Source organism: Amia ocellicauda, chromosome 23 (assembly GCF_036373705.1).
Source record: "Amia ocellicauda isolate fAmiCal2 chromosome 23, fAmiCal2.hap1, whole genome shotgun sequence".
NCBI classification, from domain to species: Eukaryota; Metazoa; Chordata; class Actinopteri; order Amiiformes; family Amiidae; genus Amia; species Amia ocellicauda.
In genome coordinates, this window is record NC_089872.1 from 6,235,600 (window position 1) to 6,301,397 (window position 65,798).

The 65,798-nt window shown below is 47.8% G+C and overlaps 7 protein-coding genes and 1 long non-coding RNA gene across 8 annotated transcripts in view; 7 read left to right on the top strand and 1 right to left on the bottom strand.

The window, feature by feature from the left end:
- The first annotated feature begins 280 nt into the window (after positions 1-280).
- LOC136719402 (zona pellucida sperm-binding protein 4-like) lies at positions 281-2,306 on the top strand. The gene is made up of 8 exons (XM_066697326.1): positions 281-443; positions 576-763; positions 859-904; positions 962-1,165; positions 1,257-1,446; positions 1,533-1,680; positions 1,757-1,835; positions 1,934-2,306. The coding sequence occupies exons 1-8, from the start codon at positions 281-283 to the stop codon at positions 2,113-2,115; spliced, it is 1,200 nt and encodes a 399-aa protein (XP_066553423.1). The 3' UTR covers positions 2,116-2,306.
- Positions 2,307-12,094: 9,788 nt separating this feature from the next.
- On the top strand, positions 12,095-14,120 carry LOC136719404 (zona pellucida sperm-binding protein 4-like). Its single transcript, XM_066697327.1, has 8 exons — positions 12,095-12,257; positions 12,390-12,577; positions 12,673-12,718; positions 12,776-12,979; positions 13,071-13,260; positions 13,347-13,494; positions 13,571-13,649; positions 13,748-14,120. The coding sequence occupies exons 1-8, from the start codon at positions 12,095-12,097 to the stop codon at positions 13,927-13,929; spliced, it is 1,200 nt and encodes a 399-aa protein (XP_066553424.1). The 3' UTR covers positions 13,930-14,120.
- Positions 14,121-16,514: 2,394 nt separating this feature from the next.
- On the top strand, positions 16,515-17,792 carry LOC136719405 (zona pellucida sperm-binding protein 3-like). The gene is made up of 5 exons (XM_066697328.1): positions 16,515-16,877; positions 16,971-17,089; positions 17,164-17,267; positions 17,360-17,537; positions 17,636-17,792. The coding sequence occupies exons 1-5, from the start codon at positions 16,515-16,517 to the stop codon at positions 17,790-17,792; spliced, it is 921 nt and encodes a 306-aa protein (XP_066553425.1).
- A 119-nt stretch (positions 17,793-17,911) lies between these two features.
- On the top strand, positions 17,912-18,640 carry LOC136719251 (uncharacterized). The gene is made up of 2 exons (XR_010805391.1): positions 17,912-18,390; positions 18,492-18,640. It is a non-coding gene; the product is annotated as an uncharacterized LOC136719251 (long non-coding RNA).
- A 5,238-nt stretch (positions 18,641-23,878) lies between these two features.
- On the top strand, positions 23,879-26,370 carry LOC136719406 (zona pellucida sperm-binding protein 4-like). The gene is made up of 8 exons (XM_066697329.1): positions 23,879-24,041; positions 24,174-24,361; positions 24,457-24,502; positions 24,560-24,763; positions 24,855-25,044; positions 25,131-25,278; positions 25,355-25,433; positions 25,532-26,370. The coding sequence occupies exons 1-8, from the start codon at positions 23,879-23,881 to the stop codon at positions 25,711-25,713; spliced, it is 1,200 nt and encodes a 399-aa protein (XP_066553426.1). The 3' UTR covers positions 25,714-26,370.
- A 9,299-nt stretch (positions 26,371-35,669) lies between these two features.
- Positions 35,670-38,161, top strand: LOC136719407 (zona pellucida sperm-binding protein 4-like). The gene is made up of 8 exons (XM_066697330.1): positions 35,670-35,832; positions 35,965-36,152; positions 36,248-36,293; positions 36,351-36,554; positions 36,646-36,835; positions 36,922-37,069; positions 37,146-37,224; positions 37,323-38,161. The coding sequence occupies exons 1-8, from the start codon at positions 35,670-35,672 to the stop codon at positions 37,502-37,504; spliced, it is 1,200 nt and encodes a 399-aa protein (XP_066553427.1). The 3' UTR covers positions 37,505-38,161.
- Positions 38,162-47,035: 8,874 nt separating this feature from the next.
- Positions 47,036-49,061, top strand: LOC136719408 (zona pellucida sperm-binding protein 4-like). Its single transcript, XM_066697331.1, has 8 exons — positions 47,036-47,198; positions 47,331-47,518; positions 47,614-47,711; positions 47,790-47,920; positions 48,012-48,201; positions 48,288-48,435; positions 48,512-48,590; positions 48,689-49,061. The coding sequence occupies exons 1-8, from the start codon at positions 47,036-47,038 to the stop codon at positions 48,868-48,870; spliced, it is 1,179 nt and encodes a 392-aa protein (XP_066553428.1). The 3' UTR covers positions 48,871-49,061.
- Positions 49,062-64,596: 15,535 nt separating this feature from the next.
- Positions 64,597-65,798, bottom strand: part of LOC136719409 (zona pellucida sperm-binding protein 4-like) — a 4,237-nt gene continuing 3,035 nt past the window's right edge. The window contains exons 10-11 of the mRNA XM_066697332.1: positions 65,215-65,232; positions 64,597-64,630 (exon numbers count right to left, since the gene is read on the bottom strand). Coding sequence (XP_066553429.1) covers positions 64,597-64,630; positions 65,215-65,232 — 52 coding nt within the window. The remainder of the gene's footprint in view (positions 64,631-65,214; positions 65,233-65,798) is intronic.

A 65,798-nucleotide genomic window follows, 5' to 3' on the forward strand; every position in this document is an offset into this window, starting at 1 on the left:
ATGAGTGCTCAGTAGGTAGGGGAGCTGTGCGTTGAGAGCCGGGGCAGTGAAGTGAGCGCAGCGGGGCGCGGCGGGCTTGCCGACAGACAGTGATGTGGCATCTGACAGTGATTGTGCGGCAGCAAAGCGAGAGCTCCACCAAAGAGCCCGACTGGCCCGCTGGGGTGGCTGAAATCCTCGTGCAGCCTGCTGCGCCAGGGCCAGCCCTGAGCCAATCAGGGCGCCGGATTATTTAAGGAGCGGAGCGCCGCTTCTCGGCACTTCGTTGCCGAGTTGCACAATGGACAGGTCTGGGATGAGCGTGCGGGTCTGGAGTCTTGTCTGTCTGCTGATGGCGGCTGCGGTGGACGTGTCTATAGCCCAGGGTCAGAACTGCTCGGTTAGTGACAACGAGAAAATGGCGTGTGGCGCCCCTGCAATCAGTAGAGCCGACTGTGAAGCGAGTAACTGCTGCTTTGATCAGAGGGGAAGACAGCCCTGTTATTACAGCAATGAGGGTGAGTGGTATGGGCAAAATCTCGTACAAACGGCTCCTGAGCGCATTGCTTTGCTAATCTTCTCCCCTCTCCCTCCAGTGACTGTGCAATGCACCACGGATGGTCAGTTTGTGGTTGTAGTACCCAGGAATGTGACCAGGCCTCCGCTGAGCCTTGACACCGTCAGCCTGCTGGGGGGTCAGGGCGCCCCCTGCAGCCCTGTTGGCACCACTGCTGGCTTTGCCTTGTTCCAGTTCCCAGTCAGTGCCTGTGGCAGCACACTGAAGGTGAGGAAGCGGTTCCCAGCTTTGGCCTGAGCATTGCAGCGCCTTGTGCTGATTGTCTTGGCTGTATAACGTGAGGGTCTGCTTCCCTCTTCCAGAGTGAGGGTGGCGATGTGGTGTACGAGAACACGATGTCCTCTAAACGTGATGTGCAGGAGGGGCCTGATGGCTCCATCACCAGGGACAGCTACTATGAGTAAGTGGGGCTCCCCAGTGGCCGTCTCCATGTGCCAGTACCCGACTGGGTCCAATGGCTGCCTGCTTCTCCTTCCAGGCTGACCTTCCTGTGCAAGTATTCGGGCAGTGAGCTTGTTCCTGTGGAGGCTGTAGTGTACACTGCAGCCCCGCCTCCTCCTTCAGTCGTGGCCCCTGGACCTCTCAGTGTGGAGCTCAGGATTGCAACGGGTACTGTGATGAGCCCTTGTACATGGCCATGCTATGTACTGGTTTCCAATGCATGCTGGCTTCCTAAAGCTCTCCGTCGTTCCTCCTGTAGAAGCTGTGTATGACGCCTACTACGGTGATGGGGACTACCCCGTGACCAAGGTCCTGCGGGATCCTGTGTATGTTGAGGTTCGCATCCTGAATAGGACCGACCCCAACATTGTCCTGACTCTGGAAGACTGCTGGGCAACTTCCACCCCCAGCCCGCTCGGCCAGCCCCAGTGGAGCCTGCTGGTTGCTGGGTAACTGGAGCCCTGTATCTCTTGCCGGCCAGCTTGTGTTGGTGGTTTAGGCAGACCTCTTGACCCATGTGTGGTGCTCTTTCCAGGTGTCCGTACAGAGATGACCAGTACCAGACCACCTTGGTTCCTGTGGCTGGCTCTTCAGGGCTGCCATACCCAACGCACTACAAGCGCTTCATCGTGCAGATGTTCACTTTTGTGGATGCTGGCTCCCAGCTCCCTCTGAAGGCGAAGGTAAGGGTCTATTGGCCAAGGAACGCCACATTCCCCATGGCGGCATTGTATTGTACTGCATCTCGTGCTCCCCCAGGTGTTCATCCACTGTAGTGCAGCAGTGTGCCAACCCAGTGCTACTGACCGCTGTGTCACTCCGTGCAACCAGAGAATGAGTGAGTGGCTCGGTTCCAGTGTGAGCTGGACTGGCATCTTTCCCTAAGGCTCCCCCAGTGGAGGGGCTGCTTCTGTAATGCTGCTCTTGTCCCTTCAGGGAGAGCTGTTGCCCCGGTGCAGAGGGCCTCCAGGGAGATGGCCGTGGTGTCCAGTGGGGAAGTGATCCTGACTGCCTCTGAGCTCCCTGCTGTGGACAGGAGGGCTTCTCCCAGTGAAGGTGAGGAGGGGAGCTTTGACACTCTGCTGGCGCTCAGCCCTCTCATGTCTGCACCCTTGTGAGCTGCCTGTCCCTCTCCCGTCTCCACAGTGCCCCAGGCTTTCGGCTATGGTGTGCTGACCGTGGCTGCCTTCACGGTGCTTGTGCTCTGTGCTGTGGTGCTGGCGGCTGTGTGGAGAGCCAGGCCCCACATGCGGGCATCCCAACTGTAACTGGAGCAGGTTTTTGAATAAAATGTGGACTGTGAAATGTCTGACTCGCTCCGTTTCTTCTTGCCTTGCAAAGATCCTTCAGCCGTGTGCTCCAGAGCCTGACTCCAGGCCCTCTGTTCAGTGGCTGCTCTTCCCTCTAGTAATGCACGCCAACCGGTGAGTAGTATTCGTGGCCCTACTGTGCCTTTTACAGGGGTGGCAACAAGTGGCCCCTCCTTGTGTCCGCTGCTCAGAATTCCCTTTCGTGTGTGAGGGGTTGCTGAGAGTATAGTCCTGAGGTGGATTAAACTTGGTCTTTTGCTTGATCTGTATTGATTGGCATGTTGCCCAGATCCAAAGAAGAAATCCCAATAAGCTTCCTGTATCCACACTGTAAAAAATCTCTGTAGTTTTGAAGGTTAATTAACTAACTGTAATAGTGAAGGTTGAAATATGTTTATTCTTTAATGACAAACTACCGTATAATCAGTGTTCACAACTGTAAAATAACATTTAACAGAATCTCCGTTAATTCTGACGGTTAAAATACAATGATAATGAATGTTGAAAACAGTGTCTTTTTTATTACTTGAATTTTAAACCACTGTAAACCATCGTGAAACTAGAATTTCACTCGGTTAGTGAAGGATAAAAGACTGTAAGTCTGGGGGGAGTCGAATAACCTAACCGCGGTGCAATTCAGATTGCTTTAAAACCCCTTACAATTCGACATTTGTTTCAATTTGGCACTGCGCTGTATTCTACTTTTCAAATGAGTCCGTGATCTACAATATGCGATGTGTTCTTTTTATACCTGCTGTATAATCCTGCACTTAAACTGCCTTGTATCTACAATACTTGAGACAGTGGTATCGGACGCTGATGTAACGGTCACATTATTTGTTCCAATTTGTTCTGCCCCGTAGGTGACTTGAACCCGTATTTGCTCTTCTACTGACTCCGTCTTTCTGAAGTTATTGAATAGTATTGCAGTTACTCCGGTTGGGTCTGAAGTGATCATATTTGAGCTTTTGTATAGCTTATAGGTTATACGTCTACATCGCCATGGATAACGCCTGCTAATACATGAATTCTTAAACTAATTTCATTTACTTTCATGACGAATATATTTATGAACCATTAAATATTGTAAATGTAGTCACGGTTGTGAAGGTGTAAACCGTAGGCTGAAGAGAAAGCCAGCAATGGGATGAACACACATGTTATATGTCCCGGAGAGAAGGTACAGAATTCTAGCAACTCGTAAAATGAAACACTGAAATGACGTAATGACACATTCTGACCAATCGTAATGAATATGAGGTCAAAACGCGTTGCATGCCCCCTTTCAATAATTGTGTACAGTTGCTGCCGCAATATTCAACGTGTCCGACTGATGAATTGACATGATTCGTGTGGAATCGTGAGATTATTCATCAATAAGGGACTAAACCGCAAAGAGCAATCAGCAACGCCTATATATTTTCTATTTCTTGAAATATTGTTTTGAGCAGATTGTAAAATGATGAATTGTATTGTACATTACAATGAATTGTATTGTAATGAAGTTGTATTTTCCACCAATCACGAGCTCTATGGATAATTCAATTAAAACCGCCATGAACGCTGTTGACAACCCATTTCCCAAGTTCAATCGAGCCAAATTCAAAGTAATTAAAGAATGTTAAGTTAGTGAAATAAAAAGGTGCAAACGAATGTTGAAGAAAACATATCAAATACAAAATGAAGTCAAGTGACTGTGTCACAGATACGGCAATCTGCAACCCGTGAATTACATCCCTGGCACAGTGTTGAGAAATCCTTGTGCACACTGTCATTGAATTGTAATAATGAGACTGCGTTTGTCTCGGATAATCCCAGTTCCCTAGTAAAGGCATGAAATGACATGCTTCGAGGTGTATTGCAAAATTCAATACAGCACCTGGTATTCTGTTGATAACTTGACTAATTGACATGATTCGCGTGGAATCGTGAGATTATTCATCAATAAGGGATTATTTAAAAAGACGACACGGCCACCTATCGCGGGGAGGAAAGCAGGTGGCAGGGTCCTAGTTCTACGAACTCACAGGCTACTATTATAATCATTAGCTGGAGTACTGGTAGTGGTACCAACAGCATTGAATTGAGTGTTGCTCATCTGCTCTCTGTAGCCTAAAAAATGAAGTCGGGACAGCACGAAACACGCTCACACAGCGGCAAAATCGGTTCCGTCGTCACTACTCGCTGCACCTGTGCAGGACGGGACGCACTGGGATCCGCGCTGGATCCGCGCCGCTGCTGTTGCAGCCCCACTTGTCGCCGAATTCCACGTGAAAATGTCGCGCTGTCTCCTCAGAGAGACACGCTGAGCGGGATCATCTCAGTGTATAAAAGGAGGCGGTGTGGGCTGGGTAAGCATCGCGAATCTGTGAGCTGTTCTTGTATTTTCGCCACAATGCTACGTACGAGGGCTTCTTGGTGTGGGCTGCTAGTGCTGTGTGTGTTCGCTGGGCTCTGCGACGCCGGCAGAGTTTCTAAGTGGGCGAGAGCCAAGCCTGCAGCCAGAGCCAAGCCTCCCGCCAGAGCCAAGGCCGTTGTGCGAGTGGATTCTTCTCTGTTCAAGCAGCAAGTCTCCCCCGTCGTGTGGGCACAGTGCGGGGACAGCGCGATCCAGGTGTCGGTGGAGAGAGACCTGTTCGGTACCGGCGAGCTGATCCAGGCTGCGGATATCCAGCTGGGAGGCTGTGCGCTCAGTGGGCAGAACGACACGGTCCTGGTCTTCCAGTCGGAGCTGCAGGGCTGTGGCAGCGCCCTGTCGGTAAGTAGGGGAGGGGGGAGAATACGGCTGTAGACTCGCACGGTGAATGGGTTAAACCATCCTGAGCTTAACCGTTGTGCCTTTCACTTGTAGATGACCGAAGACGAGCTGGTTTACAGCTTCTCCCTAAACTACCACCCGTCCCCGATTGCCAACACTGGCATCGTGAGAACCGACCCTGCTGTTGTCCACATCGAGTGTCACTACCTCCGGTGAGGACTCTGCTGCAGTACTGCTTCAGCCTAGCTGCTGTAGGATCGGTGTGTAATTGCTGTCTGCTCCATAGGCTCCACAATGTGAGCAGCGATGCCCTGCAGCCAACCTGGGTCCCATACACCTCCACCAAGTCTGCGGAGGATCTCCTGGACTTCTCCCTGCAGCTCATGACTGGTAGAGGCCAACCTAATGCAGCTCTAACCCTCCCGTGTACTGGAGTGCTGCTCTGCTCTGTAGAGGCCTCATGCTGCTCCCCGTCTCCGCAGATGACTGGAGCTCCCCTAGACCCTCCAACGTGTACTTCCTGGGGGACGTCCTGAACATCCAAGCCTCCGTCAACCAGGCCAGCCACGTGCCCCTGCGGCTGTTTGTGGACAGCTGTGTGGCCACCTTGACCTCTGACCCGACCTCTTCTCCCAGTTACACTTTCATTGGGAACTATGGGTGAGTGAGATCCCATAGCTAAGCATGGCCAGGGTGCTTGCAGGTGTTGGGTGTCGACTCCGAGCAGGGACTGATCATGGATTTCCTCCTGTCCCCAGTTGCCTGATTGATGCCAAGGTGACGGGCTCCAGTTCTCACTTCATGCCAAGACCTCAGGACGTCACTAAGCTGCAGATGGTGCTTGATGCCTTCAGGTTCCACAATGATGCCAACAGCTCTGTAAGTCTCCCAGCCACTCTGCCTCTGAGCTTTTGACTACTGCTTTTGCATCTTTGGCTTGGTTGGCCTCTGCTTTCTCAACTGTGTGGCTTCTTGGGCATTGAAGCAGCTCTCCCAGGGTGCACTAACTGTGCCAATGTCTGTTCTGCTCAGATCTACATGACCTGCCACCTGAAGGTGACTGCTGCTTCCCAGGCTGTGGACAACCTGGACAAGGCCTGCTACCCTGTGGGCAACAGGTAGAGGGGGAGGAGGGTGCTTGAGGCCCTTGGTGTCCTTCTCCGGGTCTCCGTCCTGATGGCTGTATCCCTATTGTAGCTGGAGCTCGGTGGATGGGAGCGATCAGGTCTGTAGCTGCTGTGACTCCAGCTGTAGCCCTGTCTCTAAATCCAGGTACTTTGGGAGGTACAGGAGGGACTTGGCTTTCAAGGAGGGTAAGGATCCTTTGCCTGGTTGTGCGTGTGGTACTGGGGTATAGTATGTGTGGCTGGATCCAAGCCTCTCCACCTTCCAGAATGGGAAGGTGATGCCACAGTGTTTGTGCGTGTGCTGGAGAAGCCGCAGGATGCCATCCCTCCAGTGGAGACGAATGCCCAGAGGTCTCCCCTGACTGCAGAGGACCGCAAAGAAGCAGGTACTGGGGCCTATTGAAATTGGAGCCAGAGGTTGCGGTCTCTTGCTGTAGTCTGGGTTTGACCTAAAGTGAGTGACCAGTGGGGTGGGCTTTCTTTGCAGGCATCTCTGCTGAGGTTGTGCTCCTGGCTGGTGTGGTGGCTGCTGTGGCTGTGGTGTGCATTGCTGTGCTGGGGACTGTGCTGTACAGGAGAGCAAGCTCACCCACAGCTTGACTGTTGTGTGAATGATCAATAAAGCTGAGAACAGACCATGCCCTGTGTCTTTCCTGTTTGCTCTCCAAGTTCAGCAGGATGGCAATCCATGGCCACTACAGCTGGTCTAAAACTGTCCTTTAGCTCGCAGTTGGCGTGTTGCTGCTTTCCAGGATCTCTGCAGCTTTTGTGCCTACAGCTAGTGATGCCGAAAATTAGGCCCTGGAGGGCTCGAAATCACGTGTTCAGAAAAAGATTCCCACTTTCAGAACATCGCACCACAGTGCCACGGGGCTGGCAGCCTACAGCTGATCGGAGGACACTGTATCGTAGAAACTGCAGGAGGAGAACGGGGTTACAAACGCTTACATCCGACACGAAGCTACCCGGTTAGATCAGATGTGTAGATCACGAATTATTGTTCGAAAAGCAGCTTTGCATGTTAATCTATTCAAAGCAAATGTGAATTAACCTATGAGGGATTAACTTCCTGTTCAACTAACGTCATTATCTCGAAGAGAAACCTGTGCATGCGTGCGCCATGCCCGTGGCCGTTTACATATTTTTCCATAGAAACGATCATCTGATGCCACTATGCAGTGTTGGGTCTGTTACATCGAATCTGAGGTTTGATTTGAGATGTATACATTCGTCACAGAGCGGGAATCCGAGCTAGGAGTGTGTACCTTTGCGTTTGCTGTATTTTGGGTCAACTGGAGGTGATCCCAGATCGGCTTGGGCTTTTTCTCCTATGCCGAAACGCCGCAAACCCTTTGAAACTAGTCGAAACAGAATGACGTAATGAAGATAAACTGACATTGTCATTTTGGTAGCGACTGCGGAGACGGTGGCGTATACAAAAATCGAATACATGTATTTTGAACAAAAGCAGTGACTTTTTCGGGGTTCGGACCGCGTACGCCAGGCGCTCCTCTGAGCTGCAGGAGTTAACCGAGGAGCGTTAGGAGCACTGCGCGAAATAGCCGGATTTCTCGTGGACGAAAATGTAACTGTACAGACTTACGATGAGAGTGATTAGTTTGTAATGTGTTCCTATACCATACCGGTCACGACAGCAACAGGTGAGCGAGCATTCAGTGCGCTAAAACTACTCCAAACACATTTGTGCTCCGCTATGAAAGAAAAATGACTTTGATCTCAGGCACCTGCACATCAATAAGGATCTCAAACTCATTCATGGAGATGTTCATGAATTCGGCCGTCACAACAAGAGACTTGCATTCGCCTAGAAACGCCTACATCAGCGGCGGAAACCGCTTATTTCCAATGAAGGCGCACATTTCTAGCAGGTGCGCAGCATCTCGAGTCGGACAGCACTACCTAAAACTCATTCGCCACAGCCTCTCACACACTTGTGATTTGGAAATTATTTCAAAAGTTGAATATTGCGATTAGATCGCTGGAACTGATGGAGATTTGGTTGGTTTACAGTCTTAGTGGCAGAGGCTTGATTCTTAATGGGATTTTATACGTTGCAGCCCCCGTACATTTAAAGGTACACCTTGCAAAGCAAGTGAATGCGTTTTTTGTTGTTTTATGTGTGTGACAATTTCTTCGTGGGTTGTCTGTAATTGTATGAACATTAAATAGCCGTAGAGGGTTGTTGATTTGTATTGCTATAATCTCCATTTTCAGATGACCAGTCCTGCATTATTATTAGTAGTAGTAGTAGTATATAATTATTATTATTATTGATTGGCAGACGCCCTTAGCCAAGGCGACTTACAAAACATAAGCGCAATACAACGTGCAAACATAGAGTTCAGTACGAGGCATCAAACAATACAAATTCAGATTTACATAATACAAAGCAATTCAAAGCATAGTACATTTTATAAATTCCTATTTTAATCAGTTCACTTTGTGACCTGTCTCTGCTTATTCTAAATGATTACATGACTTACAACATATAGCATTGTTTTAACAGATCTTGACCCCTTTGTACAGTTGTGTTTCTATTGGAGCAATCTGTACTGTACCTTGCGCAAACGTACAGCAACTGTATCTCCTGCCTGGGATTAAAGCCACAAATCTCTGCTCCAGAGCTCTAATCCCAGCGAAGTGGCACAAAGGTTAGAGAGCCCGCTGTTTTAATGCGCTACCGGGACCTCCAAAAGAGCAGCAGTTACCTGCCGTTTGTTTCAATTGGGGACATTTTTATGGCAAGCCGTTGTGACATTTAACCCATAATTGCTGATATCTAGAATACAATTGTTGATATCAAGAATTAACCTGCTAACTGTTGATATCAACAAATGTATTTTTGATATCAAAAATGCATACTAATTAACATTCGGTTTCGTCTGCTTTCCGTGTTATAGTTAATCCCCTTCTTCGGAAAAGTCCCCAAGTAGATGTTCATAATTCAGAGCACTCAGAATGGCCATTCGTCTCGTTGTTAAAGCCTGACATTGCCCTGTTCACTGTTGAATAAACAATCTCAGCGGTAGCCATTCTCTACTGGCATTTTTCCTGTTTGTGTTTCTGGTAACACTTTACAATAATGGGCATTCATTCTTCATGAATTCCGATAGTACAACACAGGAAAAACACATGAATGCATGATGTTATTCTTGTGAACTCAGATGTATGTATATGTCTTCACACATGAATTCATGTTTTTCACAACCCCCTGGCAAGCAAGTAAGAGGGTATGAACTCATTACAAATACAAATTCAATACAAATCGAGACTGGCTATTTGAATAAAAGCAAACAAAATGTATGGATTCATCACAATTTTGAGGTTTAAAATGTATTATTGCTTGTAATAATCGGGGTTCTGTCACGTTACGTTTTCTTGTAAAGAATCATGCTTATTTACAAGCTAATGCACTTCATGTTTACAGCCAATTATTTGAAAGTCATGACTGATTCATGTTATCTCGTAATGAACACTGCATGAGCAGAGCATTATAGTAAAGTCCTTAGTCTAGGGGCAAGAATGTATAGTAAAATATGTAGGTATAGGGGTTTCATGCTGTTTGGGATGTACTACTACAAACGGTGCCCCGATGTGCCTGTGAATCGAGTCACACACGGGTCCGCTGGGTCATCAACGCGTCCCACGGCATTCAGTGATCATAATAATAACAATAATAATAATACCTTTATTTATTCAGCGCTTTTTTGATGGTGCTCAAAGCGCTTTACAGACTTTAAAAACAGAGTAAAACAAGAAAACAATGAACAATGTAATTATTACTGTTAGACAGAGGGAAATACTGAATTCCGCGTTCATGGGTCAGCGCAGCGCGGGAACTTAGGCGCCGTGATTGGGGGAGACGTCACGGGCCGAGGGCATATATAGGGGCGCCCGGTCCGCCGCAGAAGTAGGACAGGACAGAAGTGATAGAGACGGGTGTAGCTGCATTACAATGTTTTGAAAAATAAAGCCTGTTGCAGGAAACACGGCTCGGTCCGATTATTTGTTGTTTTGGTGGCGAACACACGCAGCAGATATCGCTACAATATTTACACGTATATACATGCGCTAACATTTAAAAACAATAATTGTATGCCCTTACAGCAAAGCATGAAGCGGCTATACCCACATATTTCAGTTGACTATAGTTGTTCGATCATGCAGTGTTCATTAGGAGAAAAACATGAATAAGTCATGACTTCAAAATAATTGTCTTTAAACATGAAGTGCATGTGATTAGCTTGTAAATAAGCTCGATTCCTTACGAGAAAACGTAACTTGGCATAACGCCGATTATTGCAAGAAAAATATATTTTAAAATTCAAAATTGAGATGAATCCATATATTTTGTTTGCTTTTATTCAAATAGCCAGTCCCGATTTGTACACATGATTAACACCATTTGTTGAATTACGAATTAATTCATGAGGAACATACTGCAGAAAAGAAGACCCTTAATAATCATGAATCATAATGAATTCATACCCTCTTACTCGCTCGCCAGGGGATTAAAAAAGAATTCCATATGAATAAGAGTCTTTACATCATGATGAATTCACATACTTGAATTACAAATGAGTTCACAAGAATTACATCATGCATTCATGTGTTTTCCCCGTGTTGTACTATCGGAATTCATGAGGAATTAATGCCCATTATTGTAAAGTGTTACCGTGTTTCCCCTTGCTTCGTTGTGCCATATGCTTTTATCTTGTATCAAATTAAAGACCAAGTTGTGACCTTTCGTATTTTAAGGCAAATCGGCTGACAGGCTAGAAACAAACACTCGGGCATACGCAAATCAGCCCTGTACACTAGGACACATGGCTGATTTCGCAAGCCTGTAGCCCATGCTATGAAGACTCTACATACGCGAGTAAGACATCGTTTGAAAGCTCCCGGTCTCTAGTTTCTCCAGTCTCTGGTATATTTTATAGTTTTGAAAAACGTACAATTTATTTCTCCGATCGCGGAAGATCTGAAAATAATGGGGCGGAGTGTAAAGGGTTGAGTTTCAAATCACCGGACGTCAATTAGTATGCATTTTTGATATGAAAAATAGAACCGTATGATAATTAGTATGCATTTTTGATATGACAAATAGAACCGGATGCTATAATTAGTATGCATTTTTGATATCAAAAATTCAATTTCTGATATCAAAAATACAGTTTATGAAATCCAAAATACAATTGGTGATATCAAAAATAGCAGATCATTCTTGATATCACCAATTGTATTTTTGATTTTAGAAATGATGGATTAAATGTCACAACTGCTTGCCATACATTTTCAGAGTGCACTCGGTGACGCTGGAAGTAATTGGTTCGTTGCAATCAGGGCATCAAATCGTGTTCTCGTCCCAAGTCACAAGGAGGACGTGATGAGGCACACTGTCCGTTTAAAGTTGAACTCGATGCTCAATTTCAATGTGCTTTTGCATTTCCGTTCTTTTCAAAATCCAGCATTCACTGTCTCTGAAGAAGACGTGTTACAATGTCATACAGTTATTCATCTTCACTGCTACTGTTGCGAGTGTCGCACACCGACCGTATGATGAGTCGGAACTCTCTCTAAAAAGCTGTGAAAGTCTTGGAGATGAGTGCTCAGTAGGTAGGGGAGCTGTGCGTTGAGAGCCGGGGCAGTGAAGTGAGCGCAGCGGGGCGCGGCGGGCTTGCCGACAGACAGTGATGTGGCATCTGACAGTGATTGTGCGGCAGCAAAGCGAGAGCTCCACCAAAGAGCCCGACTGGCCCGCTGGGGTGGCTGAAATCCTCGTGCAGCCTGCTGCGCCAGGGCCAGCCCTGAGCCAATCAGGGCGCCGGATTATTTAAGGAGCGGAGCGCCGCTTCTCGGCACTTCGTTGCCGAGTTGCACAATGGAGAGGTGTGGGATGAGCGTGCGGGTCTGGAGTCTTGTCTGTCTGCTGATGGCGGCTGCGGTGGACGTGTCTATAGCCCAGGGTCAGAACTGCTCGGTTAGTGACAACGAGAAAATGGCGTGTGGCGCCCCTGCAATCAGTAGAGCCGACTGTGAAGCGAGTAACTGCTGCTTTGATCAGAGGGGAAGACAGCCCTGTTATTACAGCAATGAGGGTGAGTGGTATGGGCAAAATCTCGTACAAACGGCTCCTGAGCGCATTGCTTTGCTAATCTTCTCCCCTCTCCCTCCAGTGACTGTGCAATGCACCACGGATGGTCAGTTTGTGGTTGTAGTACCCAGGAATGTGACCAGGCCTCCGCTGAGCCTTGACACCGTCAGCCTGCTGGGGGGTCAGGGCGCCCCCTGCAGCCCTGTTGGCACCACTGCTGGCTTTGCCTTGTTCCAGTTCCCAGTCAGTGCCTGTGGCAGCACACTGAAGGTGAGGAAGCGGTTCCCAGCTTTGGCCTGAGCATTGCAGCGCCTTGTGCTGATTGTCTTGGCTGTATAACGTGAGGGTCTGCTTCCCTCTTCCAGAGTGAGGGTGGCGATGTGGTGTACGAGAACACGATGTCCTCTAAACGTGATGTGCAGGAGGGGCCTGATGGCTCCATCACCAGGGACAGCTACTATGAGTAAGTGGGGCTCCCCAGTGGCCGTCTCCATGTGCCAGTACCCGACTGGGTCCAATGGCTGCCTGCTTCTCCTTCCAGGCTGACCTTCCTGTGCAAGTATTCGGGCAGTGAGCTTGTTCCTGTGGAGGCTGTAGTGTACACTGCAGCCCCGCCTCCTCCTTCAGTCGTGGCCCCTGGACCTCTCAGTGTGGAGCTCAGGATTGCAACGGGTACTGTGATGAGCCCTTGTACATGGCCATGCTATGTACTGGTTTCCAATGCATGCTGGCTTCCTAAAGCTCTCCGTCGTTCCTCCTGTAGAAGCTGTGTATGACGCCTACTACGGTGATGGGGACTACCCCGTGACCAAGGTCCTGCGGGATCCTGTGTATGTTGAGGTTCGCATCCTGAATAGGACCGACCCCAACATTGTCCTGACTCTGGAAGACTGCTGGGCAACTTCCACCCCCAGCCCGCTCGGCCAGCCCCAGTGGAGCCTGCTGGTTGCTGGGTAACTGGAGCCCTGTATCTCTTGCCGGCCAGCTTGTGTTGGTGGTTTAGGCAGACCTCTTGACCCATGTGTGGTGCTCTTTCCAGGTGTCCGTACAGAGATGACCAGTACCAGACCACCTTGGTTCCTGTGGCTGGCTCTTCAGGGCTGCCATACCCAACGCACTACAAGCGCTTCATCGTGCAGATGTTCACTTTTGTGGATGCTGGCTCCCAGCTCCCTCTGAAGGCGAAGGTAAGGGTCTATTGGCCAAGGAACGCCACATTCCCCATGGCGGCATTGTATTGTACTGCATCTCGTGCTCCCCCAGGTGTTCATCCACTGTAGTGCAGCAGTGTGCCAACCCAGTGCTACTGACCGCTGTGTCACTCCGTGCAACCAGAGAATGAGTGAGTGGCTCGGTTCCAGTGTGAGCTGGACTGGCATCTTTCCCTAAGGCTCCCCCAGTGGAGGGGCTGCTTCTGTAATGCTGCTCTTGTCCCTTCAGGGAGAGCCGTTGCCCCGGTGCAGAGGGCCTCCAGGGAGATGGCCGTGGTGTCCAGTGGGGAAGTGATCCTGACTGCCTCTGAGCTCCCTGCTGTGGACAGGAGGGCTTCTCCCAGTGAAGGTGAGGAGGGGAGCTTTGACACTCTGCTGGCGCTCAGCCCTCTCATGTCTGCACCCTTGTGAGCTGCCTGTCCCTCTCCCGTCTCCACAGTGCCCCAGGCTTTCGGCTATGGTGTGCTGACCGTGGCTGCCTTCACGGTGCTTGTGCTCTGTGCTGTGGTGCTGGCGGCTGTGTGGAGAGCCAGGCCCCACATGCGGGCATCCCAACTGTAACTGGAGCAGGTTTTTGAATAAAATGTGGACTGTGAAATGTCTGACTCGCTCCGTTTCTTCTTGCCTTGCAAAGATCCTTCAGCCGTGTGCTCCAGAGCCTGACTCCAGGCCCTCTGTTCAGTGGCTGCTCTTCCCTCTAGTAATGCATGCCAACCGGTGTGTAGTACTCGTGGCCCTACTGTGCCTTTTACAGGGGTGGCAACAAGTGGCCCCTCCTTGTGTCCGCTGCTCAGAATTCCCTTTCGTGTGTGAGGGGTTGCTGAGAGTATAGTCCTGAGGTGGATTAAACTTGGTCTTTTGCTTGATCTGTATTGATTGGCATGTTGCCCAGATCCAAAGAAGAAATCCCAATAAGCTTCCTGTATCCACACTGTAAAAAATCTCTGTAGTTTTGAAGGTTAATTAACTAACTGTAATAGTGAAGGTTGAAATATGTTTATTCTTTAATGACAAACTACCGTATAATCAGTGTTCACAACTGTAAAATAACATTTAACAGAATCTCCGTTAATTCTGACGGTTAAAATACAATGATAATGAATGTTGAAAACAGTGTCTTTTTTATTACTTGAATTTTAAACCACTGTAAACCATCGTGAAACTAGAATTTCACTCGGTTAGTGAAGGATAAAAGACTAAGTCTGGGGGGAGTCGAATAACCTAACCGCGGTGCAATTCAGATTGCTTTAAAACCCCTTACAATTCGACATTTGTTTCAATTTGGCACTGCGCTGTATTCTACTTTTCAAATGAGTCCGTGATCTACAATATGCGATGTGTTCTTTTTATACCTGCTGTATAATCCTGCACTTAAACTGCCTTGTATCTACAATACTTGAGACAGTGGTATCGGACGCTGATGTAACGGTCACATTATTTGTTCCAATTTGTTCTGCCCCGTAGGTGACTTGAACCCGTATTTGCTCTTCTACTGACTCCGTCTTTCTGAAGTTATTGAATAGTATTGCAGTTACTCCGGTTGGGTCTGAAGTGATCATATTTGAGCTTTTGTATAGCTTATAGGTTATACGTCTACATCGCCATGGATAACGCCTGCTAATACATGAATTCTTAAACTAATTTCATTTACTTTCATGACGAATATATTTATGAACCATTAAATATTGTAAATGTAGTCACGGTTGTGAAGGTGTAAACCGTAGGCTGAAGAGAAAGCCAGCAATGGGATGAACACACATGTTATATGTCCCGGAGAGAAGGTACAGAATTCTAGCAACTCGTAAAATGAAACACTGAAATGACGTAATGACACATTCTGACCAATCGTAATGAATATGAGGTCAAAACGCGTTGCATGCCCCCTTTCAATAATTGTGTACAGTTGCTGCCGCAATATTCAACGTGTCCGACTGATGAATTGACATGATTCGTGTGGAATCGTGAGATTATTCATCAATAAGGGACTAAACCGCAAAGAGCAATCAGCAACGCCTATATATTTTCTATTTCTTGAAATATTGTTTTGAGCAGATTGTAAAATGATGAATTGTATTGTACATTACAATGAATTGTATTGTAATGAAGTTGTATTTTCCACCAATCACGAGCTCTATGGATAATTCAATTAAAACCGCCATGAACGCTGTTGACAACCCATTTCCCAAGTTCAATCGAGCCAAATTCAAAGTAATTAAAGAATGTTAAGTTAGTGAAATAAAAAGGTGCAAACGAATGTTGAAGAAAACATATCAAATACAAAATGAAGTCAAGTGACTGTGTCACAGATACGGCAATCTGCAACCCGTGAATTACATCCCTGGCACAGTGTTGAGAAATCCTTGTGCACACTGTCATTGAATTGTAATAATGAGACTGCGTTTGTCTCGGATAATCCCAGTTCCCTAGTAAAGGCATGAAATGACATGCTTCGAGGTGTATTGCAAAATTCAATACAGCACCTGGTATTCTGTTGATAACTTGACTAATTGACATGATTCGCGTGGAATCGTGAGATTATTCATCAATAAGGGATTATTTAAAAAGACGACACGGCCACCTATCGCGGGGAGGAAAGCAGGTGGCAGGGTCCTAGTTCTACGAACTCACAGGCTACTATTATAATCATTAGCTGGAGTACTGGTAGTGGTACCAACAGCATTGAATTGAGTGTTGCTCATCTGCTCTCTGTAGCCTAAAAAATGAAGTCGGGACAGCACGAAACACGCTCACACAGCGGCAAAATCGGTTCCGTCGTCACTACTCGCTGCACCTGTGCAGGACGGGACGCACTGGGATCCGCGCTGGATCCGCGCCGCTGCTGTTGCAGCCCCACTTGTCGCCGAATTCCACGTGAAAATGTCGCGCTGTCTCCTCAGAGAGACACGCTGAGCGGGATCATCTCAGTGTATAGAAGGAGGCGGTGTGGGCTGGGTAAGCATCGCGAATCTGTGAGCTGTTCTTGTATTTTCGCCACAATGCTACGTACGAGGGCTTCTTGGTGTGGGCTGCTAGTGCTGTGTGTGTTCGCTGGGCTCTGCGACGCCGGCAGAGTTTCTAAGTGGGCGAGAGCCAAGCCTGCAGCCAGAGCCAAGCCTCCCGCCAGAGCCAAGGCCGTTGTGCGAGTGGATTCTTCTCTGTTCAAGCAGCAAGTCTCCCCCGTCGTGTGGGCACAGTGCGGGGACAGCGCGATCCAGGTGTCGGTGGAGAGAGACCTGTTCGGTACCGGCGAGCTGATCCAGGCTGCGGATATCCAGCTGGGAGGCTGTGCGCTCAGTGGGCAGAACCACACGGTCCTGGTCTTCCAGTCGGAGCTGCAGGGCTGTGGCAGCGCCCTGTCGGTAAGTAGGGGAGGGGGGAGAATACGGCTGTAGACTCGCACGGTGAATGGGTTAAACCATCCTGAGCTTAACCGTTGTGCCTTTCACTTGTAGATGACCGAAGACGAGCTGGTTTACAGCTTCTCCCTAAACTACCACCCGTCCCCGATTGCCAACACTGGCATCGTGAGAACCGACCCTGCTGTTGTCCACATCGAGTGTCACTACCTCCGGTGAGGACTCTGCTGCAGTACTGCTTCAGCCTAGCTGCTGTAGGATCGGTGTGTAATTGCTGTCTGCTCCATAGGCTCCACAATGTGAGCAGCGATGCCCTGCAGCCAACCTGGGTCCCATACACCTCCACCAAGTCTGCGGAGGATCTCCTGGACTTCTCCCTGCAGCTCATGACTGGTAGAGGCCAACCTAATGCAGCTCTAACCCTCCCGTGTACTGGAGTGCTGCTCTGCTCTGTAGAGGCCTCATGCTGCTCCCCGTCTCCGCAGATGACTGGAGCTCCCCTAGACCCTCCAACGTGTACTTCCTGGGGGACGTCCTGAACATCCAAGCCTCCGTCAACCAGGCCAGCCACGTGCCCCTGCGGCTGTTTGTGGACAGCTGTGTGGCCACCTTGACCTCTGACCCGACCTCTTCTCCCAGTTACACTTTCATTGGGAACTATGGGTGAGTGAGATCCCATAGCTAAGCATGGCCAGGGTGCTTGCAGGTGTTGGGTGTCGACTCCGAGCAGGGACTGATCATGGATTTCCTCCTGTCCCCAGTTGCCTGATTGATGCCAAGGTGACGGGCTCCAGTTCTCACTTCATGCCAAGACCTCAGGACGTCACTAAGCTGCAGATGGTGCTTGATGCCTTCAGGTTCCACAATGATGCCAACAGCTCTGTAAGTCTCCCAGCCACTCTGCCTCTGAGCTTTTGACTACTGCTTTTGCATCTTTGGCTTGGTTGGCCTCTGCTTTCTCAACTGTGTGGCTTCTTGGGCATTGAAGCAGCTCTCCCAGGGTGCACTAACTGTGCCAATGTCTGTTCTGCTCAGATCTACATGACCTGCCACCTGAAGGTGACTGCTGCTTCCCAGGCTGTGGACAACCTGGACAAGGCCTGCTACCCTGTGGGCAACAGGTAGAGGGGGAGGAGGGTGCTTGAGGCCCTTGGTGTCCTTCTCCGGGTCTCCGTCCTGATGGCTGTATCCCTATTGTAGCTGGAGCTCGGTGGATGGGAGCGATCAGGTCTGTAGCTGCTGTGACTCCAGCTGTAGCCCTGTCTCTAAATCCAGGTACTTTGGGAGGTACAGGAGGGACTTGGCTTTCAAGGAGGGTAAGGATCCTTTGCCTGGTTGTGCGTGTGGTACTGGGGTATAGTATGTGTGGCTGGATCCAAGCCTCTCCACCTTCCAGAATGGGAAGGTGATGCCACAGTGTTTGTGCGTGTGCTGGAGAAGCCGCAGGATGCCATCCCTCCAGTGGAGACGAATGCCCAGAGGTCTCCCCTGACTGCAGAGGACCGCAAAGAAGCAGGTACTGGGGCCTATTGAAATTGGAGCCAGAGGTTGCGGTCTCTTGCTGTAGTCTGGGTTTGACCTAAAGTGAGTGACCAGTGGGGTGGGCTTTCTTTGCAGGCATCTCTGCTGAGGTTGTGGTCCTGGCTGGTGTGGTGGCTGCTGTGGCTGTGGTGTGCATTGCTGTGCTGGGGACTGTGCTGTACAGGAGAGCAAGCTCACCCACAGCTTGACTGTTGTGTGAATGATCAATAAAGCTGAGAACAGACCATGCCCTGTGTCTTTCCTCTTTGCTCTCCAAGTTCAGCAGGATGGCAATCCATGGCCACTACAGCTGGTCTAAAACTGTCCTTTAGCTCGCAGTTGGCGTGTTGCTGCTTTCCAGGATCTCTGCAGCTTTTGTGCCTACAGCTAGTGATGCCGAAAATTAGGCCCTGGAGGGCTCGGAATCACGTGTTCAGAAAAAGATTCCCACTTTCAGAACATCCCACCACAGTGCCACGGGGCTGGCAGCCTACAGCTGATCGGAGGACACTGTATCGTAGAAACTGCAGGAGGAGAACGGGGTTACAAACGCTTACATCCGACACGAAGCTACCCGGTTAGATCAGATGTGTAGATCACGAATTATTGTTCGAAAAGCAGCTTTGCATGTTCATCTATTCAAAGCAAATGTGAATTAACCTATGAGGGATTAACTTCCTGTTCAACTAACGTCATTATCTCGAAGAGAAACCTGTGCATGCGTGCGCCATGCCCGTGGCCGTTTACATATTTTTCCATAGAAACGATCATCTGATGCCACTATGCAGTGTTGGGTCTGTTACATCGAATCTGAGGTTTGATTTGAGATGTATACATTCGTCACAGAGCGGGAATCCGAGCTAGGAGTGTGTACCTTTGCGTTTGCTGTATTTTGGGTCAACTGGAGGTGATCCCAGATCGGCTTGGGCTTTTTCTCCTATGCCGAAACGCCGCAAACCCTTTGAAACTAGTCGAAACAGAATGACGTAATGAAGATAAACTGACATTGTCATTTTGGTAGCGACTGCGGAGACGGTGGCGTGTACAAAAATCGAATCCATGTATTTTGAACAAAAGCAGTGACTTTTTCGGGGTTCGGACCGCGTACGCCAGGCGCTCCTCTGAGCTGCAGGAGTTAAGCGAGGAGCGTTAGGAGCACTGCGCGAAATAGCCGGATTTCTCGTGGACGAAAATGTAACTGTACAGACTTACGATGAGAGTGATTAGTTTGTAATGTGTTCCTATACCATACCGGTCACGACAGCAACAGGTGAGCGAGCATTCAGTGCGCTAAAACTACTCCAAACACATTTGTGCTCCGCTATGAAAGAAAAATGACTTTGATCTCACGCACCTGCACATCAATAAGGATCTCAAACTCATTCATGGAGATGTTCATGAATTCGGCCGTCACAACAAGAGACTTGCATTCGCCTAGAAACGCCTACATCAGCGGCGGAAACCGCTTATTTCCAATGAAGGCGCACATTTCTAGCAGGTGCGCAGCATCTCGAGTCGGACAGCACTACCTAAAACTCATTCGCCACAGCCTCTCACACACTTGTGATTTGGAAATTATTTCAAAAGTTGAATATTGCGATTAGATCGCTGGAACTGATGGAGATTTGGTTGGTTTACAGTCTTGGTGGCAGAGGCTTGATTCTTAATGGGATTTTATACGTTGCAGCCCCCGTACATTTAAAAGTACACCTTGCAAAGCAAGTGAATGCGTTTTTTGTTGTTTTATGTGTGTGACAATTTCTTCGTGGGTTGTCTGTAATTGTATGAACATTAAAAAGCCGTAGAGGGTTGTTGATTTGTATTGCTATAATCTCCATTTTCAGATGACCAGTCCTGCATTATTATTAGTAGTAGTAGTAGTATATAATTATTATTATTTATTGATTGGCAGACGCCCTTAGCCAAGGCGACTTACAAAACATAAGCGCAATACAACGTGCAAACATACAGTTCAGTACGAGGCATCAAACAATACAAATTCAGATTTACATAATACAAAGCAATTCAAAGCATAGTACATTTTATAAATTCCTATTTTAATCAGTTCACTTTGTGACCTGTCTCTGCTTATTCTAAATGATTACATGACTTACAACATATAGCATTGTTTTAACAGATCTTGACCCCTTTGTACAGTTGTGTTTCTATTGGAGCAATCTGTACTGTACCTTGCGCAAATGTACAGCAACTGTATCTCCTGCCTGGGATTAAAGCCACAAATCTCTGCTCCAGAGCTCTAATCCCAGCGAAGTGGCACAAAGGTTAGAGAGCCCGCTGTTTTAATGCGCTACCGGGACCTCCAAAAGAGCAGCAGTTACCTGCCGTTTGTTTCAATTGGGGACATTTTTATGGCAAGCCGTTGTGACATTTAATCCATAATTGCTGATATCTAGAATACAATTGTTGATATCAAGAATTAACCTGCTAACTGTTGATATCAAAAATGCATACTAATTAACATTCGGTTTCGTCTGCTTTCCGTGTTATAGTTAATCCCCTTCTTCGGAAAAGTCTCCAAGTAGATGTTCATAATTCAGAGCACTCAGAATGGCCATTCGTCTCGTTGTTAAAGCCTGACATTGCCCTGTTCACTGTTGAATAAACAATCTCAGCGGTAGCCATTCTCTACTGGCATTTTTCCTGTTTGTGTTTCTGGTAACACTTTACAATAATGGGCATTCATTCTTCATGAATTCCGATAGTACAACACAGGAAAAACACATGAATGCATGATGTTATTCTTGTGAACTCAGATGTATGTATATGTCTTCACACATGAATTCATGTTTTTCACAACCCCCTGGCAAGCAAGTAAGAGGGTATGAACTCATTACAAATACAAATTCAATACAAATCGAGACTGGCTATTTGAATAAAAGCAAACAAAATGTATGGATTCATCACAATTTTGAGGTTTAAAATGTATTATTGCTTGTAATAATCGGGGTTTTGCCACGTTACGTTTTCTTGTAAAGAATCATGCTTATTTACAAGCTAATGCACTTCATGTTTACAGCCAATTATTTGAAAGTCATGACTGATTCATGTTATCTCGTAATGAACACTGCATGAGCAGACCATTATAGTAAAGTCCTTAGTCTAGGGGCAAGAATGTATAGTAAAATATGTAGGTATAGGGGTTTCATGCTGTTTGGGATGTACTACTACAAACGGTGCCCCGATGTGCCTGTGAATCGAGTCACACACGGGTCCGCTGGGTCATCAACGCGTCCCACGGCATTCAGTGATCATAATAATAACAATAATAATAATACCTTTATTTATTCAGCGCTTTTTTGATGGTGCTCAAAGCGCTTTACAGACTTTAAAAACAGAGTAAAACAAGAAAACAATGAACAATGTAATTAATACTGTTAGACAGAGGGAAATACTGAATTCCGCGTTCATGGGTCAGCGCAGCGCGGGAACTTAGGCGCCGTGATTGGGGGAGACGTCACGGGCCGAGGGCATATATAGGGGCGCCCGGTCCGCCGCAGAAGTAGGACAGGACAGAAGTGATAGAGACGGGTGTAGCTGCATTACAATGTTTTGAAAAATAAAGCCTGTTGCAGGAAACACGGCTCGGTCCGATTATTTGTTGTTTTGGTGGCGAACACACGCAGCAGATATCGCTACAATATTTACACGTATATACATGCGCTAACATTTAAAAACAATAATTGTATGCCCTTACAGCAAAGCATGAAGCGGCTATACCCACATATTTCAGTTGACTATAGTTGTTCGATCATGCAGTGTTCATTAGGAGAAAAACATGAATAAGTCAAAATAATTGTCTTTAAACATGAAGTGCATGTGATTAGCTTGTAAATAAGCTCGATTCCTTACGAGAAAACGTAACTTGGCATAACGCCGATTATTGCAAGAAAAATATATTTTAAAATTCAAAATTGAGATGAATCCATATATTTTGTTTGCTTTTATTCAAATAGCCAGTCCCGATTTGTACACATGATTAACACCATTTGTTGAATTACGAATTAATTCATGAGGAACATACTGCAGAAAAGAAGACCCTTAATAATCATGAATCATAATGAATTCATACCCTCTTACTCGCTCGCCTGGGGATTTAAAAAGAATTCCATATGAATAAGAGTCTTTACATCATGATGAATTCACATACTTGAATTACAAATGAGTTCACAAGAATTACATCATGCATTCATGTGTTTTCCCCGTGTTGTACTATCGGAATTCATGAGGAATTAATGCCCATTATTGTAAAGTGTTACCGTGTTTCCCCTTGCTTCGTTGTGCCAAATGCTTTTATCTTGTATCAAATTAAAGACCAAGTTGTGACCTTTCGTATTTTAAGGCAAATCGGCTGACAGGCTAGAAACAAACACTCGGGCATACGCAAATCAGCCCTGTACACTAGGACACATGGCTGATTTCGCAAGCCTGTAGCCCATGCTATGAAGACTCTACATACGCGAGTAAGACATCGTTTGAAAGCTCCCGGTCTCTAGTTTCTCCAGTCTCTGGTATATTTTATAGTTTTGAAAAACGTACAATTTATTTCTCCGATCGCGGAAGATCTGAAAATAATGGGGCGGAGTGTAAAGGGTTGAGTTTCAAATCACCGGACGTCAATTAGTATGCATTTTTGATATGACAAATAGAACCGTATGATAATTAGTATGCATTTTTGATATGACAAATAGAACCGGATGCTATAATTAGTATGCATTTTTGATTGCAAAAATTCAATTTCTGATATCAAAAATACAGTTTATGAAATCCAAAATACAATTGGTGATATCAAAAATAGCAGATCATTCTTGATATCACCAATTGTATTTTTGATTTTAGAAATGATGGATTAAATGTCACAACTGCTTGCCATACATTTTCAGAGTGCACTCGGTGACACTGGAAGTAATTGGTTCGTTGCAATCAGGGCATCAAATCGTGTTCTCGTCCCAAGTCACAAGGAGGACGTGATGAGGCACACTGTCCGTTTAAAGTTGAACTCGATGCTCAATTTCAATGTGCTTTTGCATTTCCGTTCTTTTCAAAATCCAGCATTCACTGTCTCTGAAGAAGACGTGTTACAATGTCATACAGTTATTCATCTTCACTGCTAGTGTTGCGAGTGTCGCACACCGACCGAATGATGAGTCGGAACTCTCTCTAAAAAGCTGTGGAAGTCTTGGAGATGAGTGCTCAGTAGGTAGGGGAGCTGTGCGTTGAGAGCCGGGGCAGTGAAGTGAGCGCAGCGGGGCGCGGCGGGCTTGCCGACAGACAGTGATGTGGCATCTGACAGTGATTGTGCGGCAGCAAAGCGAGAGCTCCACCAAAGAGCCCGACTGGCCCGCTGGGGTGGCTGAAATCCTCGTGCAGCCTGCTGCGCCAGGGCCAGCCCTGAGCCAATCAGGGCGCCGGATTATTTAAGGAGCGGAGCGCCGCTTCTCGGCACTTCGTTGCCGAGTTGCACAATGGAGAGGTGTGGGATGAGCGTGCGGGTCTGGAGTCTTGTCTGTCTGCTGATGGCGGCTGCGGTGGACGTGTCTATAGCCCAGGGTCAGAACTGCTCGGTTAGTGACAACGAGAAAATGGCGTGTGGCGCCCCTGCAATCAGTAGAGCCGACTGTGAAGCGAGTAACTGCTGCTTTGATCAGAGGGGAAGACAGCCCTGTTATTACAGCAATGAGGGTGAGTGGTATGGGCAAAATCTCGTACAAACGGCTCCTGAGCGCATTGCTTTGCTAATCTTCTCCCCTCTCCCTCCAGTGACTGTGCAATGCACCACGGATGGTCAGTTTGTGGTTGTAGTACCCAGGAATGTGACCAGGCCTCCGCTGAGCCTTGACACCGTCAGCCTGCTGGGGGGTCAGGGCGCCCCCTGCAGCCCTGTTGGCACCACTGCTGGCTTTGCCTTGTTCCAGTTCCCAGTCAGTGCCTGTGGCAGCACACTGAAGGTGAGGAAGCGGTTCCCAGCTTTGGCCTGAGCATTGCAGCGCCTTGTGCTGATTGTCTTGGCTGTATAACGTGAGGGTCTGCTTCCCTCTTCCAGAGTGAGGGTGGCGATGTGGTGTACGAGAACACGATGTCCTCTAAACGTGATGTGCAGGAGGGGCCTGATGGCTCCATCACCAGGGACAGCTACTATGAGTAAGTGGGGCTCCCCAGTGGCCGTCTCCATGTGCCAGTACCCGACTGGGTCCAATGGCTGCCTGCTTCTCCTTCCAGGCTGACCTTCCTGTGCAAGTATTCGGGCAGTGAGCTTGTTCCTGTGGAGGCTGTAGTGTACACTGCAGCCCCGCCTCCTCCTTCAGTCGTGGCCCCTGGACCTCTCAGTGTGGAGCTCAGGATTGCAACGGGTACTGTGATGAGCCCTTGTACATGGCCATGCTATGTACTGGTTTCCAATGCATGCTGGCTTCCTAAAGCTCTCCGTCGTTCCTCCTGTAGAAGCTGTGTATGACGCCTACTACGGTGATGGGGACTACCCCGTGACCAAGGTCCTGCGGGATCCTGTGTATGTTGAGGTTCGCATCCTGAATAGGACCGACCCCAACATTGTCCTGACTCTGGAAGACTGCTGGGCAACTTCCACCCCCAGCCCGCTCGGCCAGCCCCAGTGGAGCCTGCTGGTTGCTGGGTAACTGGAGCCCTGTATCTCTTGCCGGCCAGCTTGTGTTGGTGGTTTAGGCAGACCTCTTGACCCATGTGTGGTGCTCTTTCCAGGTGTCCGTACAGAGATGACCAGTACCAGACCACCTTGGTTCCTGTGGCTGGCTCTTCAGGGCTGCCATACCCAACGCACTACAAGCGCTTCATCGTGCAGATGTTCACTTTTGTGGATGCTGGCTCCCAGCTCCCTCTGAAGGCGAAGGTAAGGGTCTATTGGCCAAGGAACGCCACATTCCCCATGGCGGCATTGTATTGTACTGCATCTCGTGCTCCCCCAGGTGTTCATCCACTGTAGTGCAGCAGTGTGCCAACCCAGTGCTACTGACCGCTGTGTCACTCCGTGCAACCAGAGAATGAGTGAGTGGCTCGGTTCCAGTGTGAGCTGGACTGGCATCTTTCCCTAAGGCTCCCCCAGTGGAGGGGCTGCTTCTGTAATGCTGCTCTTGTCCCTTCAGGGAGAGCTGTTGCCCCGGTGCAGAGGGCCTCCAGGGAGATGGCCGTGGTGTCCAGTGGGGAAGTGATCCTGACTGCCTCTGAGCTCCCTGCTGTGGACAGGAGGGCTTCTCCCAGTGAAGGTGAGGAGGGGAGCTTTGACACTCTGCTGGCGCTCAGCCCTCTCATGTCTGCACCCTTGTGAGCTGCCTGTCCCTCTCCCGTCTCCACAGTGCCCCAGGCTTTCGGCTATGGTGTGCTGACCGTGGCTGCCTTCACGGTGCTTGTGCTCTGTGCTGTGGTGCTGGCGGCTGTGTGGAGAGCCAGGCCCCACATGCGGGCATCCCAACTGTAACTGGAGCAGGTTTTTGAATAAAATGTGGACTGTGAAATGTCTGACTCGCTCCGTTTCTTCTTGCCTTGCAAAGATCCTTCAGCCGTGTGCTCCAGAGCCTGACTCCAGGCCCTCTGTTCAGTGGCTGCTCTTCCCTCTAGTAATGCACGCCAACCGGTGTGTAGTACTCGTGGCCCTACTGTGCCTTTTACAGGGGTGGCAACAAGTGGCCCCTCCTTGTGTCCGCTGCTCAGAATTCCCTTTCGTGTGTGAGGGGTTGCTGAGAGTATAGTCCTGAGGTGGATTAAACTTGGTCTTTTGCTTGATCTGTATTGATTGGCATGTTGCCCAGATCCAAAGAAGAAATCCCAATAAGCTTCCTGTATCCACACTGTAAAAAATCTCTGTAGTTTTGAAGGTTAATTAACTAACTGTAATAGTGAAGGTTGAAATATGTTTATTCTTTAATGACAAACTACCGTATAATCAGTGTTCACAACTGTAAAATAACATTTAACAGAATCTCCGTTAATTCTGACGGTTAAAATACAATGATAATGAATGTTGAAAACAGTGTCTTTTTTATTACTTGAATTTTAAACCACTGTAAACCATCGTGAAACTAGAATTTCACTCGGTTAGTGAAGGATAAAAGACTAAGTCTGGGGGGAGTCGAATAACCTAACCGCGGTGCAATTCAGATTGCTTTAAAACCCCTTACAATTCGACATTTGTTTCAATTTGGCACTGCGCTGTATTCTACTTTTCAAATGAGTCCGTGATCTACAATATGCGATGTGTTCTTTTTATACCTGCTGTATAATCCTGCACTTAAACTGCCTTGTATCTACAATACTTGAGACAGTGGTATCGGACGCTGATGTAACGGTCACATTATTTGTTCCAATTTGTTCTGCCCCGTAGGTGACTTGAACCCGTATTTGCTCTTCTACTGACTCCGTCTTTCTGAAGTTATTGAATAGTATTGCAGTTACTCCGGTTGGGTCTGAAGTGATCATATTTGAGCTTTTGTATAGCTTATAGGTTATACGTCTACATAGCCATGGATAACGCCTGCTAATACATGAATTCTTAAACTAATTTCATTTACTTTCATGACGAATATATTTATGAACCATTAAATATTGTAAATGTAGTCACGGTTGTGAAGGTGTAAACCGTAGGCTGAAGAGAAAGCCAGCAATGGGATGAACACACATGTTATATGTCCCGGAGAGAAGGTACAGAATTCTAGCAACTCGTAAAATGAAACACTGAAATGACGTAATGACACATTCTGACCAATCGTAATGAATATGAGGTCAAAACGCGTTGCATGCCCCCTTTCAATAATTGTGTACAGTTGCTGCCGCAATATTCAATGTGTCCGACTGATGAATTGACATGATTCGTGTGGAATCGTGAGATTATTCATCAATAAGGGACTAAACCGCAAAGAGCAATCAGCAACGCCTATATATTTTCTATTTCTTGAAATATTGTTTTGAGCAGATTGTAAAATGATGAATTGTATTGTACATTACAATGAATTGTATTGTAATGAAGTTGTATTTTCCACCAATCACGAGCTCTATGGATAATTCAATTAAAACCGCCATGAACGCTGTTGACAACCCATTTCCCAAGTTCAATCGAGCCAAATTCAAAGTAATTAAAGAATGTTAAGTTAGTGAAATAAAAAGGTGCAAACGAATGTTGAAGAAAACATATCAAATACAAAATGAAGTCAAGTGACTGTGTCACAGATACGGCAATCTGCAACCCGTGAATTACATCCCTGGCACAGTGTTGAGAAATCCTTGTGCACACTGTCATTGAATTGTAATAATGAGACTGCGTTTGTCTCGGATAATCCCAGTTCCCTAGTAAAGGCATGAAATGACATGCTTCGAGGTGTATTGCAAAATTCAATACAGCACCTGGTATTCTGTTGATAACTTGACTAATTGACATGATTCGCGTGGAATCGTGAGATTATTCATCAATAAGGGATTATTTAAAAAGACGACACGGCCACCTATCGCGGGGAGGAAAGCAGGTGGCAGGGTCCTAGTTCTACGAACTCACAGGCTACTATTATAATCATTAGCTGGAGTACTGGTAGTGGTACCAACAGCATTGAATTGAGTGTTGCTCATCTGCTCTCTGTAGCCTAAAAAATGAAGTCGGGACAGCACGAAACACGCTCACACAGCGGCAAAATCGGTTCCGTCGTCACTACTCGCTGCACCTGTGCAGGACGGGACGCACTGGGATCCGCGCTGGATCCGCGCCGCTGCTGTTGCAGCCCCACTTGTCGCCGAATTCCACGTGAAAATGTCGCGCTGTCTCCTCAGAGAGACACGCTGAGCGGGATCATCTCAGTGTATAGAAGGAGGCGGTGTGGGCTGGGTAAGCATCGCGAATCTGTGAGCTGTTCTTGTATTTTCGCCACAATGCTACGTACGAGGGCTTCTTGGTGTGGGCTGCTAGTGCTGTGTGTGTTCGCTGGGCTCTGCGACGCCGGCAGAGTTTCTAAGTGGGCGAGAGCCAAGCCTGCAGCCAGAGCCAAGCCTCCCGCCAGAGCCAAGGCCGTTGTGCGAGTGGATTCTTCTCTGTTCAAGCAGCAAGTCTCCCCCGTCGTGTGGGCACAGTGCGGGGACAGCGCGATCCAGGTGTCGGTGGAGAGAGACCTGTTCGGTACCGGCGAGCTGATCCAGGCTGCGGATATCCAGCTGGGAGGCTGTGCGCTCAGTGGGCAGAACGACACGGTCCTGGTCTTCCAGTCGGAGCTGCAGGGCTGTGGCAGCGCCCTGTCGGTAAGTAGGGGAGGGGGGAGAATACGGCTGTAGACTCGCACGGTGAATGGGTTAAACCATCCTGAGCTTAACCGTTGTGCCTTTCACTTGTAGATGACCGAAGACGAGCTGGTTTACAGCTTCTCCCTAAACTACCACCCGTCCCCGATTGCCAACACTGGCATCGTGAGAACCGACCCTGCTGTTGTCCACATCGAGTGTCACTACCTCCGGTGAGGACTCTGCTGCAGTACTGCTTCAGCCTAGCTGCTGTAGGATCGGTGTGTAATTGCTGTCTGCTCCATAGGCTCCACAATGTGAGCAGCGATGCCCTGCAGCCAACCTGGGTCCCATACACCTCCACCAAGTCTGCGGAGGATCTCCTGGACTTCTCCCTGCAGCTCATGACTGGTAGAGGCCAACCTAATGCAGCTCTAACCCTCCCGTGTACTGGAGTGCTGCTCTGCTCTGTAGAGGCCTCATGCTGCTCCCCGTCTCCGCAGATGACTGGAGCTCCCCTAGACCCTCCAACGTGTACTTCCTGGGGGACGTCCTGAACATCCAAGCCTCCGTCAACCAGGCCAGCCACGTGCCCCTGCGGCTGTTTGTGGACAGCTGTGTGGCCACCTTGACCTCTGACCCGACCTCTTCTCCCAGTTACACTTTCATTGGGAACTATGGGTGAGTGAGATCCCATAGCTAAGCATGGCCAGGGTGCTTGCAGGTGTTGGGTGTCGACTCCGAGCAGGGACTGATCATGGATTTCCTCCTGTCCCCAGTTGCCTGATTGATGCCAAGGTGACGGGCTCCAGTTCTCACTTCATGCCAAGACCTCAGGACGTCACTAAGCTGCAGATGGTGCTTGATGCCTTCAGGTTCCACAATGATGCCAACAGCTCTGTAAGTCTCCCAGCCACTCTGCCTCTGAGCTTTTGACTACTGCTTTTGCATCTTTGGCTTGGTTGGCCTCTGCTTTCTCAACTGTGTGGCTTCTTGGGCATTGAAGCAGCTCTCCCAGGGTGCACTAACTGTGCCAATGTCTGTTCTGCTCAGATCTACATGACCTGCCACCTGAAGGTGACTGCTGCTTCCCAGGCTGTGGACAACCTGGACAAGGCCTGCTACCCTGTGGGCAACAGGTAGAGGGGGAGGAGGGTGCTTGAGGCCCTTGGTGTCCTTCTCCGGGTCTCCGTCCTGATGGCTGTATCCCTATTGTAGCTGGAGCTCGGTGGATGGGAGCGATCAGGTCTGTAGCTGCTGTGACTCCAGCTGTAGCCCTGTCTCTAAATCCAGGTACTTTGGGAGGTACAGGAGGGACTTGGCTTTCAAGGAGGGTAAGGATCCTTTGCCTGGTTGTGCGTGTGGTACTGGGGTATAGTATGTGTGGCTGGATCCAAGCCTCTCCACCTTCCAGAATGGGAAGGTGATGCCACAGTGTTTGTGCGTATGCTGGAGAAGCCGCAGGATGCCATCCCTCCAGTGGAGACGAATGCCCAGAGGTCTCCCCTGACTGCAGAGGACCGCAAAGAAGCAGGTACTGGGGCCTATTGAAATTGGAGCCAGAGGTTGCGGTCTCTTGCTGTAGTCTGGGTTTGACCTAAAGTGAGTGACCAGTGGGGTGGGCTTTCTTTGCAGGCATCTCTGCTGAGGTTGTGCTCCTGGCTGGTGTGGTGGCTGCTGTGGCTGTGGTGTGCATTGCTGTGCTGGGGACTGTGCTGTACAGGAGAGCAAGCTCACCCACAGCTTGACTGTTGTGTGAATGATCAATAAAGCTGAGAACAGACCATGCCCTGTGTCTTTCCTGTTTGCTCTCCAAGTTCAGCAGGATGGCAATCCATGGCCACTACAGCTGGTCTAAAACTGTCCTTTAGCTCGCAGTTGGCGTGTTGCTGCTTTCCAGGATCTCTGCAGCTTTTGTGCCTACAGCTAGTGATGCCGAAAATTAGGCCCTGGAGGGCTCGAAATCACGTGTTCAGAAAAAGATTCCCACTTTCAGAACATCGCACCACAGTGCCACGGGGCTGGCAGCCTACAGCTGATCGGAGGACACTGTATCGTAGAAACTGCAGGAGGAGAACGGGGTTACAAACGCTTACATCCGACACGAAGCTACCCGGTTAGATCAGATGTGTAGATCACGAATTATTGTTCGAAAAGCAGCTTTGCATGTTCATCTATTCAAAGCAAATGTGAATTAACCTATGAGGGATTAACTTCCTGTTCAACTAACGTCATTATCTCGAAGAGAAACCTGTGCATGCGTGCGCCATGCCCGTGGCCGTTTACATATTTTTCCATAGAAACGATCATCTGATGCCACTATGCAGTGTTGGGTCTGTTACATCGAATCTGAGGTTTGATTTGAGATGTATACATTCGTCACAGAGCGGGAATCCGAGCTAGGAGTGTGTACCTTTGCGTTTGCTGTATTTTGGGTCAACTGGAGGTGATCCCAGATCGGCTTGGGCTTTTTCTCCTATGCCGAAACGCCGCAAACCCTTTGAAACTAGTCGAAACAGAATGACGCAATGAAGATAAACTGACATTGTCATTTTGGTAGCGACTGCGGAGACGGTGGCGTATACAAAAATCGAATACATGTATTTTGAACAAAAGCAGTGACTTTTTCGGGGTTCGGACCGCGTACGCCAGGCGCTCCTCTGAGCTGCAGGAGTTAACCGAGGAGCGTTAGGAGCACTGCGCGAAATAGCCGGATTTCTCGTGGACGAAAATGTAACTGTACAGACTTACGATGAGAGTGATTAGTTTGTAATGTGTTCCTATACCATACCGGTCACGACAGCAACAGGTGAGCGAGCATTCAGTGCGCTAAAACTACTCCAAACACATTTGTGCTCCGCTATGAAAGAAAAATGACTTTGATCTCGGGCACCTGCACATCAATAAGGATCTCAAACTCATTCATGGAGATGTTCATGAATTCGGCCGTCACAACAAGAGACTTGCATTCGCCTAGAAACGCCTACATCAGCGGCGGAAACCGCTTATTTCCAATGAAGGCGCACATTTCTAGCAGGTGCGCAGCATCTCGAGTCGGACAGCACTACCTAAAACTCATTCGCCACAGCCTCTCACACACTTGTGATTTGGAAATTATTTCAAAAGTTGAATATTGCGATTAGATCGCTGGAACTGATGGAGATTTGGTTGGTTTACAGTCTTAGTGGCAGAGGCTTGATTCTTAATGGGATTTTATACGTTGCAGCCCCCGTACATTTAAAAGTACACCTTGCAAAGCAAGTGAATGCGTTTTTTGTTGTTTTATGTGTGTGACAATTTCTTCGTGGGTTGTCTGTAATTGTATGAACATTAAATAGCCGTAGAGGGTTGTTGATTTGTATTGCTATAATCTCCATTTTCAGATGACCAGTCCTGCATTATTATTAGTAGTAGTAGTAGTATATAATTATTATTATTATTGATTGGCAGACGCCCTTAGCCAAGGCGACTTACAAAACATAAGCGCAATACAACGTGCAAACATAGAGTTCAGTACGAGGCATCAAACAATACAAATTCAGATTTACATAATACAAAGCAATTCAAAGCATAGTACATTTTATAAATTCCTATTTTAATCAGTTCACTTTGTGACCTGTCTCTGCTTATTCTAAATGATTACATGACTTACAACATATAGCATTGTTTTAACAGATCTTGACCCCTTTGTACAGTTGTGTTTCTATTGGAGCAATCTGTACTGTACCTTGCGCAAATGTACAGCAACTGTATCTCCTGCCTGGGATTAAAGCCACAAATCTCTGCTCCAGAGCTCTAATCCCAGCGAAGTGGCACAAAGGTTAGAGAGCCCGCTGTTTTAATGCGCTACCGGGACCTCCAAAAGAGCAGCAGTTACCTGCCGTTTGTTTCAATTGGGGACATTTTTATGGCAAGCCGTTGTGACATTTAATCCATAATTGCTGATATCTAGAATACAATTGTTGATATCAAGAATTAACCTGCTAACTGTTGATATCAAAAATGCATACTAATTAACATTCGGTTTCGTCTGCTTTCCGTGTTATAGTTAATCCCCTTCTTCGGAAAAGTCCCCAAGTAGATGTTCATAATTCAGAGCACTCAGAATGGCCATTCGTCTCGTTGTTAAAGCCTGACATTGCCCTGTTCACTGTTGAATAAACAATCTCAGCGGTAGCCATTCTCTACTGGCATTTTTCCTGTTTGTGTTTCTGGTAACACTTTACAATAATGGGCATTCATTCTTCATGAATTCCGATAGTACAACACAGGAAAAACACATGAATGCATGATGTTATTCTTGTGAACTCAGATGTATGTATATGTCTTCACACATGAATTCATGTTTTTCACAACCCCCTGGCAAGCAAGTAAGAGGGTATGAACTCATTACAAATACAAATTCAATACAAATCGAGACTGGCTATTTGAATAAAAGCAAACAAAATGTATGGATTCATCACAATTTTGAGGTTTAAAATGTATTATTGCTTGTAATAATCGGGGTTTTGCCACGTTACGTTTTCTTGTAAAGAATCATGCTTATTTACAAGCTAATGCACTTCATGTTTACAGCCAATTATTTGAAAGTCATGACTGATTCATGTTATCTCGTAATGAACACTGCATGAGCAGACCATTATAGTAAAGTCCTTAGTCTAGGGGCAAGAATGTATAGTAAAATATGTAGGTATAGGGGTTTCATGCTGTTTGGGATGTACTACTACAAACGGTGCCCCGATGTGCCTGTGAATCGAGTCACACACGGGTCCGCTGGGTCATCAACGCGTTCCACGGCATTCAGTGATCATAATAATAACAATAATAATAATACCTTTATTTATTCAGCGCTTTTTTGATGGTGCTCAAAGCGCTTTACAGACTTTAAAAACAGAGTAAAACAAGAAAACAATGAACAATGTAATTATTACTGTTAGACAGAGGGAAATACTGAATTCCGCGTTCATGGGTCAGCGCAGCGCGGGAACTTAGGCGCCGTGATTGGGGGAGACGTCACGGGCCGAGGGCATATATAGGGGCGCCCGGTCCGCCGCAGAAGTAGGACAGGACAGAAGTGATAGAGACGGGTGTAGCTGCATTACAATGTTTTGAAAAATAAAGCCTGTTGCAGGAAACACGGCTCGGTCCGATTATTTGTTGTTTTGGTGGCGAACACACGCAGCAGATATCGCTACAATATTTACACGTATATACATGCGCTAACATTTAAAAACAATAATTGTATGCCCTTACAGCAAAGCATGAAGCGGCTATACCCACATATTTCAGTTGACTATAGTTGTTCGATCATGCAGTGTTCATTAGGAGAAAAACATGAATAAGTCATGACTTCAAAATAATTGTCTTTAAACATGAAGTGCATGTGATTAGCTTGTAAATAAGCTCGATTCCTTACGAGAAAACGTAACTTGGCATAACGCCGATTATTGCAAGAAAAATATATTTTAAAATTCAAAATTGAGATGAATCCATATATTTTGTTTGCTTTTATTCAAATAGCCAGTCCCGATTTGTACACATGATTAACACCATTTGTTGAATTACGAATTAATTCATGAGGAACATACTGCAGAAAAGAAGACCCTTAATAATCATGAATCATAATGAATTCATACCCTCTTACTCGCTCGCCTGGGGATTAAAAAAGAATTCCATATGAATAAGAGTCTTTACATCATGATGAATTCACATACTTGAATTACAAATGAGTTCACAAGAATTACATCATGCATTCATGTGTTTTCCCCGTGTTGTACTATCGGAATTCATGAGGAATTAATGCCCATTATTGTAAAGTGTTACCGTGTTTCCCCTTGCTTCGTTGTGCCATATGCTTTTATCTTGTATCAAATTAAAGAACAAGTTGTGACCTTTCGTATTTTAAGGCAAATCGGCTGACAGGCTAGAAACAAACACTCGGGCATACGCAAATCAGCCCTGTACACTAGGACACATGGCTGATTTCGCAAGCCTGTAGCCCATGCTATGAAGACTCTACATACGCGAGTAAGACATCGTTTGAAAGCTCCCGGTCTCTAGTTTCTCTAGTCTCTGGTATATTTTATAGTTTTGAAAAACGTACAATTTATTTCTCCGATCGCGGAAGATCTGAAAATAATGGGGCGGAGTGTAAAGGGTTGAGTTTCAAATCACCGGACGTCAATTAGTATGCATTTTTGATATGAAAAATAGAACCGTATGATAATTAGTATGCATTTTTGATATGACAAATAGAACCGGATGCTATAATTAGTATGCATTTTTGATATCAAAAATTCAATTTCTGATATCAAAAATACAGTTTATGAAATCCAAAATACAATTGGTGATATCAAAAATAGCAGATCATTCTTGATATCACCAATTGTATTTTTGATTTTAGAAATGATGGATTAAATGTCACAACTGCTTGCCATACATTTTCAGAGTGCACTCGGTGACGCTGGAAGTAATTGGTTCGTTGCAATCAGGGCATCAAATCGTGTTCTCGTCCCAAGTCACAAGGAGGACGTGATGAGGCACACTGTCCGTTTAAAGTTGAACTCGATGCTCAATTTCAATGTGCTTTTGCATTTCCGTTCTTTTCAAAATCCAGCATTCACTGTCTCTGAAGAAGACGTGTTACAATGTCATACAGCTATTCATCTTCACTGCTACTGTTGCGAGTGTCGCACACCGACCGTATGATGAGTCGGAACTCTCTCTAAAAAGCTGTGAAAGTCTTGGAGATGAGTGCTCAGTAGGTAGGGGAGCTGTGCGTTGAGAGCCGGGGCAGTGAAGTGAGCGCAGCGGGGCGCGGCGGGCTTGCCGACAGACAGTGATGTGGCATCTGACAGTGATTGTGCGGCAGCAAAGCGAGAGCTCCACCAAAGAGCCCGACTGGCCCGCTGGGGTGGCTGAAATCCTCGTGCAGCCTGCTGCGCCAGGGCCAGCCCTGAGCCAATCAGGGCGCCGGATTATTTAAGGAGCGGAGCGCCGCTTCTCGGCACTTCGTTGCCGAGTTGCACAATGGAGAGGTGTGGGATGAGCGTGCGGGTCTGGAGTCTTGTCTGTCTGCTGATGGCGGCTGCGGTGGACGTGTCTATAGCCCAGGGTCAGAACTGCTCGGTTAGTGACAACGAGAAAATGGCGTGTGGCGCCCCTGCAATCAGTAGAGCCGACTGTGAAGCGAGTAACTGCTGCTTTGATCAGAGGGGAAGACAGCCCTGTTATTACAGCAATGAGGGTGAGTGGTATGGGCAAAATCTCGTACAAACGGCTCCTGAGCGCATTGCTTTGCTAATCTTCTCCCCTCTCCCTCCAGTGACTGTGCAATGCACCACGGATGGTCAGTTTGTGGTTGTAGTACCCAGGAATGTGACCAGGCCTCCGCTGAGCCTTGACACCGTCAGCCTGCTGGGGGGTCAGGGCGCCCCCTGCAGCCCTGTTGGCACCACTGCTGGCTTTGCCTTGTTCCAGTTCCCAGTCAGTGCCTGTGGCAGCACACTGAAGGTGAGGAAGCGGTTCCCAGCTTTGGCCTGAGCATTGCAGCGCCTTGTGCTGATTGTCTTGGCTGTATAACGTGAGGGTCTGCTTCCCTCTTCCAGAGTGAGGGTGGCGATGTGGTGTACGAGAACACGATGTCCTCTAAACGTGATGTGCAGGAGGGGCCTGATGGCTCCATCACCAGGGACAGCTACTATGAGTAAGTGGGGCTCCCCAGTGGCCGTCTCCATGTGCCAGTACCCGACTGGGTCCAATGGCTGCCTGCTTCTCCTTCCAGGCTGACCTTCCTGTGCAAGTATTCGGGCAGTGAGCTTGTTCCTGTGGAGGCTGTAGTGTACACTGCAGCCCCGCCTCCTCCTTCAGTCGTGGCCCCTGGACCTCTCAGTGTGGAGCTCAGGATTGCAACGGGTACTGTGATGAGCCCTTGTACATGGCCATGCTATGTACTGGTTTCCAATGCATGCTGGCTTCCTAAAGCTCTCCGTCGTTCCTCCTGTAGAAGCTGTGTATGACGCCTACTACGGTGATGGGGACTACCCCGTGACCAAGGTCCTGCGGGATCCTGTGTATGTTGAGGTTCGCATCCTGAATAGGACCGACCCCAACATTGTCCTGACTCTGGAAGACTGCTGGGCAACTTCCACCCCCAGCCCGCTCGGCCAGCCCCAGTGGAGCCTGCTGGTTGCTGGGTAACTGGAGCCCTGTATCTCTTGCCGGCCAGCTTGTGTTGGTGGTTTAGGCAGACCTCTTGACCCATGTGTGGTGCTCTTTCCAGGTGTCCGTACAGAGATGACCAGTACCAGACCACCTTGGTTCCTGTGGCTGGCTCTTCAGGGCTGCCATACCCAACGCACTACAAGCGCTTCATCGTGCAGATGTTCACTTTTGTGGATGCTGGCTCCCAGCTCCCTCTGAAGGCGAAGGTAAGGGTCTATTGGCCAAGGAACGCCACATTCCCCATGGCGGCATTGTATTGTACTGCATCTCGTGCTCCCCCAGGTGTTCATCCACTGTAGTGCAGCAGTGTGCCAACCCAGTGCTACTGACCGCTGTGTCACTCCGTGCAACCAGAGAATGAGTGAGTGGCTCGGTTCCAGTGTGAGCTGGACTGGCATCTTTCCCTAAGGCTCCCCCAGTGGAGGGGCTGCTTCTGTAATGCTGCTCTTGTCCCTTCAGGGAGAGCCGTTGCCCCGGTGCAGAGGGCCTCCAGGGAGATGGCCGTGGTGTCCAGTGGGGAAGTGATCCTGACTGCCTCTGAGCTCCCTGCTGTGGACAGGAGGGCTTCTCCCAGTGAAGGTGAGGAGGGGAGCTTTGACACTCTGCTGGCGCTCAGCCCTCTCATGTCTGCACCCTTGTGAGCTGCCTGTCCCTCTCCCGTCTCCACAGTGCCCCAGGCTTTCGGCTATGGTGTGCTGACCGTGGCTGCCTTCACGGTGCTTGTGCTCTGTGCTGTGGTGCTGGCGGCTGTGTGGAGAGCCAGGCCCCACATGCGGGCATCCCAACTGTAGCTGGAGCAGGTTTTTGAATAAAATGTGGACTGTGAAATGTCTGACTCGCTCCGTTTCTTCTTGCCTTGCAAAGATCCTTCAGCCGTGTGCTCCAGAGCCTGACTCCAGGCCCTCTGTTCAGTGGCTGCTCTTCCCTCTAGTAATGCACGCCAACCGGTGTGTAGTACTCGTGGCCCTACTGTGCCTTTTACAGGGGTGGCAACAAGTGGCCCCTCCTTGTGTCCGCTGCTCAGAATTCCCTTTCGTGTGTGAGGGGTTGCTGAGAGTATAGTCCTGAGGTGGATTAAACTTGGTCTTTTGCTTGATCTGTATTGATTGGCATGTTGCCCAGATCCAAAGAAGAAATCCCAATAAGCTTCCTGTATCCACACTGTAAAAAATCTCTGTAGTTTTGAAGGTTAATTAACTAACTGTAATAGTGAAGGTTGAAATATGTTTATTCTTTAATGACAAACTACCGTATAATCAGTGTTCACAACTGTAAAATAACATTTAACAGAATCTCCGTTAATTCTGACGGTTAAAATACAATGATAATGAATGTTGAAAACAGTGTCTTTTTTATTACTAGAATTTTAAACCACTGTAAACCATCGTGAAACTAGAATTTCACTCGGTTAGTGAAGGATAAAAGACTGTAAGTCTGGGGGGAGTCGAATAACCTAACCGCGGTGCAATTCAGATTGCTTTAAAACCCCTTACAATTCGACATTTGTTTCAATTTGGCACTGCGCTGTATTCTACTTTTCAAATGAGTCCGTGATCTACAATATGCGATGTGTTCTTTTTATACCTGCTGTATAATCCTGCACTTAAACTGCCTTGTATCTACAATACTTGAGACAGTGGTATCGGACGCTGATGTAACGGTCACATTATTTGTTCCAATTTGTTCTGCCCCGTAGGTGACTTGAACCCGTATTTGCTCTTCTACTGACTCCGTCTTTCTGAAGTTATTGAATATTATTGCAGTTACTCCGGTTGGGTCTGAAGTGATCATATTTGAGCTTTTGTATAGCTTATAGGTTATACGTCTACATCGCCATGGATAACGCCTGCTAATACATGAATTCTTAAACTAATTTCATTTACTTTCATGACGAATATATTTATGAACCATTAAATATTGTAAATGTAGTCACGGTTGTGAAGGTGTAAACCGTAGGCTGAAGAGAAAGCCAGCAATGGGATGAACACACATGTTATATGTCCCGGAGAGAAGGTACAGAATTCTAGCAACTCGTAAAATGAAACACTGAAATGACGTAATGACACATTCTGACCAATCGTAATGAATATGAGGTCAAAACGGGTTGCATGCCCCCTTTCAATAATTGTGTACAGTTGCTGCCGCAATATTCAACGTGTCCGACTGATGAATTGACATGATTCGTGTGGAATCGTGAGATTATTCATCAATAAGGGACTAAACCGCAAAGAGCAATCAGCAACGCCTATATATTTTCTATTTCTTGAAATATTGTTTTGAGCAGATTGTAAAATGATGAATTGTATTGTACATTACAATGAATTGTATTGTAATGAAGTTGTATTTTCCACCAATCACGAGCTCTATGGATAATTCAATTAAAACCGCCATGAACGCTGTTGACAACCCATTTCCCAAGTTCAATCGAGCCAAATTCAAAGTAATTAAAGAATGTTAAGTTAGTGAAATAAAAAGGTGCAAACGAATGTTGAAGAAAACATATCAAATACAAAATGAAGTCAAGTGACTGTGTCACAGATACGGCAATCTGCAACCCGTGAATTACATCCCTGGCACAGTGTTGAGAAATCCTTGTGCACACTGTCATTGAATTGTAATAATGAGACTGCGTTTGTCTCGGATAATCCCAGTTCCCTAGTAAAGGCATGAAATGACATGCTTCGAGGTGTATTGCAAAATTCAATACAGCACCTGGTATTCTGTTGATAACTTGACTAATTGACATGATTCGCGTGGAATCGTGAGATTATTCATCAATAAGGGATTATTTAAAAAGACGACACGGCCACCTATCGCGGGGAGGAAAGCAGGTGGCAGGGTCCTAGTTCTACGAACTCACAGGCTACTATTATAATCATTAGCTGGAGTACTGGTAGTGGTACCAACAGCATTGAATTGAGTGTTGCTCATCTGCTCTCTGTAGCCTAAAAAATGAAGTCGGGACAGCACGAAACACGCTCACACAGCGGCAAAATCGGTTCCGTCGTCACTACTCGCTGCACCTGTGCAGGACGGGACGCACTGGGATCCGCGCTGGATCCGCGCCGCTGCTGTTGCAGCCCCACTTGTCGCCGAATTCCACGTGAAAATGTCGCGCTGTCTCCTCAGAGAGACACGCTGAGCGGGATCATCTCAGTGTATAAAAGGAGGCGGTGTGGGCTGGGTAAGCATCGCGAATCTGTGAGCTGTTCTTGTATTTTCGCCACAATGCTACGTACGAGGGCTTCTTGGTGTGGGCTGCTAGTGCTGTGTGTGTTCGCTGGGCTCTGCGACGCCGGCAGAGTTTCTAAGTGGGCGAGAGCCAAGCCTGCAGCCAGAGCCAAGCCTCCCGCCAGAGCCAAGGCCGTTGTGCGAGTGGATTCTTCTCTGTTCAAGCAGCAAGTCTCCCCCGTCGTGTGGGCACAGTGCGGGGACAGCGCGATCCAGGTGTCGGTGGAGAGAGACCTGTTCGGTACCGGCGAGCTGATCCAGGCTGCGGATATCCAGCTGGGAGGCTGTGCGCTCAGTGGGCAGAACCACACGGTCCTGGTCTTCCAGTCGGAGCTGCAGGGCTGTGGCAGCGCCCTGTCGGTAAGTAGGGGAGGGGGGAGAATACGGCTGTAGACTCGCACGGTGAATGGGTTAAACCATCCTGAGCTTAACCGTTGTGCCTTTCACTTGTAGATGACCGAAGACGAGCTGGTTTACAGCTTCTCCCTAAACTACCACCCGTCCCCGATTGCCAACACTGGCATCGTGAGAACCGACCCTGCTGTTGTCCACATCGAGTGTCACTACCTCCGGTGAGGACTCTGCTGCAGTACTGCTTCAGCCTAGCTGCTGTAGGATCGGTGTGTAATTGCTGTCTGCTCCATAGGCTCCACAATGTGAGCAGCGATGCCCTGCAGCCAACCTGGGTCCCATACACCTCCACCAAGTCTGCGGAGGATCTCCTGGACTTCTCCCTGCAGCTCATGACTGGTAGAGGCCAACCTAATGCAGCTCTAACCCTCCCGTGTACTGGAGTGCTGCTCTGCTCTGTAGAGGCCTCATGCTGCTCCCCGTCTCCGCAGATGACTGGAGCTCCCCTAGACCCTCCAACGTGTACTTCCTGGGGGACGTCCTGAACATCCAAGCCTCCGTCAACCAGGCCAGCCACGTGCCCCTGCGGCTGTTTGTGGACAGCTGTGTGGCCACCTTGACCTCTGACCCGACCTCTTCTCCCAGTTACACTTTCATTGGGAACTATGGGTGAGTGAGATCCCATAGCTAAGCATGGCCAGGGTGCTTGCAGGTGTTGGGTGTCGACTCCGAGCAGGGACTGATCATGGATTTCCTCCTGTCCCCAGTTGCCTGATTGATGCCAAGGTGACGGGCTCCAGTTCTCACTTCATGCCAAGACCTCAGGACGTCACTAAGCTGCAGATGGTGCTTGATGCCTTCAGGTTCCACAATGATGCCAACAGCTCTGTAAGTCTCCCAGCCACTCTGCCTCTGAGCTTTTGACTACTGCTTTTGCATCTTTGGCTTGGTTGGCCTCTGCTTTCTCAACTGTGTGGCTTCTTGGGCATTGAAGCAGCTCTCCCAGGGTGCACTAACTGTGCCAATGTCTGTTCTGCTCAGATCTACATGACCTGCCACCTGAAGGTGACTGCTGCTTCCCAGGCTGTGGACAACCTGGACAAGGCCTGCTACCCTGTGGGCAACAGGTAGAGGGGGAGGAGGGTGCTTGAGGCCCTTGGTGTCCTTCTCCGGGTCTCCGTCCTGATGGCTGTATCCCTATTGTAGCTGGAGCTCGGTGGATGGGAGCGATCAGGTCTGTAGCTGCTGTGACTCCAGCTGTAGCCCTGTCTCTAAATCCAGGTACTTTGGGAGGTACAGGAGGGACTTGGCTTTCAAGGAGGGTAAGGATCCTTTGCCTGGTTGTGCGTGTGGTACTGGGGTATAGTATGTGTGGCTGGATCCAAGCCTCTCCACCTTCCAGAATGGGAAGGTGATGCCACAGTGTTTGTGCGTGTGCTGGAGAAGCCGCAGGATGCCATCCCTCCAGTGGAGACGAATGCCCAGAGGTCTCCCCTGACTGCAGAGGACCGCAAAGAAGCAGGTACTGGGGCCTATTGAAATTGGAGCCAGAGGTTGCGGTCTCTTGCTGTAGTCTGGGTTTGACCTAAAGTGAGTGACCAGTGGGGTGGGCTTTCTTTGCAGGCATCTCTGCTGAGGTTGTGCTCCTGGCTGGTGTGGTGGCTGCTGTGGCTGTGGTGTGCATTGCTGTGCTGGGGACTGTGCTGTACAGGAGAGCAAGCTCACCCACAGCTTGACTGTTGTGTGAATGATCAATAAAGCTGAGAACAGACCATGCCCTGTGTCTTTCCTCTTTGCTCTCCAAGTTCAGCAGGATGGCTATCCATGGCCACTACAGCTGGTCTAAAACTGTCCTTTAGCTCGCAGTTGGCGTGTTGCTGCTTTCCAGGATTTCTGCAGCTTTTGTGCCTACAGCTAGTGATGCCGAAAATTAGGCCCTGGAGGGCTCGGAATCACGTGTTCAGAAAAAGATTCCCACTTTCAGAACATCCCACCACAGTGCCACGGGGCTGGCAGCCTACAGCTGATCGGAGGACACTGTATCGTAGAAACTGCAGGAGGAGAACGGGGTTACAAACGCTTACATCCGACACGAAGCTACCCGGTTAGATCAGATGTGTAGATCACGAATTATTGTTCGAAAAGCAGCTTTGCATGTTCATCTATTCAAAGCAAATGTGAATTAACCTATGAGGGATTAACTTCCTGTTCAACTAACGTCATTATCTCGAAGAGAAACCTGTGCATGCGTGCGCCATGCCCGTGGCCGTTTACATATTTTTCCATAGAAACGATCATCTGATGCCACTATGCAGTGTTGGGTCTGTTACATCGAATCTGAGGTTTGATTTGAGATGTATACATTCGTCACAGAGCGGGAATCCGAGCTAGGAGTGTGTACCTTTGCGTTTGCTGTATTTTGGGTCAACTGGAGGTGATCCCAGATCGGCTTGGGCTTTTTCTCCTATGACGAAACGCCGCAAACCCTTTGAAACTAGTCGAAACAGAATGACGTAATGAATATAAACTGACATTGTCATTTTGGTAGCGACTGCGGAGACGGTGGCGTATACAAAAATCGAATCCATGTATTTTGAACAAAAGCAGTGACTTTTTCGGGGTTCGGACCGCGTACGCCAGGCGCTCCTCTGAGCTGCAGGAGTTAAGCGAGGAGCGTTAGGAGCACTGCGCGAAATAGCCGGATTTCTCGTGGACGAAAATGTAACTGTACAGACTTACGATGAGAGTGATTAGTTTGTAATGTGTTCCTATACCATACCGGTCACGACAGCAACAGGTGAGCGAGCATTCAGTGCGCTAAAACTACTCCAAACACATTTGTGCTCCGCTATGAAAGAAAAATGACTTTGATCTCACGCACCTGCACATCAATAAGGATCTCAAACTCATTCATGGAGATGTTCATGAATTCGGCCGTCACAACAAGAGACTTGCATTCGCCTAGAAACGCCTACATCAGCGGCGGAAACCGCTTATTTCCAATGAAGGCGCACATTTCTAGCAGGTGCGCAGCATCTCGAGTCGGACAGCACTACCTAAAACTCATTCGCCACAGCCTCTCACACACTTGTGATTTGGAAATTATTTCAAAAGTTGAATATTGCGATTAGATCGCTGGAACTGATGGAGATTTGGTTGGTTTACAGTCTTAGTGGCAGAGGCTTGATTCTTAATGGGATTTTATACGTTGCAGCCCCCGTACATTTAAAAGTACACCTTGCAAAGCAAGTGAATGCGTTTTTTGTTGTTTTATGTGTGTGACAATTTCTTCATGGGTTGTCTGTAATTGTATGAACATTAAAAAGCCGTAGAGGGTTGTTGATTTGTATTGCTATAATCTCCATTTTCAGATGACCAGTCCTGCATTATTATTAGTAGTAGTAGTAGTAGTATATAATTATTATTATTATTGATTGGCAGACGCCCTTAGCCAAGGCGACTTACAAAACATAAGCGCAATACAACGTGCAAACATACAGTTCAGTACGAGGCATCAAACAATACAAATTCAGATTTACATAATACAAAGCAATTCAAAGCATAGTACATTTTATAAATTCCTATTTTAATCAGTTCACTTTGTGACCTGTCTCTGCTTATTCTAAATGATTACATGACTTACAACATATAGCATTGTTTTAACAGATCTTGACCCCTTTGTACAGTTGTGTTTCTATTGGAGCAATCTGTACTGTACCTTGCGCAAATGTACAGCAACTGTATCTCCTGCCTGGGATTAAAGCCACAAATCTCTGCTCCAGAGCTCTAATCCCAGCGAAGTGGCACAAAGGTTAGAGAGCCCGCTGTTTTAATGCGCTACCGGGACCTCCAAAAGAGCAGCAGTTACCTGCCGTTTGTTTCAATTGGGGACATTTTTATGGCAAGCCGTTGTGACATTTAATCCATAATTGCTGATATCTAGAATACAATTGTTGATATCAAGAATTAACCTGCTAACTGTTGATATCAAAAATGCATACTAATTAACATTCGGTTTCGTCTGCTTTCCGTGTTATAGTTAATCCCCTTCTTCGGAAAAGTCCCCAAGTAGATGTTCATAATTCAGAGCACTCAGAATGGCCATTCGTCTCGTTGTTAAAGCCTGACATTGCCCTGTTCACTGTTGAATAAACAATCTCAGCGGTAGCCATTCTCTACTGGCATTTTTCCTGTTTGTGTTTCTGGTAACACTTTACAATAATGGGCATTCATTCTTCATGAATTCCGATAGTACAACACAGGAAAAACACATGAATGCATGATGTTATTCTTGTGAACTCAGATGTATGTATATGTCTTCACACATGAATTCATGTTTTTCACAACCCCCTGGCAAGCAAGTAAGAGGGTATGAACTCATTACAAATACAAATTCAATACAAATCGAGACTGGCTATTTGAATAAAAGCAAACAAAATGTATGGATTCATCACAATTTTGAGGTTTAAAATGTATTATTGCTTGTAATAATCGGGGTTTTGCCACGTTACGTTTTCTTGTAAAGAATCATGCTTATTTACAAGCTAATGCACTTCATGTTTACAGCCAATTATTTGAAAGTCATGACTGATTCATGTTATCTCGTAATGAACACTGCATGAGCAGACCATTATAGTAAAGTCCTTAGTCTAGGGGCAAGAATGTATAGTAAAATATGTAGGTATAGGGGTTTCATGCTGTTTGGGATGTACTACTACAAACGGTGCCCCGATGTGCCTGTGAATCGAGTCACACACGGGTCCGCTGGGTCATCCACGCGTCCCACGGCATTCAGTGATCATAATAATAACAATAATAATAATACCTTTATTTATTCAGCGCTTTTTTGATGGTGCTCAAAGCGCTTTACAGACTTTAAAAACAGAGTAAAACAAGAAAACAATGAACAATGTAATTATTACTGTTAGACAGAGGGAAATACTGAATTCCGCGTTCATGGGTCAGCGCAGCGCGGGAACTTAGGCGCCGTGATTGGGGGAGACGTCACGGGCCGAGGGCATATATAGGGGCGCCCGGTCCGCCGCAGAAGTAGGACAGGACAGAAGTGATAGAGACGGGTGTAGCTGCATTACAATGTTTTGAAAAATAAAGCCTGTTGCAGGAAACACGGCTCGGTCCGATTATTTGTTGTTTTGGTGGCGAACACACGCAGCAGATATCGCTACAATATTTACACGTATATACATGCGCTAACATTTAAAAACAATAATTGTATGCCCTTACAGCAAAGCATGAAGCGGCTATACCCACATATTTCAGTTGACTATAGTTGTTCGATCATGCAGTGTTCATTAGGAGAAAAACATGAATAAGTCATGACTTCAAAATAATTGTCTTTAAACATGAAGTGCATGTGATTAGCTTGTAAATAAGCTCGATTCCTTACGAGAAAACGTAACTTGGCATAACGCCGATTATTGCAAGAAAAATATATTTTAAAATTCAAAATTGAGATGAATCCATATATTTTGTTTGCTTTTATTCAAATAGCCAGTCCCGATTTGTACACATGATTAACACCATTTGTTGAATTACGAATTAATTCATGAGGAACATACTGCAGAAAAGAAGACCCTTAATAATCATGAATCATAATGAATTCATACCCTCTTACTCGCTCGCCAGGGGATTAAAAAAGAATTCCATATGAATAAGAGTCTTTACATCATGATGAATTCACATACTTGAATTACAAATGAGTTCACAAGAATTACATCATGCATTCATGTGTTTTCCCCGTGTTGTACTATCGGAATTCATGAGGAATTAATGCCCATTATTGTAAAGTGTTACCGTGTTTCCCCTTGCTTCGTTGTGCCATATGCTTTTATCTTGTATCAAATTAAAGACCAAGTTGTGACCTTTCGTATTTTAAGGCAAATCGGCTGACAGGCTAGAAACAAACACTCGGGCATACGCAAATCAGCCCTGTACACTAGGACACATGGCTGATTTCGCAAGCCTGTAGCCCATGCTATGAAGACTCTACATACGCGAGTAAGACATCGTTTGAAAGCCCCCGGTCTCTAGTTTCTCCAAATCGTGTTCTCGTCCCAAGTCACAAGGAGGACGTGATGAGGCACACTGTCCGTTTAAAGTTGAACTCGATGCTCAATTTCAATGTGCTTTTGCATTTCCGTTCTTTTCAAAATCCAGCATTCACTGTCTCTGAAGAAGACGTGTTACAATGTCATACAGTTATTCATCTTCACTGCTAGTGTTGCGAGTGTCGCACACCGACCGTATGATGAGTCGGAACTCTCTCTAAAAAGCTGTGGAAGTCTTGGAGATGAGTGCTCAGTAGGTAGGGGAGCTGTGCGTTGAGAGCCGGGGCAGTGAAGTGAGCGCAGCGGGGCGCGGCGGGCTTGCCGACAGACAGTGATGTGGCATCTGACAGTGATTGTGCGGCAGCAAAGCGAGAGCTCCACCAAAGAGCCCGACTGGCCCGCTGGGGTGGCTGAAATCCTCGTGCAGCCTGCTGCGCCAGGGCCAGCCCTGAGCCAATCAGGGCGCCGGATTATTTAAGGAGCGGAGCGCCGCTTCTCGGCACTTCGTTGCCGAGTTGCACAATGGAGAGGTGTGGGATGAGCGTGCGGGTCTGGAGTCTTGTCTGTCTGCTGATGGCGGCTGCGGTGGACGTGTCTATAGCCCAGGGTCAGAACTGCTCGGTTAGTGACAACGAGAAAATGGCGTGTGGCGCCCCTGCAATCAGTAGAGCCGACTGTGAAGCGAGTAACTGCTGCTTTGATCAGAGGGGAAGACAGCCCTGTTATTACAGCAATGAGGGTGAGTGGTATGGGCAAAATCTCGTACAAACGGCTCCTGAGCGCATTGCTTTGCTAATCTTCTCCCCTCTCCCTCCAGTGACTGTGCAATGCACCACGGATGGTCAGTTTGTGGTTGTAGTACCCAGGAATGTGACCAGGCCTCCGCTGAGCCTTGACACCGTCAGCCTGCTGGGGGGTCAGGGCGCCCCCTGCAGCCCTGTTGGCACCACTGCTGGCTTTGCCTTGTTCCAGTTCCCAGTCAGTGCCTGTGGCAGCACACTGAAGGTGAGGAAGCGGTTCCCAGCTTTGGCCTGAGCATTGCAGCGCCTTGTGCTGATTGTCTTGGCTGTATAACGTGAGGGTCTGCTTCCCTCTTCCAGAGTGAGGGTGGCGATGTGGTGTACGAGAACACGATGTCCTCTAAACGTGATGTGCAGGAGGGGCCTGATGGCTCCATCACCAGGGACAGCTACTATGAGTAAGTGGGGCTCCCCAGTGGCCGTCTCCATGTGCCAGTACCCGACTGGGTCCAATGGCTGCCTGCTTCTCCCTCCAGGCTGACCTTCCTGTGCAAGTATTCGGGCAGTGAGCTTGTTCCTGTGGAGGCTGTAGTGTACACTGCAGCCCCGCCTCCTCCTTCAGTCGTGGCCCCTGGACCTCTCAGTGTGGAGCTCAGGATTGCAACGGGTACTGTGATGAGCCCTTGTACATGGCCATGCTATGTACTGGTTTCCAATGCATGCTGGCTTCCTAAAGCTCTCCGTCGTTCCTCCTGTAGAAGCTGTGTATGACGCCTACTACGGTGATGGGGACTACCCCGTGACCAAGGTCCTGCGGGATCCTGTGTATGTTGAGGTTCGCATCCTGAATAGGACCGACCCCAACATTGTCCTGACTCTGGAAGACTGCTGGGCAACTTCCACCCCCAGCCCGCTCGGCCAGCCCCAGTGGAGCCTGCTGGTTGCTGGGTAACTGGAGCCCTGTATCTCTTGCCGGCCAGCTTGTGTTGGTGGTTTAGGCAGACCTCTTGACCCATGTGTGGTGCTCTTTCCAGGTGTCCGTACAGAGATGACCAGTACCAGACCACCTTGGTTCCTGTGGCTGGCTCTTCAGGGCTGCCATACCCAACGCACTACAAGCGCTTCATCGTGCAGATGTTCACTTTTGTGGATGCTGGCTCCCAGCTCCCTCTGAAGGCGAAGGTAAGGGTCTATTGGCCAAGGAACGCCACATTCCCCATGGCGGCATTGTATTGTACTGCATCTCGTGCTCCCCCAGGTGTTCATCCACTGTAGTGCAGCAGTGTGCCAACCCAGTGCTACTGACCGCTGTGTCACTCCGTGCAACCAGAGAATGAGTGAGTGGCTCGGTTCCAGTGTGAGCTGGACTGGCATCTTTCCCTAAGGCTCCCCCAGTGGAGGGGCTGCTTCTGTAATGCTGCTCTTGTCCCTTCAGGGAGAGCCGTTGCCCCGGTGCAGAGGGCCTCCAGGGAGATGGCCGTGGTGTCCAGTGGGGAAGTGATCCTGACTGCCTCTGAGCTCCCTGCTGTGGACAGGAGGGCTTCTCCCAGTGAAGGTGAGGAGGGGAGCTTTGACACTCTGCTGGCGCTCAGCCCTCTCATGTCTGCACCCTTGTGAGCTGCCTGTCCCTCTCCCGTCTCCACAGTGCCCCAGGCTTTCGGCTATGGTGTGCTGACCGTGGCTGCCTTCACGGTGCTTGTGCTCTGTGCTGTGGTGCTGGCGGCTGTGTGGAGAGCCAGGCCCCACATGCGGGCATCCCAACTGTAACTGGAGCAGGTTTTTGAATAAAATGTGGACTGTGAAATGTCTGACTCGCTCCGTTTCTTCTTGCCTTGCAAAGATCCTTCAGCCGTGTGCTCCAGAGCCTGACTCCAGGCCCTCTGTTCAGTGGCTGCTCTTCCCTCTAGTAATGCACGCCAACCGGTGTGTAGTACTCGTGGCCCTACTGTGCCTTTTACAGGGGTGGCAACAAGTGGCCCCTCCTTGTGTCCGCTGCTCAGAATTCCCTTTCGTGTGTGAGGGGTTGCTGAGAGTATAGTCCTGAGGTGGATTAAACTTGGTCTTTTGCTTGATCTGTATTGATTGGCATGTTGCCCAGATCCAAAGAAGAAATCCCAATAAGCTTCCTGTATCCACACTGTAAAAAATCTCTGTAGTTTTGAAGGTTGATTAACTAACTGTAATAGTGAAGGTTGAAATATGTGTATTCTTTAATGACAAACTACCGTATAATCAGTGTTCACAACTGTAAAATAACATTTAACAGAATCTCCGTTAATTCTGACGGTTAAAATACAATGATAATGAATGTTGAAAACAGTGTCTTTTTTATTACTTGAATTTTATACCACTGTAAACCATCGTGAAACTAGAATTTCACTCGGTTAGTGAAGGATAAAAGACTGTAAGTCTGGGGGGAGTCGAATAACCTAACCGCGGTGCAATTCAGATTGCTTTAAAACCCCTTACAATTCGACATTTGTTTCAATTTGGCACTGCGCTGTATTCTACTTTTCAAATGAGTCCGTGATCTACAATATGCGATGTGTTCTTTTTATACCTGCTGTATAATCCTGCACTTAAACTGCCTTGTATCTACAATACTTGAGACAGTGGTATCGGACGCTGATGTAACGGTCACATTATTTGTTCCAATTTGTTCTGCCCCGTAGGTGACTTGAACCCGTATTTGCTCTTCTACTGACTCCGTCTTTCTGAAGTTATTGAATATTATTGCAGTTACTCCGGTTGGGTCTGAAGTGATCATATTTGAGCTTTTGTATAGCTTATAGGTTATACGTCTACATCGCCATGGATAACGCCTGCTAATACATGAATTCTTAAACTAATTTCATTTACTTTCATGACGAATATATTTATGAACCATTAAATATTGTAAATGTAGTCACGGTTGTGAAGGTGTAAACCGTAGGCTGAAGAGAAAGCCAGCAATGGGATGAACACACATGTTATATGTCCCGGAGAGAAGGTACAGAATTCTAGCAACTCGTAAAATGAAACACTGAAATGACGTAATGACACATTCTGACCAATCGTAATGACTATGAGGTCAAAACGCGTTGCATGCCCCCTTTCAATAATTGTGTACAGTTGCTGCCGCAATATTCAACGTGTCCGACTGATGAATTGACATGATTCGTGTGGAATCGTGAGATTATTCATCAATAAGGGACTAAACGGCAAAGAGCAATCAGCAACGCCTATATATTTTCTATTTCTTGAAATATTGTTTTGAGCAGATTGTAAAATGATGAATTGTATTGTACATTACAATGAATTGTATTGTAATGAAATGGTATTTTCCACCAATCACGAGCTCTATGGATAATTCAATTAAAACCGCCATGAACGCTGTTGACAACCCATTTCCCAAGTTCAATCGAGCCAAATTCAAAGTAATTAAAGAATGTTAAGTTAGTGAAATAAAAAGGTGCAAACGAATGTTGAAGAAAACATATCAAATACAAAATGAAGTCAAGTGACTGTGTCACAGATACGGCAATCTGCAACCCGTGAATTACATCCCTGGCACAGTGTTGAGAAATCCTTGTGCACACTGTCATTGAATTGTAATAATGAGACTGCGTTTGTCTCGGATAATCCCAGTTCCCTAGTAAAGGCATGAAATGACATGCTTCGAGGTGTATTGCAAAATTCAATACAGCACCTGGTATTCTGTTGATAACTTGACTAATTGACATGATTCGCGTGGAATCGTGAGATTATTCATCAATAAGGGATTATTTAAAAAGACGACACGGCCACCTATCGCGGGGAGGAAAGCAGGTGGCAGGGTCCTAGTTCTACGAACTCACAGGCTACTATTATAATCATTAGCTGGAGTACTGGTAGTGGTACCAACAGCATTGAATTGAGTGTTGCTCATCTGCTCTCTGTAGCCTAAAAAATGAAGTCGGGACAGCACGAAACACGCTCACACAGCGGCAAAATCGGTTCCGTCGTCACTACTCGCTGCACCTGTGCAGGACGGGACGCACTGGGATCCGCGCTGGATCCGCGCCGCTGCTGTTGCAGCCCCACTTGTCGCCGAATTCCACGTGAAAATGTCGCGCTGTCTCCTCAGAGAGACACGCTGAGCGGGATCATCTCAGTGTATAAAAGGAGGCGGTGTGGGCTGGGTAAGCATCGCGAATCTGTGAGCTGTTCTTGTATTTTCGCCACAATGCTACGTACGAGGGCTTCTTGGTGTGGGCTGCTAGTGCTGTGTGTGTTCGCTGGGCTCTGCGACGCCGGCAGAGTTTCTAAGTGGGCGAGAGCCAAGCCTGCAGCCAGAGCCAAGCCTCCCGCCAGAGCCAAGGCCGTTGTGCGAGTGGATTCTTCTCTGTTCAAGCAGCAAGTCTCCCCCGTCGTGTGGGCACAGTGCGGGGACAGCGCGATCCAGGTGTCGGTGGAGAGAGACCTGTTCGGTACCGGCGAGCTGATCCAGGCTGCGGATATCCAGCTGGGAGGCTGTGCGCTCAGTGGGCAGAACGACACGGTCCTGGTCTTCCAGTCGGAGCTGCAGGGCTGTGGCAGCGCCCTGTCGGTAAGTAGGGGAGGGGGGAGAATACGGCTGTAGACTCGCACGGTGAATGGGTTAAACCATCCTGAGCTTAACCGTTGTGCCTTTCACTTGTAGATGACCGAAGACGAGCTGGTTTACAGCTTCTCCCTAAACTACCACCCGTCCCCGATTGCCAACACTGGCATCGTGAGAACCGACCCTGCTGTTGTCCACATCGAGTGTCACTACCTCCGGTGAGGACTCTGCTGCAGTACTGCTTCAGCCTAGCTGCTGTAGGATCGGTGTGTAATTGCTGTCTGCTCCATAGGCTCCACAATGTGAGCAGCGATGCCCTGCAGCCAACCTGGGTCCCATACACCTCCACCAAGTCTGCGGAGGATCTCCTGGACTTCTCCCTGCAGCTCATGACTGGTAGAGGCCAACCTAATGCAGCTCTAACCCTCCCGTGTACTGGAGTGCTGCTCTGCTCTGTAGAGGCCTCATGCTGCTCCCCGTCTCCGCAGATGACTGGAGCTCCCCTAGACCCTCCAACGTGTACTTCCTGGGGGACGTCCTGAACATCCAAGCCTCCGTCAACCAGGCCAGCCACGTGCCCCTGCGGCTGTTTGTGGACAGCTGTGTGGCCACCTTGACCTCTGACCCGACCTCTTCTCCCAGTTACACTTTCATTGGGAACTATGGGTGAGTGAGATCCCATAGCTAAGCATGGCCAGGGTGCTTGCAGGTGTTGGGTGTCGACTCCGAGCAGGGACTGATCATGGATTTCCTCCTGTCCCCAGTTGCCTGATTGATGCCAAGGTGACGGGCTCCAGTTCTCACTTCATGCCAAGACCTCAGGACGTCACTAAGCTGCAGATGGTGCTTGATGCCTTCAGGTTCCACAATGATGCCAACAGCTCTGTAAGTCTCCCAGCCACTCTGCCTCTGAGCTTTTGACTACTGCTTTTGCATCTTTGGCTTGGTTGGCCTCTGCTTTCTCAACTGTGTGGCTTCTTGGGCATTGAAGCAGCTCTCCCAGGGTGCACTAACTGTGCCAATGTCTGTTCTGCTCAGATCTACATGACCTGCCACCTGAAGGTGACTGCTGCTTCCCAGGCTGTGGACAACCTGGACAAGGCCTGCTACCCTGTGGGCAACAGGTAGAGGGGGAGGAGGGTGCTTGAGGCCCTTGGTGTCCTTCTCCGGGTCTCCGTCCTGATGGCTGTATCCCTATTGTAGCTGGAGCTCGGTGGATGGGAGCGATCAGGTCTGTAGCTGCTGTGACTCCAGCTGTAGCCCTGTCTCTAAATCCAGGTACTTTGGGAGGTACAGGAGGGACTTGGCTTTCAAGGAGGGTAAGGATCCTTTGCCTGGTTGTGCGTGTGGTACTGGGGTATAGTATGTGTGGCTGGATCCAAGCCTCTCCACCTTCCAGAATGGGAAGGTGATGCCACAGTGTTTGTGCGTGTGCTGGAGAAGCCGCAGGATGCCATCCCTCCAGTGGAGACGAATGCCCAGAGGTCTCCCCTGACTGCAGAGGACCGCAAAGAAGCAGGTACTGGGGCCTATTGAAATTGGAGCCAGAGGTTGCGGTCTCTTGCTGTAGTCTGGGTTTGACCTAAAGTGAGTGACCAGTGGGGTGGGCTTTCTTTGCAGGCATCTCTGCTGAGGTTGTGCTCCTGGCTGGTGTGGTGGCTGCTGTGGCTGTGGTGTGCATTGCTGTGCTGGGGACTGTGCTGTACAGGAGAGCAAGCTCACCCACAGCTTGACTGTTGTGTGAATGATCAATAAAGCTGAGAACAGACCATGCCCTGTGTCTTTCCTGTTTGCTCTCCAAGTTCAGCAGGATGGCAATCCATGGCCACTACAGCTGGTCTAAAACTGTCCTTTAGCTCGCAGTTGGCGTGTTGCTGCTTTCCAGGATCTCTGCAGCTTTTGTGCCTACAGCTAGTGATGCCGAAAATTAGGCCCTGGAGGGCTCGAAATCACGTGTTCAGAAAAAGATTCCCACTTTCAGAACATCGCACCACAGTGCCACGGGGCTGGCAGCCTACAGCTGATCGGAGGACACTGTATCGTAGAAACTGCAGGAGGAGAACGGGGTTACAAACGCTTACATCCGACACGAAGCTACCCGGTTAGATCAGATGTGTAGATCACGAATTATTGTTCGAAAAGCAGCTTTGCATGTTCATCTATTCAAAGCAAATGTGAATTAACCTATGAGGGATTAACTTCCTGTTCAACTAACGTCATTATCTCGAAGAGAAACCTGTGCATGCGTGCGCCATGCCCGTGGCCGTTTACATATTTTTCCATAGAAACGATCATCTGATGCCACTATGCAGTGTTGGGTCTGTTACATCGAATCTGAGGTTTGATTTGAGATGTATACATTCGTCACAGAGCGGGAATCCGAGCTAGGAGTGTGTACCTTTGCGTTTGCTGTATTTTGGGTCGACTGGAGGTGATCCCAGATCGGCTTGGGCTTTTTCTCCTATGCCGAAACGCCGCAAACCCTTTGAAACTAGTCGAAACAGAATGACGTAATGAAGATAAACTGACATTGTCATTTTGGTAGCGACTGCGGAGACGGTGGCGTATACAAAAATCGAATCCATGTATTTTGAACAAAAGCAGTGACTTTTTCGGGGTTCGGACCGCGTACGCCAGGCGCTCCTCTGAGCTGCAGGAGTTAACCGAGGAGCGTTAGGAGCACTGCGCGAAATAGCCGGATTTCTCGTGGACGAAAATGTAACTGTACAGACTTACGATGAGAGTGATTAGTTTGTAATGTGTTCCTATACCATACCGGTCACGACAGCAACAGGTGAGCGAGCATTCAGTGCGCTAAAACTACTCCAAACACATTTGTGCTCCGCTATGAAAGAAAAATGACTTTGATCTCACGCACCTGCACATCAATAAGGATCTCAAACTCATTCATGGAGATGTTCATGAATTCGGCCGTCACAACAAGAGACTTGCATTCGCCTAGAAACGCCTACATCAGCGGCGGAAACCGCTTATTTCCAATGAAGGCGCACATTTCTAGCAGGTGCGCAGCATCTCGAGTCGGACAGCACTACCTAAAACTCATTCGCCACAGCCTCTCACACACTTGTGATTTGGAAATTATTTCAAAAGTTGAATATTGCGATTAGATCGCTGGAACTGATGGAGATTTGGTTGGTTTACAGTCTTAGTGGCAGAGGCTTGATTCTTAATGGGATTTTATACGTTGCAGCCCCCGTACATTTAAAAGTACACCTTGCAAAGCAAGTGAATGCGTTTTTTGTTGTTTTATGTGTGTGACAATTTCTTCATGGGTTGTCTGTAATTGTATGAACATTAAAAAGCCGTAGAGGGTTGTTGATTTGTATTGCTATAATCTCCATTTTCAGATGACCAGTCCTGCATTATTATTATTAGTAGTAGTAGTATATAATTATTATTATTTATTGATTGGCAGACGCCCTTAGCCAAGGCGACTTACAAAACATAAGCGCAATACAACGTGCAAACATACAGTTCAGTACGAGGCATCAAACAATACAAATTCAGATTTACATAATACAAAGCAATTCAAAGCATAGTACATTTTATAAATTCCTATTTTAATCAGTTCACTTTGTGACCTGTCTCTGCTTATTCTAAATGATTACATGACTTACAACATATAGCATTGTTTTAACAGATCTTGACCCCTTTGTACAGTTGTGTTTCTATTGGAGCAATCTGTACTGTACCTTGCGCAAATGTACAGCAACTGTATCTCCTGCCTGGGATTAAAGCCACAAATCTCTGCTCCAGAGCTCTAATCCCAGCGAAGTGGCACAAAGGTTAGAGAGCCCGCTGTTTTAATGCGCTACCGGGACCTCCAAAAGAGCAGCAGTTACCTGCCGTTTGTTTCAATTGGGGACATTTTTATGGCAAGCCGTTGTGACATTTAATCCATAATTGCTGATATCTAGAATACAATTGTTGATATCAAGAATTAACCTGCTAACTGTTGATATCAAAAATGCATACTAATTAACATTCGGTTTCGTCTGCTTTCCGTGTTATAGTTAATCCCCTTCTTCGGAAAAGTCCCCAAGTAGATGTTCATAATTCAGAGCACTCAGAATGGCCATTCGTCTCGTTGTTAAAGCCTGACATTGCCCTGTTCACTGTTGAATAAACAATCTCAGCGGTAGCCATTCTCTACTGGCATTTTTCCTGTTTGTGTTTCTGGTAACACTTTACAATAATGGGCATTCATTCTTCATGAATTCCGATAGTACAACACAGGAAAAACACATGAATGCATGATGTTATTCTTGTGAACTCAGATGTATGTATATGTCTTCACACATGAATTCATGTTTTTCACAACCCCCTGGCAAGCAAGTAAGAGGGTATGAACTCATTACAAATACAAATTCAATACAAATCGAGACTGGCTATTTGAATAAAAGCAAACAAAATGTATGGATTCATCACAATTTTGAGGTTTAAAATGTATTATTGCTTGTAATAATCGGGGTTTTGCCACGTTACGTTTTCTTGTAAAGAATCATGCTTATTTACAAGCTAATGCACTTCATGTTTACAGCCAATTATTTGAAAGTCATGACTGATTCATGTTATCTCGTAATGAACACTGCATGAGCAGAGCATTATAGTAAAGTCCTTAGTCTAGGGGCAAGAATGTATAGTAAAATATGTAGGTATAGGGGTTTCATGCTGTTTGGGATGTACTACTACAAACGGTGCCCCGATGTGCCTGTGAATCGAGTCACACACGGGTCCGCTGGGTCATCAACGCGTTCCACGGCATTCAGTGATCATAATAATAACAATAATAATACCTTTATTTATTCAGCGCTTTTTTGATGGTGCTCAAAGCGCTTTACAGACTTTAAAAACAGAGTAAAACAAGAAAACAATGAACAATGTAATTATTACTGTTAGACAGAGGGAAATACTGAATTCCGCGTTCATGGGTCAGCGCAGCGCGGGAACTTAGGCGCCGTGATTGGGGGAGACGTCACGGGCCGAGGGCATATATAGGGGCGCCCGGTCCGCCGCAGAAGTAGGACAGGACAGAAGTGATAGAGACGGGTGTAGCTGCATTACAATGTTTTGAAAAATAAAGCCTGTTGCAGGAAACACGGCTCGGTCCGATTATTTGTTGTTTTGGTGGCGAACACACGCAGCAGATATCGCTACAATATTTACACGTATATACATGCGCTAACATTTAAAAACAATAATTGTATGCCCTTACAGCAAAGCATGAAGCGGCTATACCCACATATTTCAGTTGACTATAGTTGTTCGATCATGCAGTGTTCATTAGGAGAAAAACATGAATAAGTCATGACTTCAAAATAATTGTCTTTAAACATGAAGTGCATGTGATTAGCTTGTAAATAAGCTCGATTCCTTACGAGAAAACGTAACTTGGCATAACGCCGATTATTGCAAGAAAAATATATTTTAAAATTCAAAATTGAGATGAATCCATATATTTTGTTTGCTTTTATTCAAATAGCCAGTCCCGATTTGTACACATGATTAACACCATTTGTTGAATTACGAATTAATTCATGAGGAACATACTGCAGAAAAGAAGACCCTTAATAATCATGAATCATAATGAATTCATACCCTCTTACTCGCTCGCCAGGGGATTAAAAAAGAATTCCATATGAATAAGAGTCTTTACATCATGATGAATTCACATACTTGAATTACAAATGAGTTCACAAGAATTACATCATGCATTCATGTGTTTTCCCCGTGTTGTACTATCGGAATTCATGAGGAATTAATGCCCATTATTGTAAAGTGTTACCGTGTTTCCCCTTGCTTCGTTGTGCCATATGCTTTTATCTTGTATCAAATTAAAGAACAAGTTGTGACCTTTCGTATTTTAAGGCAAATCGGCTGACAGACTAGAAACAAACACTCGGGCATACGCAAATCAGCCCTGTACACTAGGACACATGGCTGATTTCGCAAGCCTGTAGCCCATGCTATGAAGACTCTAAATACGCGAGTAAGACATCGTTTGAAAGCCCCCGGTCTCTAGTTTCTCCAAATCGTGTTCTCGTCCCAAGTCACAAGGAGGACGTGATGAGGCACACTGTCCGTTTAAAGTTGAACTCGATGCTCAATTTCAATGTGCTTTTGCATTTCCGTTCTTTTCAAAATCCAGCATTCACTGTCTCTGAAGAAGACGTGTTACAATGTCATACAGTTATTCATCTTCACTGCTAGTGTTGCGAGTGTCGCACACCGACCGTATGATGAGTCGGAACTCTCTCTAAAAAGCTGTGGAAGTCTTGGAGATGAGTGCTCAGTAGGTAGGGGAGCTGTGCGTTGAGAGCCGGGGCAGTGAAGTGAGCGCAGCGGGGCGCGGCGGGCTTGCCGACAGACAGTGATGTGGCATCTGACAGTGATTGTGCGGCAGCAAAGCGAGAGCTCCACCAAAGAGCCCGACTGGCCCGCTGGGGTGGCTGAAATCCTCGTGCAGCCTGCTGCGCCAGGGCCAGCCCTGAGCCAATCAGGGCGCCGGATTATTTAAGGAGCGGAGCGCCGCTTCTCGGCACTTCGTTGCCGAGTTGCACAATGGAGAGGTGTGGGATGAGCGTGCGGGTCTGGAGTCTTGTCTGTCTGCTGATGGCGGCTGCGGTGGACGTGTCTATAGCCCAGGGTCAGAACTGCTCGGTTAGTGACAACGAGAAAATGGCGTGTGGCGCCCCTGCAATCAGTAGAGCCGACTGTGAAGCGAGTAACTGCTGCTTTGATCAGAGGGGAAGACAGCCCTGTTATTACAGCAATGAGGGTGAGTGGTATGGGCAAAATCTCGTACAAACGGCTCCTGAGCGCATTGCTTTGCTAATCTTCTCCCCTCTCCCTCCAGTGACTGTGCAATGCACCACGGATGGTCAGTTTGTGGTTGTAGTACCCAGGAATGTGACCAGGCCTCCGCTGAGCCTTGACACCGTCAGCCTGCTGGGGGGTCAGGGCGCCCCCTGCAGCCCTGTTGGCACCACTGCTGGCTTTGCCTTGTTCCAGTTCCCAGTCAGTGCCTGTGGCAGCACACTGAAGGTGAGGAAGCGGTTCCCAGCTTTGGCCTGAGCATTGCAGCGCCTTGTGCTGATTGTCTTGGCTGTATAACGTGAGGGTCTGCTTCCCTCTTCCAGAGTGAGGGTGGCGATGTGGTGTACGAGAACACGATGTCCTCTAAACGTGATGTGCAGGAGGGGCCTGATGGCTCCATCACCAGGGACAGCTACTATGAGTAAGTGGGGCTCCCCAGTGGCCGTCTCCATGTGCCAGTACCCGACTGGGTCCAATGGCTGCCTGCTTCTCCCTCCAGGCTGACCTTCCTGTGCAAGTATTCGGGCAGTGAGCTTGTTCCTGTGGAGGCTGTAGTGTACACTGCAGCCCCGCCTCCTCCTTCAGTCGTGGCCCCTGGACCTCTCAGTGTGGAGCTCAGGATTGCAACGGGTACTGTGATGAGCCCTTGTACATGGCCATGCTATGTACTGGTTTCCAATGCATCACTCCGTGCAACCAGAGAATGAGTGAGTGGCTCGGTTCCAGTGTGAGCTGGACTGGCATCTTTCCCTAAGGCTCCCCCAGTGGAGGGGCTGCTTCTGTAATGCTGCTCTTGTCCCTTCAGGGAGAGCCGTTGCCCCGGTGCAGAGGGCCTCCAGGGAGATGGCCGTGGTGTCCAGTGGGGAAGTGATCCTGACTGCCTCTGAGCTCCCTGCTGTGGACAGGAGGGCTTCTCCCAGTGAAGGTGAGGAGGGGAGCTTTGACACTCTGCTGGCGCTCAGCCCTCTCATGTCTGCACCCTTGTGAGCTGCCTGTCCCTCTCCCGTCTCCACAGTGCCCCAGGCTTTCGGCTATGGTGTGCTGACCGTGGCTGCCTTCACGGTGCTTGTGCTCTGTGCTGTGGTGCTGGCGGCTGTGTGGAGAGCCAGGCCCCACATGCGGGCATCCCAACTGTAACTGGAGCAGGTTTTTGAATAAAATGTGGACTGTGAAATGTCTGACTCGCTCCGTTTCTTCTTGCCTTGCAAAGATCCTTCAGCCGTGTGCTCCAGAGCCTGACTCCAGGCCCTCTGTTCAGTGGCTGCTCTTCCCTCTAGTAATGCACGCCAACCGGTGTGTAGTACTCGTGGCCCTACTGTGCCTTTTACAGGGGTGGCAACAAGTGGCCCCTCCTTGTGTCCGCTGCTCAGAATTCCCTTTCGTGTGTGAGGGGTTGCTGAGAGTATAGTCCTGAGGTGGATTAAACTTGGTCTTTTGCTTGATCTGTATTGATTGGCATGTTGCCCAGATCCAAAGAAGAAATCCCAATAAGCTTCCTGTATCCACACTGTAAAAAATCTCTGTAGTTTTGAAGGTTAATTAACTAACTGTAATAGTGAAGGTTGAAATATGTTTATTCTTTAATGACAAACTACCGTATAATCAGTGTTCACAACTGTAAAATAACATTTAACAGAATCTCCGTTAATTCTGACGGTTAAAATACAATGATAATGAATGTTGAAAACAGTGTCTTTTTTATTACTTGAATTTTAAACCACTGTAAACCATCGTGAAACTAGAATTTCACTCGGTTAGTGAAGGATAAAAGACTGTAAGTCTGGGGGGAGTCGAATAACCTAACCGCGGTGCAATTCAGATTGCTTTAAAACCCCTTACAATTCGACATTTGTTTCAATTTGGCACTGCGCTGTATTCTACTTTTCAAATGAGTCCGTGATCTACAATATGCGATGTGTTCTTTTTATACCTGCTGTATAATCCTGCACTTAAACTGCCTTGTATCTACAATACTTGAGACAGTGGTATCGGACGCTGATGTAACGGTCACATTATTTGTTCCAATTTGTTCTGCCCCGTAGGTGACTTGAACCCGTATTTGCTCTTCTACTGACTCCATCTTTCTGAAGTTATTGAATAGTATTGCAGTTACTCCGGTTGGGTCTGAAGTGATCATATTTGAGCTTTTGTATAGCTTATAGGTTATACGTCTACATCGCCATGGATAACGCCTGCTAATACATGAATTCTTAAACTAATTTCATTTACTTTCATGACGAATATATTTATGAACCATTAAATATTGTAAATGTAGTCACGGTTGTGAAGGTGTAAACCGTAGGCTGAAGAGAAAGCCAGCAATGGGATGAACACACATGTTATATGTTCCGGAGAGAAGGTACAGAATTCTAGCAACTCGTAAAATGAAACACTGAAATGACGTAATGACACATTCTGACCAATCGTAATGAATATGAGGTCAAAACGCGATGCATGCCCCCTTTCAATAATTGTGTACAGTTGCTGCCGCAATATTCAACGTGTCCGACTGATGAATTGACATGATTCGTGTGGAATCGTGAGATTATTCATCAATAAGGGACTAAACCGCAAAGAGCAATCAGCAACGCCTATATATTTTCTATTTCTTGAAATATTGTTTTGAGCAGATTGTAAAATGATGAATTGTATTGTACATTACAATGAATTGTATTGTAATGAAGTTGTATTTTCCACCAATCACGAGCTCTATGGATAATTCAATTAAAACCGCCATGAACGCTGTTGACAACCCATTTCCCAAGTTCAATCGAGCCAAATTCAAAGTAATTAAAGAATGTTAAGTTAGTGAAATAAAAAGGTGCAAACGAATGTTGAAGAAAACATATCAAATACAAAATGAAGTCAAGTGACTGTGTCACAGATACGGCAATCTGCAACCCGTGAATTACATCCCTGGCACAGTGTTGAGAAATCCTTGTGCACACTGTCATTGAATTGTAATAATGAGACTGCGTTTGTCTCGGATAATCCCAGTTCCCTAGTAAAGGCATGAAATGACATGCTTCGAGGTGTATTGCAAAATTCAATACAGCACCTGGTATTCTGTTGATAACTTGACTAATTGACATGATTCGCGTGGAATCGTGAGATTATTCATCAATAAGGGATTATTTAAAAAGACGACACGGCCACCTATCGCGGGGAGGAAAGCAGGTGGCAGGGTCCTAGTTCTACGAACTCACAGGCTACTATTATAATCATTAGCTGGAGTACTGGTAGTGGTACCAACAGCATTGAATTGAGTGTTGCTCATCTGCTCTCTGTAGCCTAAAAAATGAAGTCGGGACAGCACGAAACACGCTCACACAGCGGCAAAATCGGTTCCGTCGTCACTACTCGCTGCACCTGTGCAGGACGGGACGCACTGGGATCCGCGCTGGATCCGCGCCGCTGCTGTTGCAGCCCCACTTGTCGCCGAATTCCACGTGAAAATGTCGCGCTGTCTCCTCAGAGAGACACGCTGAGCGGGATCATCTCAGTGTATAAAAGGAGGCGGTGTGGGCTGGGTAAGCATCGCGAATCTGTGAGCTGTTCTTGTATTTTCGCCACAATGCTACGTACGAGGGCTTCTTGGTGTGGGCTGCTAGTGCTGTGTGTGTTCGCTGGGCTCTGCGACGCCGGCAGAGTTTCTAAGTGGGCGAGAGCCAAGCCTGCAGCCAGAGCCAAGCCTCCCGCCAGAGCCAAGGCCGTTGTGCGAGTGGATTCTTCTCTGTTCAAGCAGCAAGTCTCCCCCGTCGTGTGGGCACAGTGCGGGGACAGCGCGATCCAGGTGTCGGTGGAGAGAGACCTGTTCGGTACCGGCGAGCTGATCCAGGCTGCGGATATCCAGCTGGGAGGCTGTGCGCTCAGTGGGCAGAACGACACGGTCCTGGTCTTCCAGTCGGAGCTGCAGGGCTGTGGCAGCGCCCTGTCGGTAAGTAGGGGAGGGGGGAGAATACGGCTGTAGACTCGCACGGTGAATGGGTTAAACCATCCTGAGCTTAACCGTTGTGCCTTTCACTTGTAGATGACCGAAGACGAGCTGGTTTACAGCTTCTCCCTAAACTACCACCCGTCCCCGATTGCCAACACTGGCATCGTGAGAACCGACCCTGCTGTTGTCCACATCGAGTGTCACTACCTCCGGTGAGGACTCTGCTGCAGTACTGCTTCAGCCTAGCTGCTGTAGGATCGGTGTGTAATTGCTGTCTGCTCCATAGGCTCCACAATGTGAGCAGCGATGCCCTGCAGCCAACCTGGGTCCCATACACCTCCACCAAGTCTGCGGAGGATCTCCTGGACTTCTCCCTGCAGCTCATGACTGGTAGAGGCCAACCTAATGCAGCTCTAACCCTCCCGTGTACTGGAGTGCTGCTCTGCTCTGTAGAGGCCTCATGCTGCTCCCCGTCTCCGCAGATGACTGGAGCTCCCCTAGACCCTCCAACGTGTACTTCCTGGGGGACGTCCTGAACATCCAAGCCTCCGTCAACCAGGCCAGCCACGTGCCCCTGCGGCTGTTTGTGGACAGCTGTGTGGCCACCTTGACCTCTGACCCGACCTCTTCTCCCAGTTACACTTTCATTGGGAACTATGGGTGAGTGAGATCCCATAGCTAAGCATGGCCAGGGTGCTTGCAGGTGTTGGGTGTCGACTCCGAGCAGGGACTGATCATGGATTTCCTCCTGTCCCCAGTTGCCTGATTGATGCCAAGGTGACGGGCTCCAGTTCTCACTTCATGCCAAGACCTCAGGACGTCACTAAGCTGCAGATGGTGCTTGATGCCTTCAGGTTCCACAATGATGCCAACAGCTCTGTAAGTCTCCCAGCCACTCTGCCTCTGAGCTTTTGACTACTGCTTTTGCATCTTTGGCTTGGTTGGCCTCTGCTTTCTCAACTGTGTGGCTTCTTGGGCATTGAAGCAGCTCTCCCAGGGTGCACTAACTGTGCCAATGTCTGTTCTGCTCAGATCTACATGACCTGCCACCTGAAGGTGACTGCTGCTTCCCAGGCTGTGGACAACCTGGACAAGGCCTGCTACCCTGTGGGCAACAGGTAGAGGGGGAGGAGGGTGCTTGAGGCCCTTGGTGTCCTTCTCCGGGTCTCCGTCCTGATGGCTGTATCCCTATTGTAGCTGGAGCTCGGTGGATGGGAGCGATCAGGTCTGTAGCTGCTGTGACTCCAGCTGTAGCCCTGTCTCTAAATCCAGGTACTTTGGGAGGTACAGGAGGGACTTGGCTTTCAAGGAGGGTAAGGATCCTTTGCCTGGTTGTGCGTGTGGTACTGGGGTATAGTATGTGTGGCTGGATCCAAGCCTCTCCACCTTCCAGAATGGGAAGGTGATGCCACAGTGTTTGTGCGTATGCTGGAGAAGCCGCAGGATGCCATCCCTCCAGTGGAGACGAATGCCCAGAGGTCTCCCCTGACTGCAGAGGACCGCAAAGAAGCAGGTACTGGGGCCTATTGAAATTGGAGCCAGAGGTTGCGGTCTCTTGCTGTAGTCTGGGTTTGACCTAAAGTGAGTGACCAGTGGGGTGGGCTTTCTTTGCAGGCATCTCTGCTGAGGTTGTGCTCCTGGCTGGTGTGGTGGCTGCTGTGGCTGTGGTGTGCATTGCTGTGCTGGGGACTGTGCTGTACAGGAGAGCAAGCTCACCCACAGCTTGACTGTTGTGTGAATGATCAATAAAGCTGAGAACAGACCATGCCCTGTGTCTTTCCTGTTTGCTCTCCAAGTTCAGCAGGATGGCAATCCATGGCCACTACAGCTGGTCTAAAACTGTCCTTTAGCTCGCAGTTGGCGTGTTGCTGCTTTCCAGGATCTCTGCAGCTTTTGTGCCTACAGCTAGTGATGCCGAAAATTAGGCCCTGGAGGGCTCGAAATCACGTGTTCAGAAAAAGATTCCCACTTTCAGAACATCGCACCACAGTGCCACGGGGCTGGCAGCCTACAGCTGATCGGAGGACACTGTATCGTAGAAACTGCAGGAGGAGAACGGGGTTACAAACGCTTACATCCGACACGAAGCTACCCGGTTAGATCAGATGTGTAGATCACGAATTATTGTTCGAAAAGCAGCTTTGCATGTTAATCTATTCAAAGCAAATGTGAATTAACCTATGAGGGATTAACTTCCTGTTCAACTAACGTCATTATCTCGAAGAGAAACCTGTGCATGCGTGCGCCATGCCCGTGGCCGTTTACATATTTTTCCATAGAAACGATCATCTGATGCCACTATGCAGTGTTGGGTCTGTTACATCGAATCTGAGGTTTGATTTGAGATGTATACATTCGTCACAGAGCGGGAATCCGAGCTAGGAGTGTGTACCTTTGCGTTTGCTGTATTTTGGGTCAACTGGAGGTGATCCCAGATCGGCTTGGGCTTTTTCTCCTATGCCGAAACGCCGCAAACCCTTTGAAACTAGTCGAAACAGAATGACGCAATGAAGATAAACTGACATTGTCATTTTGGTAGCGACTGCGGAGACGGTGGCGTATACAAAAATCGAATACATGTATTTTGAACAAAAGCAGTGACTTTTTCGGGGTTCGGACCGCGTACGCCAGGCGCTCCTCTGAGCTGCAGGAGTTAACCGAGGAGCGTTAGGAGCACTGCGCGAAATAGCCGGATTTCTCGTGGACGAAAATGTAACTGTACAGACTTACGATGAGAGTGATTAGTTTGTAATGTGTTCCGATACCATACCGGTCACGACAGCAACAGGTGAGCGAGCATTCAGTGCGCTAAAACTACTCCAAACACATTTGTGCTCCGCTATGAAAGAAAAATGACTTTGATCTCAGGCACCTGCACATCAATAAGGATCTCAAACTCATTCATGGAGATGTTCATGAATTCGGCCGTCACAACAAGAGACTTGCATTCGCCTAGAAACGCCTACATCAGCGGCGGAAACCGCTTATTTCCAATGAAGGCGCACATTTCTAGCAGGTGCGCAGCATCTCGAGTCGGACAGCACTACCTAAAACTCATTCGCCACAGCCTCTCACACACTTGTGATTTGGAAATTATTTCAAAAGTTGAATATTGCGATTAGATCGCTGGAACTGATGGAGATTTGGTTGGTTTACAGTCTTGGTGGCAGAGGCTTGATTCTTAATGGGATTTTATACGTTGCAGCCCCC

Excerpts from the sequence above, each read along its gene's own strand:
- LOC136719408 (XM_066697331.1), top strand. The coding sequence starts at position 47,036 with ATGGAGAGGTGTGGGATGAGCGTGCGGGTCTGGAGTCTTGTCTGTCTG. Across the intron at positions 47,199-47,330 it reads TAGAGCCGACTGTGAAGCGA|TGACTGTGCAATGCACCACG; the intron begins GTAACTGCTGCT and ends CTCTCCCTCCAG. Across the intron at positions 48,436-48,511 it reads AGCTCCCTCTGAAGGCGAAG|GTGTTCATCCACTGTAGTGC; the intron begins GTAAGGGTCTAT and ends GTGCTCCCCCAG.
- LOC136719405 (XM_066697328.1), top strand. The coding sequence starts at position 16,515 with ATGCTACGTACGAGGGCTTCTTGGTGTGGGCTGCTAGTGCTGTGTGTG. Across the intron at positions 16,878-16,970 it reads GCTGTGGCAGCGCCCTGTCG|ATGACCGAAGACGAGCTGGT; the intron begins GTAAGTAGGGGA and ends TTTCACTTGTAG. Across the intron at positions 17,268-17,359 it reads CTCCCTGCAGCTCATGACTG|ATGACTGGAGCTCCCCTAGA; the intron begins GTAGAGGCCAAC and ends CCGTCTCCGCAG.
- LOC136719404 (XM_066697327.1), top strand. The coding sequence starts at position 12,095 with ATGGAGAGGTGTGGGATGAGCGTGCGGGTCTGGAGTCTTGTCTGTCTG. Across the intron at positions 12,578-12,672 it reads CCTGTGGCAGCACACTGAAG|AGTGAGGGTGGCGATGTGGT; the intron begins GTGAGGAAGCGG and ends TCCCTCTTCCAG. Across the intron at positions 13,650-13,747 it reads TCCGTGCAACCAGAGAATGA|GGAGAGCCGTTGCCCCGGTG; the intron begins GTGAGTGGCTCG and ends TTGTCCCTTCAG.
- LOC136719406 (XM_066697329.1), top strand. The coding sequence starts at position 23,879 with ATGGAGAGGTGTGGGATGAGCGTGCGGGTCTGGAGTCTTGTCTGTCTG. Across the intron at positions 24,042-24,173 it reads TAGAGCCGACTGTGAAGCGA|TGACTGTGCAATGCACCACG; the intron begins GTAACTGCTGCT and ends CTCTCCCTCCAG. Across the intron at positions 25,045-25,130 it reads TGGAGCCTGCTGGTTGCTGG|GTGTCCGTACAGAGATGACC; the intron begins GTAACTGGAGCC and ends TGCTCTTTCCAG.
- LOC136719402 (XM_066697326.1), top strand. The coding sequence starts at position 281 with ATGGACAGGTCTGGGATGAGCGTGCGGGTCTGGAGTCTTGTCTGTCTG. Across the intron at positions 905-961 it reads GAACACGATGTCCTCTAAAC|TGGGGCTCCCCAGTGGCCGT; the intron begins GTGATGTGCAGG and ends ACTATGAGTAAG. Across the intron at positions 1,166-1,256 it reads GGAGCTCAGGATTGCAACGG|AAGCTGTGTATGACGCCTAC; the intron begins GTACTGTGATGA and ends TTCCTCCTGTAG.
- LOC136719407 (XM_066697330.1), top strand. The coding sequence starts at position 35,670 with ATGGAGAGGTGTGGGATGAGCGTGCGGGTCTGGAGTCTTGTCTGTCTG. Across the intron at positions 36,836-36,921 it reads TGGAGCCTGCTGGTTGCTGG|GTGTCCGTACAGAGATGACC; the intron begins GTAACTGGAGCC and ends TGCTCTTTCCAG. Across the intron at positions 37,070-37,145 it reads AGCTCCCTCTGAAGGCGAAG|GTGTTCATCCACTGTAGTGC; the intron begins GTAAGGGTCTAT and ends GTGCTCCCCCAG.